Source organism: Pygocentrus nattereri, chromosome 13, assembly GCF_015220715.1.
Source record: "Pygocentrus nattereri isolate fPygNat1 chromosome 13, fPygNat1.pri, whole genome shotgun sequence".
Taxonomy (NCBI): Eukaryota; Metazoa; Chordata; class Actinopteri; order Characiformes; family Serrasalmidae; genus Pygocentrus; species Pygocentrus nattereri.
The window spans coordinates 36,577,616-36,642,615 of NC_051223.1; the positions used below are offsets into that span (position 1 = coordinate 36,577,616).

The 65,000-nt window shown below is 41.5% G+C and overlaps 5 protein-coding genes across 13 annotated transcripts in view; 2 read left to right on the forward strand and 3 right to left on the reverse strand.

Moving 5' to 3' along the window:
* arhgap44 (Rho GTPase activating protein 44) overlaps window positions 1-4,190 on the forward strand; it is a 47,751-nt gene extending 43,561 nt beyond the window's left edge. For 3 of the 5 annotated variants that reach the window (XM_017715311.2, XM_017715315.2, XM_037543943.1), the window contains one exon: window positions 3,879-4,190. In XM_017715311.2, the coding sequence (XP_017570800.1) occupies window positions 3,879-4,012 (134 nt within the window). In that variant the 3' untranslated portion in view covers window positions 4,013-4,190. The remainder of the gene's footprint in view (window positions 1-3,878) is intronic. The other 2 variants (XM_017715314.2, XM_037543944.1) reach the window with 1 other exon arrangement.
* Window positions 4,191-11,889: 7,699 nt separating this feature from the next.
* Window positions 11,890-20,779, reverse strand: LOC108437894 (zinc finger protein 239-like). Its single transcript, XM_017715318.2, has 3 exons — window positions 20,446-20,779; window positions 17,214-17,306; window positions 11,890-14,929 (listed from the first exon to the last, which is right to left on the reverse strand). Exons 2-3 carry the CDS (start codon window positions 17,232-17,234, stop codon window positions 13,916-13,918), a joined length of 1,035 nt encoding a protein of 344 aa, XP_017570807.1. The 5' UTR covers window positions 17,235-17,306; window positions 20,446-20,779; the 3' UTR covers window positions 11,890-13,915.
* Window positions 20,780-22,704: 1,925 nt separating this feature from the next.
* Window positions 22,705-36,721, reverse strand: acadsb (acyl-CoA dehydrogenase short/branched chain). Its single transcript, XM_017715317.2, has 11 exons — window positions 36,639-36,721; window positions 35,412-35,568; window positions 32,832-32,932; window positions 31,735-31,941; window positions 30,405-30,575; window positions 28,337-28,462; window positions 28,160-28,252; window positions 27,340-27,429; window positions 27,112-27,249; window positions 25,944-26,043; window positions 22,705-23,900 (listed from the first exon to the last, which is right to left on the reverse strand). The coding sequence occupies exons 1-11, from the start codon at window positions 36,663-36,665 to the stop codon at window positions 23,824-23,826; spliced, it is 1,287 nt and encodes a 428-aa protein (XP_017570806.1). The 5' UTR covers window positions 36,666-36,721; the 3' UTR covers window positions 22,705-23,823.
* A 347-nt stretch (window positions 36,722-37,068) lies between these two features.
* LOC108437889 (zinc finger protein Pegasus) lies at window positions 37,069-47,587 on the forward strand. Of its 3 annotated transcripts, XM_037543954.1 has the most exons (5): window positions 37,069-37,495; window positions 37,752-37,841; window positions 39,425-39,603; window positions 40,687-40,863; window positions 42,766-47,587. In XM_037543954.1, exons 3-5 carry the CDS (start codon window positions 39,471-39,473, stop codon window positions 43,554-43,556), a joined length of 1,101 nt encoding a protein of 366 aa, XP_037399851.1. In that variant the 5' UTR covers window positions 37,069-37,495; window positions 37,752-37,841; window positions 39,425-39,470; the 3' UTR covers window positions 43,557-47,587. The 3 variants fall into 3 exon arrangements, with proteins under 3 accessions (XP_037399851.1, XP_017570793.1, XP_017570795.1); XM_017715304.2 differs by lacking the exon at window positions 37,752-37,841 and having other exon boundaries at window positions 37,070-37,495; XM_017715306.2 differs by lacking the exons at window positions 37,069-37,495; window positions 37,752-37,841 and adding an exon at window positions 38,255-38,337.
* Window positions 47,588-51,029: 3,442 nt separating this feature from the next.
* LOC108437890 (L-seryl-tRNA(Sec) kinase) lies at window positions 51,030-61,812 on the reverse strand. 3 transcript variants are annotated; one of them, XR_001858656.2, is made up of 7 exons: window positions 61,590-61,812; window positions 58,985-59,222; window positions 58,209-58,407; window positions 57,667-57,742; window positions 55,989-56,082; window positions 54,476-54,577; window positions 52,641-52,778 (listed from the first exon to the last, which is right to left on the reverse strand). XR_001858656.2 is itself a non-coding variant. In XM_017715309.2 (6 exons), the coding sequence occupies exons 1-6, from the start codon at window positions 61,779-61,781 to the stop codon at window positions 52,549-52,551; spliced, it is 1,020 nt and encodes a 339-aa protein (XP_017570798.2). In that variant the 5' UTR covers window positions 61,782-61,812; the 3' UTR covers window positions 51,030-52,548. The 3 variants fall into 3 exon arrangements, 2 of the variants coding, with proteins under 2 accessions (XP_017570798.2, XP_017570797.2); XM_017715309.2 differs by lacking the exon at window positions 54,476-54,577 and having other exon boundaries at window positions 51,030-52,778; window positions 61,599-61,812; XM_017715308.2 differs by lacking the exon at window positions 54,476-54,577 and having other exon boundaries at window positions 51,030-52,778.
* Window positions 61,813-65,000: the final 3,188 nt, after the last annotated feature.

The window sequence follows — 65,000 nt, forward strand, 5'->3', positions numbered from 1 at the left end:
AGACACTGAGTTGCCAGTTTATTAGGTACAGTTTATTATCTGGTAGCGTGACGCCTGTTTTGGCCCTCAGTACCGTTCGCATGAATTGACAGTCATTGAAATGACTGTGTTGGGCATTTAGTGTAAATTAGGCAGCTGCACAGTTTGGCTGTCTTGCTCAGACGGCCCTTTCCACCTCATGCCAAAGACGCTCAGCAGGGTTCAGATTCGAGCTGAAAGCTCACTGTTACGTTTCTGGAGTCTTTCTGTGATGTGAGGATTAATGACACTGGAAGTGACCATCTGAGTGAAGAGATCAGCAGCACTGCTCGTGTACTCTGTGCCGTTTAGACGTTCTTCAGTGGGCATCAAATGTCCTAATGTATCCTGTAAATACACACCATCACACTTCCACCCCCGGCCTACACTGTTCACACTGAGCAGGATGGATTTATGCTGCATGAAACTGTAACCCTTCCATCAGCACAAAACAACAGGAACCTGAATTAACTTGAGCAGGACAGGATTTTCTTTCCATTTTTCAACTTCGCTCCACTTTTCAACTTTACTCCTCAACACTCTGGTTCTCATGGCTGTGATCAGCATAGAACCGTTCTAAACTCCTCACTGGTCCAGACTTCAAAATTTCTTTTTTTTTTATTGATTTTTTCCCGATTTTCTCCCCAATTTAGTCGTTTCCAATTCCACCTGCTAGTTAGGACTTCCCCAATCACATGATACTACCAGTGCTAGGAGGGTGAAGGCAGCACAGGCTTCCTCAGAGACCTGTGAAACCAGCCACTGCTTCTTTTACGGGTCACGCGACGTCACGTGACAGCAGAACGTGCTCGGAGGAAAGCGCCGACCGCCAGATCTGTTACGTCAGCTAACAGACGCCTGCGCTGACCAGCATCACATTAAGTGATGGGGGGAGAAGAGGGGGCTATCCTACCCAACTGGAGAGCGTGAGGCTCTCTTGGACTCCCGGCTATGGATGGCTGTCGCATCACCAGGGATCGAACCCGCAATCTCCTGATGACGCGGACAACGCTTAGACGCTTAGATTCAGGCGTTTTCACAAAGCAGCTTTATAGAAAATCATCGGCAATAAAAACTCTCTAAGAGTAAGGGGAAGAACTACTGAGGAAACAGGACTCAAAAAGGGAACCCATCCTCCTCTGGTCAACACCGGATAGCAAACGATAACACCACAAGCAAAATGAACAGAGAATAAGATTTGAACTGCGTGATGTGTGACTTTTTCAAATGTAGTTTGAGACAGGAGGATAGTAAAGACAGTGGCAACATACCTTCCTGTAGAGCAGCTGGTCAAACTGGGTTCCTACTGCGCCACAGCTCTGCACTCTCAACTTATATTTACGCCGTTTCACAGATTCTCTTTTCTAGAGTTACTCACTAAAGTGCTGTGTTGTCCATTCAGAGAATGCAACTGTAGTTATTACAGAAACAACAGAGTCCAAACTTCAGTTCAGATGTTGCCAAAGAACAAGAGTCAGAGCTGAAACCCAGAAAAGACACAGAATACAGAATTAAGACAGAATAAATGCAAATTAGCGTTCTTTGCTTTCTGCACGAAAAGATGGTCTTTGGTCTGTGTTTGGATGGTGAGCGACGTGCTGTTCAGACAGCCAGTGGATGTTCGTTCTTCCACCTGGACTCGGGAGTCCTGGTGCTGGAAGGGTTCTAGGTATGGATTGAGTTTTGACCCATCAGGTAGGGAGGGGCTGGTCGCAAGACGAAGTCAGTGAAGGAACCTAGCGGTGGAGCGACAGGAGATTGAAGACAAGCAGTGCTGCTGCATTCTGGATCAGCTGAGGGGCCTGATTGGTCAGCACAGGAAGATCAGCCAGGAGCGAGTCTTGCCTTGAGATGATCAGAGACTGAAGGGGCACCTGGAAGGACTTCCTGGAGAGAAACGCTCGAAAAAGGACAAACTTGCAGGTCAGGCTTACAGCTTGAGCTGAGAACAGTAACTGATAACTGGTCATCCATAATCTCAGCAAGGCTTTGTGCATCTTCAGATGAGGTGACCAAGCAATGTTAGGACCTGTAGTTCCAGGGATGAACAGTAGCTCAGTCTTGCTGGGATTCAGATAAAGGTGGCTGTTATCCATAAAGAGACATCAGTGAGACATGATGAGGTGCACCTGGAAACCTGAGAGTCAGAAGGTTGTTGAGGGGGCTAGGAGAGCACTTCCCTCATTAGGTGGTGCGTTTTGAGAATTCTAAACTCTGACACTCTAGAGTTCAGTCTGGCCTGATTCAGCTTATAGATGATCTTGGTTCAGGTGTGTTAGATCTGGGCTGGAAGTCTGCAGGAAGGTGGATCACATTTTTACATTGCATGCCTGTCTGTATGTGCAGTACTCACCTATTATCTACACCCTGCCGTGGACATGATCTGCCATGCGTAGCTTCATGTCCTATTTGGCCACCAGTGATGTGTGATAATCCCACTTCACCACTGTTGCTGTGCTTCCGAAGTTTTCTTCCGCTGATCCAGAATCCAGAGGTTTAATTTCCCGCCAAACTGTACCTCATCCTGGAGCTTCGCTGGCTGCCTTCCTCCATACTGCGCCCCAGTACTGATCAGGGTGGAATAACTAAATGTATAATTAAGTATCATTCATTTTGATGGAAAAAGGAAGTCATTTTGATTTTGTGGAGCATTGGAAATGCGGCCTCAGGGTTATTGTTGTCCATTTGTCCATTCTAAAACGATTAATAAGACTGAATGGATGAAATGAAACAGGTGTGTAGAAGCAGGTAAAACATAAAACTGCGTTGCAGGAACCCATTAACTGTCATTCTTTGCATTTACACTTAGTTGTTGTATTTTTAAAAAAACGTTTGTGTTTTCATTATTTTCATTCATTTTTGCTGATTTGCTGTCCATGAAGGTCTCTGTTTCTACAGCCAGCTCACCCCCACAAGGTGGCGTTGGTTTGCCTTAAATTTACTGTTGTTTATGAATAACAAATACAAAGTGGCAACAAATATAAGCAAACAAGTGGGGGTCCTAGAACAGAGCCCTGTGGAACACCACAGTTTTCTTTCATACATACAGCAAAATGTGGTTTCACCTACACCACAAAGTAATAATCAGTTCATTTATCTCCAGCAAGGTTTTCTAGCCTGTCTGCTGTATCTGTGTGGTGTATGTTGTTAAACTCTGCACTGAGATCAGACTGTATGAGCAAAATCATGTAAGAGTGAAAGATGATCCTCAGCTGTGCTGATGAGACCTGACTGAAATATTTAGTAAGTTACGTTAATGAGCTGAACACACCGCAGAATCTGAGTTGTCTCCTGATCTGCTGTGTAAAAGCTCAGTGCTGTACTGAGCTGCTGTAACTCTGTAGTCACAGGTTTTTGGTTACTGTTGTCATCAGTAACATGGAAAGTAAATGATTACTGTACTGAGCTCAGGTGCCATGAGACATTTTGACAAAAGGAATAATAAAAGTAAAAACAAATTTAAGCTTCTAAAAATAAAATAGAGCAGAATCTTCAAAATTCCTTCTTCATGTTTCTTGTCATAAGAGGGTTTGAGAACATTTAATTAAAAAAATCCCATATTTTCAATAACGTGTTCTCAGACTTTTGGACTAAACAAACAACTGAATGTTAAATTCAGTACTGACACATCAGCCCTCACTGCTCCAGTGCAGAGATGATGATGATTAATAATAATAATAATAATAATAATAATAATATTCAGAACTAGAACAGCTCAAATATGTTTGTTATGGTGTTCTGTCATTTGTTTAGCTGTTCAGTGATGTGACGGACACATCGTTTATTTACATTCCTCATTTCGCCCTGTTCCTTTTTTTTTTCTCTCTCATTTTCCTGCTTTCTGTTTCTTGCTGCTGTAGATTCTGTGCTCAGTCCAGATCTTCCCATCATTAACATTCAACCAGATGTTCAGGACGGGAGCCCTAGCACCCCCATCAGGACGTCTGGAACACTGTCTGAATCAGAGGATGAATGTGAGAGCACTAAACTCTGACCTGATGAGAGTCCATTACAGCCCAGTTCTCCGCTCTCCATTAGTGACCAATCACTCCTCCAAACATTCACCAGCTCCGCCAACCAATCCGATTGCAGAAACGTCGTTACACGGAACGAGGATTAAATACGAGTTATGTGTAAGTTATCGGTGTAACTAATATAAAGGAATCAGTGGATATTTTTTTACTGCGGCCTTCGTTTATCAATGTTTTATTTATTTATTATGTTTATTAACCTTATCTGAGATGTTGCAGTTGCCTTGAATTGAACATTTGACAGTTCAGTGAAGTTACAGTTGAGTTTGTAATGACCTGATCAGTCAGTCCGACACGAGATTCAAACCGCCTAAACTGTATTTCTGTAATAAACGACACCAACATTACAAAATGTTACATTCAAATCCTAAAGAGCGCCATCTAGAGCTGAATGTTAGTCTAGTATATTTAAATAACTACAGCAGGTCTGACTGGACACCTTCATCAACACCAGGTTTCAGACCTCTGCGTCCGCTTACATGGCTATTAATATTTATATTAATGATTGCACTAGAACATAGTCGATATTTACAAAATAATAATCATGATAAAGTGTCCTTTAAGTCAGTGCTAAGGACTTCATTAGGTGGCGATACTGGCGGCTAAAGTCTTTCAGTGTAGTTTGACTTCCAGCTCTGAGTGGAAGTTGCTTTCATGAATTATTTCCCGACTAATGAAGAATGTTTGGCCTTGTGTTTTGCAGAAAAACAGACCCTCTTACATGCTAGTTTCAGCTCTCAGGATCAGATGTTTGTGTGAAAGGAGTCTCATTCACACTCACACTTTCAGCAGCTCTTCACCAGAACAGCATACGGTTCTAATCACGTTACAGATGCTGGTGGATGGACAGCTGGGAGTTTTGCCCACTTATCGGGGCTCTGATTAGCGTAATGTGTTGTGTATGTGAGGAGAGAGAACCGAAGCTCAGTCTGGCAGCAGTTCTGCCCACTACACTAAACTGACCACTCCATCACACTACAGTGTAGAATTTCACCTCTGCAGAAGGTTTTAGTGGGAAATATGTGCCGGTGGTTATTAGCAGGTCGGCCTTGGAAACTGAACGCTGAATTTTGCGCATCGCCGTCGCATTAAGGCACATTTTTCTCAATATTACATCTGAGTGTTTATCTGTCAGTGGTAGAAATATTAGAACCATTTCTAAATGAAGTAAACAGTTTGTGTCTGTCACTTAAGTGCTTCTCACTAATATTTCCAGTATCTCTAATTCTCATGTAGAAATTCAGTCTGTATATAGAAACATGTATTTACTCTATTAGAGATAAAAGAATATCTAAGAATATAAATATACATGCTGGCGCTATTTTTAGTACGTCCACTACGCTGTCCGCTATGCTCTCAGACAGGCTTTATGATGAGATTACGGTACTTTTATTTTGTATTGCAGCACGCCTACTAATTTAAAGTGGCAGGAAATGGAAGAGTTCCAGTTTAAATCTCTGGGCTCACTTTGGACTGACGTTCTGTGATGTTCACTGAAGGTCTAAACTGAGCTGATCAGTCTGCTGTGAATTTGAGGTAACATTAACAAATTCTGCAGAAGTTGTAAACCACTCTGCGTTATTCTCGTGATCCCCTCACAGCCTGGCATTTTTAAAACTTCAACTCAAAAATATAACTAAACACTTTAATACACGATGCCTGTAGGGGGCGATAGTACAATAGTGCAATAGTACCTCATAAAATACAAAGCATTAACTGTCACTGTAAATAAATGACTACTACATCAAGTAGTTATTTATTTACAGTATCTTTCTTAAACTGCTGCTCTGTAATGGTACTGAATGCAGTCCAGCAGCGATGTTGACTGCCCTTAAATGGTGGCGCCATTGACATGCCTGACTGGACCCAACGCGGCATCTAGGCATGTGTATCTGTGCGATTGAGTGAGCAAACTATGCTGAAGCAGAGATTTTTTGACAAAGCATGTTAAACAGCAGGGCTGGCACTAAAGGTTAGAGGATAGGGGGCTAACCTTGTGCTGGGGGCCGGGGGTCTGGGGGCATGGTCCCCAAAAAGAATTGTTTTAATGGATGGCCCCAAAATGCTTATAATGCACTTTTAGAGCAACAACAGCAAGAAAATGTCGAGTGATAAGAAAATGAAAGCATGGTTATTTGGTCAAACCGGCCTCCAGTAGAGCTGCCTCTTCATAGTTTGTATTAATCACAGAGACAGCAACACTGCTGTGTCTGATCCACTCGTACCAGCACAACACACGCTAACACATCATAAACATCAGTGTTACTGCAGTGCTGAGAATGATCCACCACCCAAATAGTACCTGCTCTGTGAGGGTCCATGGGGGTCCTGACCACTGAAGAACAGGGTAACAGTATCAGAGAAACAGATGGACTACAGTCTGTAACTGTAGAACTACAAAGTGCAGCTATACAGTAAGTGGCTGATAAAATGGACCATGAGCATAGAATGTACGTTGAATGTAAATGTAAACTTTATTAAGCCGAGTGACAAACAGCTGCAGTAGAACATTCAGATTTATAATAAATAATAATGAAAAACAGCCTCAACAGACTTTACCTCAGTGTTCAGAGGCTCATCAGCAGGAATGAATGCTGTTCGTCCATCAGTCTTGAGTGTTTCTGCCTCCGCAGAGTTTCTGTCTCTCAGTTTCTGAGAATCTGAGTTTCTGCTCTAACTCTGTAGATATTAGCGCAGTGCGGCGCTGCTTTGTGCCATAAAATGACCAAAAACACAAATAAATTAATAACGATTAATCAGGGCTATCGTGGCAGTTCCAGCAGGTGAAAATGACCTAGAACCAGAACCGTATGTTCTGTTGGTTCCTTGTTAGGTGAGTTTTTCTTCCTTGTGCAGAATATGGCTCTGAATCACTAACGCAGATTTAAAGAGGGAAACTTTCTCAGTATCAGCTTTAACGTCGAACTGAATCAGGTTCAATTTGTCTCTTTAATGTGTGTCGTGATTTGCTGGTTTGGTAAATGAAGAAAGCCACACTTTGATGTTTTCAGCATGTTGATGTGAAGCTGAAGGTGAACTGAGTGTCAGTGCGTGTTGATGGTTGTGAAGAAAAAGCCACTTTAGATTCTCGTCTGTATTATGTGCTGTGAATGAAGCTCACTGTAATGTAGGAACACGGGTGTTGGGGTGGGTGGGTCCTGGGGGGGGTGAGTGTCAGGTGATGTGTTTCAAGTTAAAAGTGACTTAATTGTAATTACTATCTGTGAAAAAACACACCTCAAAACACAAAGTACAACCAGAACGTATCAACACAGACACCACGAGGCTGAAATCGGCTTCTTATCAGAACTTCCAGTTCCACCTTAAATGATGCAGCTGTTGCCTGTTTACCATTTAAGGTGGAACTGAAAATGCCGATAAGAAGCTGGCGCATAAGAACTGAAGTTTGGCTTTTAAAAACACTGAAAACAGACGAACGTCACAAGAAATCACAGCTTTGTGATTGAAATCATTTGTAATCTAGCATCTATATTTAATATTTTAATTGAATAATATTTCTCACTGGAGAGTCTATAAGGATGTTGGAATATATGTTTATTGTTTTTAGTCGTTCTGTAGAGAAACGTTCTCCACAGGCGGGTAACGTTGTTTTATTATAAGAACACACTTAAAAATAAAGATGCCTAAAGGGTTCTATGTATGATGCCTTAAAAATTGATCTCCGAAGAATCATCCATTATGAGGTTCTTTGGAGAAATATTTTGTGAACATTTAAGTTTAAACAACCGTCGCTTAATGGAAAGTTTCTAGGAAGAACCCTCAAACTGGTAAGGAACTCATGTGAACCTTTTGAATGTAGTGGTTTAGGGAACCAAACGTGGTTCATCTGTGGCATCATTCAGAGAACCCTTTTGAAGCAAAACTAAATGACCTGCAATGAGATGGTTCCTCTGGATGACCTCACTCAGATATGAGGTTCTGTTTGCAAATCTGATCAACATGTTTGATGATTCTCATTACAAGGAACATGAAACACATTGATATAGATTTGCGATGCTTTTTGCAGGAAGAATCTGCTGCTCAATCTGCTCTTTACTGTAGCGTAATAATCTGTTAGAAGATGCTGTAAGAATCATTTAAAGGTTCCGAGGACACACCTGAAAGCTAGAACTCAACGCAGCACATGACCGGTATGAATTTGTACAAACGTTATTGTAAACCTTTCTTCTCTTTTGTCTGGTTCTGTTTGTCTAATGTGTTTTATTTGCAGTTTAAACCGAACAAAAAGTGGCCAAACAAAAACGGACACTGTGCAGCGTTCAGGATTCTCGAGATCTTAAGGCCTTATTTCTGATTTGTTTTGTTTTCGGAAAGGAGCAGCGTCTGTCTGTGCAGCTCTGCAGTCTCAAAGACGAAAGAGGTTTTATTAATAATGTCCTGATGCCTCAACAGAATGTGATATTGATTTAAAAATGTATTTTAAATAAATCAATGCAGAAGAAAATCTCTTTCATGGCTGTTTTAATGAAATCATTGCGTTAATGTTGCTTTTGTGCCCATGAACACAGATCAGAGCTTCCGCAGCTGGAATCAGATGAAACACCTGTCAGCAGTGCTGGACAGTAACTCAGTAAATGTAATTAGTTTCTGTACTTTAGTATTTTTGGTGTATCTGTACTGAAGTTTCTCCATTTCTGGGCGACTTTTTCCTTTCACTCCACTACATTTCAGAGTCTAATATCCGACTTTTTCCTCCTACATTTTGAGAAATCTGTCGTTCCTTTTGGTTTCTGTGTGTATAAAAACGTCACATGTCAAAACGAAAGAAGCGCAAAGCCAGAGCACCAATCAGGGCCCAGCGGTCACTTTGTTTAGAGCTGGTTTTGACCTGTTGGTCATACCGACCCAGTGCAGCACACGGTTCAACGTCAGCGCAGCAGCGTAAAACTTTGGGAGAGTCTGTTCAACATAAATGATGAACTAACCTAACTTTGTGTAAATAGAGCACAATATAGAAATATGTCCACATATGCAGTCGAGACTGACGCGGCTTTTTTCTGAATTTCTACAAACACCATTTCATTTTATAGTAAATGAGTTTGGGCTGGTTTATGTTTATGAACAGACGCCTACAGATCAACATAGTAAAGGAGCTCATCTGTGATCCTGAGTTTAAAGCCAGTTTTTATTCAACTTAAACTTGGAACTAAGTTGTAAATAAATCTGAAACTGAAACTTTGCTTGTGTGTAAAAAGTGATTTCAGAGCCACTCGGTTCTCCCTGATGGAAACTGTTTACCTTCAGTGTTTTGTGCTTCTGATCATTTTAATAGACGTCAGCGTCACTAATTAATGACGTTCTATTAAAAGACTGGTTTACCAAGAGAGACGCTGGAGGACTTTCACCTGAAATGAGTTCATGAAGCCAGTCTGGTTATAAAAATGATAACAGGACATCAGAGCCAGAATGACTCTTTTAGTACTTTTACTTTATACTTAAGTACATTTGAAGGTAAATACTTTAGTACTTTTACTCATGTGGAGGTCTAAAGGGAGGAACTTCTACTTTTACTGGAGGAATATTTTACCTTGGGGGTCTCTACTTTAACTTGGGTACATGATTTGTGTACTTCGTCCACCTCTGGCTGTCAGATTTTGTGCTGCTTTAGTGGAACTGAGCAGTAAATACAAATTTACTTCTGTGAAGTTAGACATGTGACGAAGTCTCTGAGGTGGAGTTTCAGTAGATTTGGACTCGTTTGGTCCTCGTGCTGATCTTCATGTTTCCTTAGATTTTAGAGCATGAAGTACAGAAAAGCCTCCAAGTAGCTGCTCCACCGAATGTCCCTATATAATTTCACCACAAGGGGTGTTTCACATGACTACGAGGGTCAGAAAATCCTCACCACAATAGCTACAAATGCATCAAAAGATAGAGAGGGTTCAGATGTGTGACACCATCAAAGAAACATCACAGAGCTTTCATGAAACACGACGTCCTTTCAGTCTCTACAGAATGTACTGCATGTGCCTTTTATCCTCCGCTTGGCAAACCGGTGATTTGCTTACAATGACTGACCAGAGACTGAACTTGTCCAGCTCTACAGACATGAAAGGAGGATCTGTGTTTGGTCTGTTAGCAGGTCAGTCAGTCATGATTTGCTTCTCTCATTCTCCTTTGATCTTCTTACACAGTTGAAAGAAGCAATGCTGACTGAACTCCTTAACCAAACAGTCCAAAACTGTTATTGTGAATTTTAATTAGAGATTTTGGAATTTATCTTCTACTTTGTCTGTCCAGTTTGTTTAGTTTGCTGATCCCACGCAGTCCAGAGTGAAATTACAGAACAACTTTAGATCATTTTAATTGTTTTAGTCATTGTTAATAACACATTAATGAAATGAACTTTTTTTTTATTTGAAATACACTGTATTGCCAAAAGTATTCGCTCGTCTGCCTTCACATGCATATGAACTTGAGTGAGATCCCATTCTTAATCCATAGGGTTTAATATGATGTCAGCTCACCCTTTGCAGCTATAACAGCTTCAACTCTTCTGGGAAGGCTTTCCACAAGGGTTAGGAGTGTTTATAGAAACTCTTCCAGAAGTGCATTTGTGAGGTCAGACGCTGATGTTGGACGAGAAGGCCTGGCTCACAGTCTCCGCTCTAATTCATCCCAAAGGTGTTCTATGGGGTTGAGGTCAGGACTCTGTGCAGGCCAGTCAAGTTCTTCTACACCAAACTCACTCATCCATGTCTTTATGGACCTGCTTTGTGCACTGGTGCGCAGTCATGTTGGAGCAGGAAGGGGCCGTCCCCAAACTGTTCCCACAAAGTTGGGAGCATGAAATTGTCCAAAATCTCTTGGTGCTGAAGCTTTAAGAGTTCCTTTCACTGGAACTAAGGGGCCCAACTCCTGAAAAACAACCCCACACCATGATCCCCCCTCCACCAAACTTTACACTTGGCACAGTGCAGCCAGACAATTACTGTTTCCTGGCAACCGCCAAACCCAGACTTCATTGGATTGCCAGATGGAGAAGCGTGATTGGTCACTCCAGAGAACTCGTCTCCAGTGCTCTAGAGTCCAGTGGCGGCGCTTTACACCACTGCATTCCACGCTTTGCATTGCGCTTGGTGATGTAAGGCTTGGATGCAGCTGCTCGGCCATGGAAACCCATTCCATGAAGCTCTCTATGCTGTTCTTGAGCTGATCTGAAGGCCACATGAAGTTTGGAGGTCTGTAGTGATTGACTCTGCAGAAAGTAGGTGACCTCTGCGCACTATGCCCCTCAGCATCCGCTGACCACTCTGTCGTTTTACGTTGCCGACCATTTCGTGGCTGAGTTGCTGTCGTTCCCAATCACTTCCACTTTGTTATAATCCCACTGACAGTTGACTGTGGAATATTTAGCAGTGAGGAAATTTCACGACTGGACTTGCTGCACAGGTGGCGTCCGATCACGGTACCATGCTGGAATTCACTGAGCTCCTGAGAGCGACCCATTCTTTCACTAATGTCTGTAGAAGCAGTCTGCAGGCCTAGGGGCTCGGCTTTATACACCTGTGGCCATGGAAGTGATTGACACCTGAATTCAATGATTTAGATGGGTGACTGAATACTTTTGGAAATATAGTGTAACTTTAAATAAGTTTAATAATACTACTATAAAAAAACATAATTCAGCTAAACACCCATTTTTAGATTAAGAACATGAAATTTGATTAAATCTAGCAAGTTAATCTCACGGGCATCGTTCTGTCTAGTCTGCCAACTGCAAAGTGGTATTTTTTGCTTTTGTACAGATTTGAACTTACTTAATTACTTACGATTATAATAAAAGAATAATGTTTTTCAATAACCAAACACATTTCCGTTCTGAAAACACTTTGAAAAGGACACATTTATTAAAAAGTTCACATTAATGAGAACATTGCGGTAAAGGTGACTGTGGTGGTCTCCCTGCTGAGACGTCATCTGATCCTCGGAGGTTCTGTTTAACTTCGACAGTAAGAGACTATCAGTGAAACACTGATATTACCATAACACATTATTATATTTAAGCTCTTATTTCATACAGTGATATTAGCAAACTTAAGCCAATGTAGCAGAATCTGTGGCACCAGCCGGACCAGCTCAGCATGGGGGAACCACCACACCGGAAATGAGGATCACCATAGTCACCACATCATCACATTAGCCATTGCAGTAGTTACAGTTAGCAGATTCACAAAAAATGGATTGGTCTGATTAGTTCTCTTTTGACCAAGCAGGTTTTTTAAAAGGTATAAAGAACAGAAATATCTCCAAGAGTGACTGGTCACCTGTACACCATCAACCAATCACATGGCAGCAGCTTAATTCATTAAATCCTGTAGACCATGGGTCAGCGGGTCGGGGCTTCAGTTAATGCTCATATCAATCGTCAGAATGGAGACAAAACTGATCTGAGTGAGTGAGTTTGCTGTTATTGTTGGTGGTTTATTATTTCAGAAACTGCTGAATTGAGATTTTCACTCTCAACCATCATAGCCACCACAGCGAGTGGCAGATCTGTGGATGAGAGGTCAACGAAGAATGACCAGACCTGTTAGATTTGATAGAAACATTACAGAACTTCTTTTACAACAGTAGTGATCAGTAAGGCGTCTGTAAAGGCAGAACACGTCGTTGAGGCAACTGTGCTACATCAGGAGAAGACCACATCGGCGTCCACTCCCGTCGGCCAAGAACAGGCTTCAGTGGACACAGGTTCACCCAAACTGGACAGCTGAAGGGCAGAGAAGCACGGTCTGGTCTGATGAGTCTGGATGTCTGCTGCCTCATGCAGATGGAAGAGGCAGACTCTGGCATCAACCGTCTACATCCAAGAAGCGAACCTGCCTTGTGCAAACAGCTGAAGCTGTGGTGGGGGTGTAGCGGTGGGGGTGTAATGGTGGGAGGATGCTTTCTTGCCACATATTTGGGTCAAGATCAAGGTCCTAAATCAAGATCCAAAATAAACCCAAACGTTATAACAAGACTTGGCTACAATATGGATATTAAATATTTAACCCATGCTTTAAGACAGAAGAAGACCGAGCTGATTCCTCTGTGCTGCAGTTGTTCCTCATTTTCTGTTCTTTATTTCACTTGGCAGAGAGACATTTGCATGCAGTGGACACATACCACAAGATATGAGGTGAGGTATTTCAGCGCGGTTTCCTTAATATGTTCCAAGCGCTCAGTACATCAGGTATGACCCACAGTGCCGACTGTCCCTGAGTCCTGAGTATAGCAGGACTGATCCATCAGCCTGGGGAGTTCAGGTCCAGCACACCTGTTTCTAATGTCCAGATGCCCCTGAAGGCCTTCATTACCTGGATCAAGTGGTGTAGTTCAGGCGTGGAGCTAAACTCTGCCAAGTGGCAGATCTCCAGGACTGAGCAGCCCTGGAATACAGCAACACCAAAACAAAAATTTGGGTCTTCACTCCAACAGAGCAGGAGGTCACCTGTTGAAATGCTTCAAGACTAAGACCAACTGATTAAACAAGTAGAATCAGATGTACTTTGGATTGTTTGGAGTGAAAAGGGGGCAGTTGTGGGCTGGAGGTTAGGGAACCAGCCCTGTGACCAGAAGGTCGTTCGTTTGATCTCCTGAGCTGACAGTACGTGACTGAAGTGCCCTTGAGCAAGACACCTAACCCCCAACTGCTAACCGGGCGCTGCAGATAGGACTGCCCACCACTCTGGGCAAGTGTGCTTAGATTGAGGACGTGAAACTTAATCTTAAAACCTGTAGCCACACCGTCCCTTTGTGGCCAACACTGGACACCCCTGTTCTAATGTTTGGTCAGTCTGCAGACCAGCTGCAGTCTGGAACAGCCAACATAAACACGACAAGTGCTGCGAAACGCAATTTTAGTCTGTCATTTGAGAGAACTGTGGTTTTGTTCTCTCCCTCTCGGTGCACTTGTGACGCTTTAAAGAATATCTGAAGCTCCGCCCACAGTCTGAGCAGTAATACGGTTTCTCTCCTGTGTGGATGCGCTGGTGTTTCTGGAGACCGTTCAGTTGCCGAAAGCTCTTCCCGCATTCCGAGCAGTGATACGGTTTCTCTCCCGTGTGAACGCGCTGATGGGCTTTGAGGTTACATCGGTCAGTGAAACTCCGCCCACATTCGGAGCAGTTGTACGGTCTCTCTCCGGTGTGGATTCTCTGGTGGGCTTTTAAATTACATCCATCAGTGAAGCTCTTCCCGCAGTCTGAGCAGCGATATGGTCTCTCTCCGGTGTGGATGCGCTGGTGGAGTTGGAGATGGTTCAGCGTGGTGAAGCTCTTGCCGCACTCGGAGCAGTAATACGGTTTTTCTCCAGTGTGAATGCGCTCATGAGTTTGGAGGTTACTTCTCTCACTGAAGCTCTTCCCACATTCTGAACACTGATACGGCTTTTCTCCGGTGTGAACACGCTGGTGTCTTCGTAGACTGCTCCGAACCGCAAAGCTCTTCCTGCATTCCGAGCACTCAAACGGCTTCTCGCCCGTGTGAACACGCAGGTGTATTCGGAGATGATTCTGTTTTTGGAAGCTCTTGCCGCACTCAGAGCACCGATGCGGCTTCTCTCCAGTGTGAATGCGCTGATGCACCTGAAGGTGATGCCGTTGAGTGAAGCTCTTCCCGCATTCTAAGCAGTGATGAGTTTTCTCTTTTCCAGAACTCTCCTGCAGGTGGCCGTGAGGTGTGTTGCTGTAGAAAGCACCAGAGGACGTTTGCTGAGTACCGAAGCTTATTATGGATTCCATATTCTCACATTTAATCTCTCGCGATAGCAGCAGTGTGACGTACTCCATTTGCAGGTATGTTGGTGGCAAAACTGTGTAGAGAAATGGACACTGGAGACCACAAGAAGACCGGTGAGAGGAGGTCATTCCATTCTGGAAGAAAGACATGCAACAATAATGTGAGCAGTGTTTCATTCATTTCAACCAAAATAAAGAATAAAATCATAAGTAAACAACAGTTTTTCATAGCAGGAAAACTACAGCATCACACAGCCACAGCCAGCCTGTACTGTCAGCACTGAACAGGATGCACTCTAGGCTCGCAAGTCAGTCTCCTACCGTCAGAGTCTGGCGTATTTTGATGCTTAATCTTGACTAAAACTGCCAAGTCTGCCAATCACAGCTATTTGAATGACGCGCAGAATAACCAACCGCAGACTGCTGCTGTAGCCTGATGTGGAGCTGCAACCAAAACAAAGCCGCAGGAAACAAATGTGTTGTGAGGAAATCTCATTAAAAAGGTATTAAATACTTGAACAACTTTGAAAAATATGATGGCTGTTAGCTGATGTAACAGAACTGGCGGTCAGCGTTCTCCTGTTTGTTCAGCTGCCCAATGACATTAAGTTAGTGGCAGATTGAAAAGATGTGGTCGCTTCAGATTTTCACACAACTCGTCTGGGAGAAAGTAGGAAAAATGTATCCTGCCTTCCGCCCGAAGACTGCTGGGATAGGCTCCAGCACCCCCCCGCGGCCCTGATGGAGAAGCGGTTTAGAAAATGGATGGATGGATGATTTAAAAGATGATAAATCCACTTTTCAATCATATATTGATCATTTTATTTGACCTTTTATCAAAAGGCAGTAAACTTATGCTAAAGAGAAATTGTTCCATATTACCGCAGACATGCAGGCAGGATTCAGGAAAGTTAGAGGAACATCTAGAAATGGAAACATCGCAGCTGATCAGAGCATCTCACTGTTCTAATCAAGCATCTCTACGCTGACCGAGAAGAACGTACAGTGAGAGAAGAACATACAGTGAGAGAAGTAGGACTGAAGGAAGATGATGGAGCATCGGCCATCGTTTCATAACCACTACCTTTTCATTACCTTTCATGTATTTTTCCAATTTCATGATGTACTTTACTGATTTTACAGTTGACTTAATTTCTCTTGATCTTCTTATAAGCATGTAAATAATTTCAATATATTAAATAAGATTTTTACGATGAGGTGGGAGCCTCCAACCCTGGTGCTGGACATCTACTTTCCTGTGGAGTCTAGTTCCAACCACACTTACTCCAGCCAATCAACCTCGTCCTAAGTTCAATTGGCTGGATCAGATACATTCAGGAGCGGGGCAGCTCATTAGAGACAAGCTGGAACTTAACTCTGCAGGAAAGTAGATCTCCAGGAGAAGGGCTTGTGACCATTGCTTTGGTATGGTACTGGTCATCAGGCTAACTCACAAAGTTCCCAAACCTTCCAGTACTTATACTGTAAAACATAACAGACTCGTGGAAAATACATCAATTAAATTCAATTTGCAGATGAGACGACACTCATCATCACAAAGAAAGATCAAGAGCAGAGTGAAAAGATGGTTCTTCAGGTCAGTATGAAAAAAAAAGGTAAGTCTGCCAACTTTAGCACTGATGTGGGTGACGTGGAGATGGTGGACAGCTCGAAATCTGTCATTACTAACAGAGGATCCAGCACTCAGATCAGCTCTGAGCAGAATGAGGATGAAGGAGCTTGAGAAGATCTGCGACACACATGAAAGTCAGAACTGTCCAGGCTGTGGTCTTCTCTGTGGTTCTTTATGGACAATAAACAAGCCAGACTGGAAAAATGTCGATGCCTTTGAAACAATTACACACAGTAGAATAAAACAACAAGATTCAGAGGAATCACGAACGAGCAATTCAGAAGCCTGAAGACCAAAATAGGAGACAGAACGTTCTGGAGAAACACTGTCTGCTTGGTCAGCAGGAGTCCGAATTGACTTGATGGCAAAAAATAACAATGATGACGGTGATATCACTCCGGTAGATCAATATACACCAATCAGGCATAACATGATGACCACCTCCTCGTTTCTACGCTCATTGTCCAGTTTATCAGCTCCACTTACTGTATAGCTGCACTGTATGATCCACTCAGACCTCAGTGGTGACACACCACCACTGCGTCAGTGTCACTGCAGTGCTGAGAATGACCCACCGCCCAAATAGCACCTGCTCTGTGAGGGTCCATGGGGGTCCTGACCACTGAAGAACAGGGTAACAGAGTATCAGAGAAACAGATGGACTACAGTCTGTAACTGTAGAACTACAAAGTGCAGCTATACAGTAAGTGGAGCTGATAAAATGGTCAGTGAGCGCAGACACGAGGAGGTGGTCAGAATGTTATGTCTCATTCATTCTGAAATTACCTCCCACATCACATCCAGCATCTTCTGATCAAATCAACACCATAACCATCCAGACTGATAAGCCATGCCTCCCACTGGATCAGCTCCAGTTTCCTGTACAGCAAAAATAAGATTGAAAAGTTGTGTTTAATGTTTTCAGTTATTAAAAAATTGAACATTTTTCCATTTTTCTATAATTTTGTGTGAGACTGTGTCTTAACAGAGCAAAAACCCTAAACAAAGCTACACTTACAACAGTAAGTTAATGTTGTTGGCTCACATAAGTAGTTAACATGCTCTGTGTTACTTTTGGTATTAATATTGATAATTACTGATTGTTGCCATCACTGATGTTTCTTATTTAAACTGTTGGCTTTTTATTTTTAATATGAAGCAACCATTACTGTACTGTGTATCATACGATCACACACTGCATCTTATTTGATTAATAAACAAGACTGCAGAGAAGAAAGAAAAACACAATACACGCTCTGTATTCAACATTTTTTCTGCCCCCACTGTTTGTTTGTTTGTAAACAGTATTTTATAAACAGTATTTTTAAGGAGCATCTGCTCCAGCCTGTTGAACATGTCCAGTTCTCCAGATGTTCCGGCATCGAGAGCTTCATCTTAAATTGCATGATTCCATGCCCTGTTACACCAACTGTGATCTTCTACTTAGCTACATATAAAAGCTAAACACTTAAAAGGGAAAATCATTGATTGCAATTATAATCGCTCTGTTCATCTGGATGTTGCTGCTGTTGGAACAAAACCTTGTATCTCCATTTTTGTCACTTTTCAGTTTTTGACAATGTGAAAGTGCCTGTTGCCATTTACACTGTGTGTACGTTATAATTAATGGACCAGAAGAAACGGCCTAGAACTACTTGGAAAAAACTCTGGATCCACTGACTTACATTAAAAGTAAAGTAGGATTTTTCCTTCTCCTGAAAAGTTACCATTCTGGAGATACGAGGTTTTGTCCCAACAACAGCGATATTACAATAAGGATATGATGCTATGCTACACTGCTACGTATTGTTATTTATAGTCATAAAGGAGGTTCAACATCTGCATCATAAACAGTAGATCTACATTTCAGAGCTTCAGAAATATGCAGCTCATAAGAAAATAACAGTTTTAAAATATTCAAGAAGCCTGATACAGTGAAAGGAATGAAGCAAAACCTCTAAAAACATTCCTGTTTCTCAACAATTCAAAAATGCATAGGAATAAAAATAAAAACAAAGAAAGACAGAGAAAAAAACAGAAGTGTAGAGCCTAAAAACGTCGAAATTTTGAACAGAATTAAAGGTTAAAAAACATGTTTAAAAGACGAACCTGAACTGACTCAGAAAAAAAACAGTAAAGACTGAAAGACTGTAAAGGATGTAAAAACTATAAAAAACTGCAAAGACTATAAAAGGCTGTAAAGGATGTAAAGGCTGTAAGGATGTAAAGGATGTAAAGACTGTAAGGATGTAAACAGTGTAAAGGCTGTAAAGACTATAAAAGCCGTAACGGATATAAAGACTGTATATTCTGTAAAGAATACAAAGCTGTAAAGAATACAAAAGCTGTAAAGGATGTAAATGCTGTAAAGAGTAAAAAAGTTGTAAAGGATATAAAGACTAAAGACTATAAAAGCTGTAAAGGCTGTAAATACTGTAAACGCTGTAAAGCCTGTAAGACTGTAAAGGATGTAAAGGCTGCAAGACTGTAATACTGTAAAGGATGTAAAGGCTGTAAAGGCTGTAAGACTGTAAAGGATGTAAAGAATGTAAAGGTTGTAACGCTGTGAAGGATGTAAAGGCTGTAAAGGATGTAAAGAATGTAAAGGTTGTAACGCTGTAAAGGATGTAAAGGCTGTAAAAGATGTAAACTCTTGTAAAGGATGTAAAGTCTGTAAGACTGTAAAGGATGTAAAGGCTGTAAAGACTAAAGACTGTAAATGATATAAAGGCTGTAAAGAATGTAAAGGATGTAAAGGCTGTAAAGGATGTAAGACTATAAAGGATGTAAAGGCTGTAAAGACTGTAAGACTATAAAGGATATAAAGACTGTAAAGGATGTAATACTATAAACGATGTAAAGTCTGTAAAGACTGTAAAGGTTGTAAGTCTGTAAAGGATGTAATGACTGTAAGAATGTATAGACTGTAAAGGATGTAAGACTGTATAGACTGTAATGGATGTAAGACTGTAAAGGATGTAAAGGCATTAAAACTGTAAAGGATGTAAAGGCTGTAAAACTGTAAAGGATGTAAAGGCTGTAAGACTGTAAAGGATTATAGACTGTAAAGTATGTAAAGTATGTAAAGGCTGTAAAACTGTAAAGGATGTAAAACTGTAAATGCTGTAAAACTGTAAAGGCTGTAATGACTGTAAAAGATGTAAAGGCTGTAATGACTGTAAAGGAAGTAAAGGCTGTAAAACTGTAAAGGCTGTAATGACTGGAAAGGATGTAAAGGCTGTAAGACTGTAAAGGATGTAAAGGCTGTAAAACTGCAAAGGCTGTAATGACTGTAAAAGATGTAAAGGCTGTAATGACTGTAAAGGATGTAAAGGCTGTAAAACTATAAAGGATGTAAAGGCTGTAAAACTATAAAGGCTGTAATGACTGTAAAGGATGTAAAGGCTGTAATGACTGTAAAAGATGTAAAGGCTGTAATGACTGTAAAGGATGTAAAGGCTGTAAAACTATAAAGGCTGTAATGACTGTAAAGGATGTAAAGGCTGTAATGACTGTAAAAGATGTAAAGGCTGTAATGACTGTAAAGGATGTAAAGGCTGTAATGACTGTAAAGGATGTAAAGGCTGTAAAACTGTAAAGGCTGTAATGACTGTAAAGGATGTAAAGGCTGTAATGACTGTAAAAGATGTAAAGACTGTAATGACTGTAAAGGATGTAATGACTGTAAAAGATGTAAAGGCTGTAATGACTGTAAAAGATGTAAAGGCTGTAATGACTGTAAAGGATGTAAAGGCTGTAAAACTGTAAAGGCTGTAATGACTGTAAAAGATGTAAAGGCTGTAATGACTGTAAAGGATGTAAAGGCTGTAAAACTGTAAAGGCTTTAATGACTATAAAAGATGTAAAGGCTGTAAAGCCTGTAAGACTGTAAAGGCTTTAGGAACCAAACTGCTCAGATAAGATCAGAAATTACTGCGAATATTCATTAATTAATGCTGTACGTTTTACACCCGCTGTACCAAAACACAAGAACCAAAACCAGCGTTGAGATTTTTACCTTCAGCTGAGCAGCTCCTGTGTCTCTCAGCGCGCAGTCACAGGACTGACCTCAGATCAGGTTCTGCAGTTTTCAGGCCGGCGGTGGTCAGAAAAACTGACCGTAGATCAGCTCCGCTGCTCTGAGGGCGGCTCTTCTTCCTCTCCGCTTTAGCGGCTGTGCTTATTGGCGCAGTTATAAATTAGCGCCCCCACCTGGGGTTCAAAGGGACAGCATACTGCAACCACGTGATCACAGAGTATCCCACCCGTTCTCCGGGTAACCCCGCCTTCTGCGGCGCAATTGGCTGGTGGCTCACACGAGCAGACAGCTGAGTGGTCTGCAGGGTCACCAGTAAAGCTGAGTGTACAGCTTCTGACCAAACAGCCTCAGAAAAAGCTGTGAAAATGTTACACTGCCATTTATATCGAGAGACACAATAGTCCTCTAGGTTATATGACCCAGTCTGTGCTCGACCAGGCCTGCGTCTGGTCTGATGTTCAGTTTCACCAGATCTGAGACATGACGCTGGTTTTTCTCCTTTAGCTTGATGAATGATGTCTTTCTGACTCTGAGGTCTGAAGATGTCCTTGACTGACATCCCATTCTTAATCCATATGTAACGGATTTAATTGAATTTATTTTTCACACAAAATCTTCGTATTTGATGTGTTGGAAATTATCCTGAGTTGTGTTGGGCAGAAAATGTGTTTAAAACATTTATATATATACTTTTTTAATTATTTAATTATTATTTCATTGTATTTTATTTTTCTCCGTTTTCCTCATGTGGGCGAAGCTACTGCTGTACCGGTTGCATCTGCCACCCTCTGCTCAGTTGGCTGAGAGCACTGCAGGAGAGAGGTCGGAGAAACTTTGGTTTCCAGTAAAATAGTTTAAAAATGTTAAAAAACGGTACAATATGAAGCGAAATGCCTTTGTTTTATGAGATGGATGTATTAGAGGTGTATTTAGGTGGAATTTTCCAGTGTAAAGGTGAGAATTATTATCAAGCTACAGCTGCTGGTGCCATGTGTGATGCTACCCCCCCCCCCCGTTCTGTGATTTTGGGGTCACGCAGATGTTTGTGCAGGCAGACACGAGGCTGGAGGCTATTTCTCCATGACTTTTGTCTTTTACATCCAGGTATGGTTTTAAACTCGCTTCATCAGCCCAGAGGTTTTATTCTTTTTGTTTGTCCTCATGTTTTTAAAAGGGTTTCATATAAAATACTATTAAAAAGCAGGTATTAAAAAGGGTATACACTAAAAACACTAAAAATGAGGTAAAGTTCATGTGGTAAATAAGTAATATTGCACAAATCCCAGGAGTTTTTGTTTTACAATTTGGCACTTTATCGTTTCTGCGGAAATTCTCGCTGAAACCTGTGGGCTACTCAGACAGCAGCCCCTCCATGGGACTAATAATGGGGGTGCGTTGTGACACAGACGGTGGATTAATCAAAACCAGCAAAACCAAATTTTACATCACTTTCTCAGATCTTTGAATTCAATTCAGTTCACACAGGATATGCACCACAAAGTAGATGTTTTCTTGCATAAAGCCAGAAAGGTGAAAGTTTATTTACACCACTAGATTCACAAACAAACGGCGGCCAGCTGAACATTTTCTGTGGCATGTTTAGTTCAGTCTAATGAAAAGTCGCTTCTGAGGCAGAACGGTTTATTCACAAATTATAAATAGCGTTTTGCCCTCAGAGTTTCCTGCGGGATGTAGTTCTATTATTAAACGCTTGTAGAAATTGCTGCTTCGCTTGTAGTTTGGTGACGCAGTTGATGAAGCTGGGTTTGAAAGACAGCGAGTGAATAAAGGAAGCATTGAACGGTATCAACACGTTCCCACAGCCCAAAGCGGCCCTAAGCAATAATTCCCGTATTCAGTGTTGAGAGTCTCTGAGCTTCAAAAAGCACTTTTTATTCAGCACCTGCTGAACATGGACGAAAAACACTGGACGTTTCTACGTGGATGGATTTATCCGAAAGACTAACATGGCTTTAGTGGAAAATCCCCTAACTGCTGAGCTGTTTATCAAAATACGAGGGAGAAAATGATCTGAAATCAAATCCCTGACATTGATCGCTTGAATCGTGTGGAAACCAACTTGGATTAACTTGGAAAGAACTTTTTTGAAAACTGATTTTCTACAACAAAATAAAACCGTAGTAAATTGTTTAAAACAGCCTGAGCTCTACGTCGGCCACCTAGTGCTCAAAGACAATTTCTCTATAAATAAATTCAATCAAGAAAGGACCGCAAGTATTTCCAGAAATCTTATTTATGCACATCTCATCCACAACATCTGCAAACAGTAGTGACTAATAAACCCAAACCCACTCTAAGAAATGAATCGACAGAATTTACTGCAAATCATCATTCAAAACACCATTTAATAAGATTTTATTACCTACTGAGCTCGTTATTGTACTGACTTCATCATCACAGGTCTGTATTTGTATGTATATGTATTTGTAGATCAGTAACAAACACTAAACAGACCATATTACTCCCATCTATCTTAAAGTAATCTCAATTCTAGAACAGCCACCGGCTGTGAAGCTGCCCAGAGTTATAAACCAATGAGAAGCTCAATCTGAAACAATTTCAGCGGTTTAGTTGGTTCACTGTAATGTGTTTGCCTTAGATTGGTCTACAGTGAGTGAGATCTGGCTGAACCTGATACCTGATTCCTTACAGCTTCATGCTGCATTTACTAGGCTCAGGCCACATTATTAGTGTCTTTATCAGTGAGGAGGACAAACAGAACGAAACAACACAAAACAAAACTCTATTTATCCCTTAAAATTCAACTGTTTTTATTACTGTACCTTTAAGAGTAATAAATGTGAATGCGGTCTGCTCTGATTGGACGTCCTGTATAGAGCCTCATTCAAAAAGCTGCCTAGGCTGAAACACTCCCCACAACTTCAGTGTGAGGGGTCAGGACTAAAGTGCTATAGGTAACTGTCTGCTATAAGTCACTGTCTCCAGCTTAGTTTCCATATGTCTGTATTTCTTTTATTAAAGAAAATTGGTTTTCCATTATATGGTCAGTTTAACGGATCTTGAAATGCTGTTTAAAGCGACTCAAAGTTTATTTTATTGTATAATTTTGCGGGCCATGTTTTTTTTTTTTAAGCAAAGTCCAACTAGGACAATGGTGTGATGTACTGTTTCACACATCAGCTGTGCGAGTGGCCAAAGCTTGCTAAGACAAGTTGCCCATCCGATGAGGTGGACAATGGAAGATGATGCTTGTGGTTGACTTAAAGACACCAACAGTTCTAAGTGTTTAGGAAAGGCCTCAATGTGCAGCTACTGACTTCCATACAGACGAGGGATGGGAGAAAGCCGGCAGCACGTAAAGATGGACTGTTGGGTTTACGAATTGTACTCCTGATCGAGGAGCTTGGCCACAGTGCTCAGCTGAATGTTTGACGTTCCCTCATAGATGGTACCTGTAGGAAAACACAGCATTTAGCATATTAGTCTAAAGTGGCACTTGAGCACAAGCCACATGCAGTCAGACAGAAATCAGATTATTCCAGCCGTGTAAAAATGACCATGCTTTCCTGTATCAAAGAATCCTTTGACCTGGTCACAGCTCCCCTTGCAAAGTTGGCCAACTGTACATAACACTATACAACATCTGTATTACCCATCCATCCATCCATCCATCCTCCACCGCTTATCCGAGTCCGGGTCGTGGGGGCAGCAGCCTAAGCAAAGAGGCCCAGGCCTCCCACACCCCCGCCACCTCCTCCAGCTCTTCCGGAGGGATACCAAGGCGTTCCCAAGACAGTCGAGAGATATAATCCCTCCAACGTGTCCTGGGTCTTCCCCGGGGTCTCCTCCCTGTCGGATATGTCTGGAACACCTCCCTAGGGAGGCGTCCAGAGGCCATCCTTACCAGGTGCCTGAACCACCTCAACTGGCTTCTCTCAACGTGGAGGAGCAGCGGCTCTACTCCGAGCCTCTCCTGAATCGCCGAGCTTTTCACCCTATCTCTAAGGGAGAGTCCGGTGACCCTGCAGTTAAAGCTCATTTCGGCCGCTTGTATCCGCGATCTCGTTCTTTCGGTCACTACCCAAAGCTCGTGACCATAGGTTGAGGCTGAAGTTGGTTGCTGGTGTTGGTGTAAAAAAAAGGGGATGAAAAATACAAAACCTGACTAGGCTGCATGTTTAACTCTCAATCCATGACTACAGTAACCCTCAGTTACCATTCAGTGTTTTAACAGTATAATGGAGAAGCAGGCAGTAGACATGTTAGGGTCTTTGTTTGGAGCTTTAAAGAGCTGCTATTACTGCTCAGGGGCCTTTGTTAATGTCAGCTAACGTTTCTCTGTCCGTTTGTAACAAGAGATCACAATTTAGTTTGGTATAAATCCAACTACTATAGTAATCTATGGTGTTTGAGTGCACTGTGGGAGATTGCAGTGCACTCATAACCCTCTCTGAAAATTCAGTTTCACCATCTAGACACTAAGAAAACGGCTGATGTATGTAATAGTGCCCCAAAATGCCAATGCAGTTCCATTTTGGGACAGTGGGGCAGTCGTGAGCTGGAGGTTAGGGAACCAGCCTCGTGACCGGAAGGTCGCCGGTTCGATCCCCAGAGCCGACAGCACATGACTGAGGTGTCCTTGAGCAAGACACCTAACCCCCAACTGCTCCCCGGGTGCTGCGGATTGAGCTGCCCACCGCTCCGGGCAAGTGTGCTCACTGCCCCCTAGTGTGTGTGTGCTCACTAGTGTGTATGTGGTGTTTCACTTCACGGATGGGTTAAATGCGGAGGTGAAATTTCCCCGTTGTGGGACTAATAAGGGTCACTTAATCTTAATCTTGGTCAAAGCTGCAATACTACTGACTGTACCAAGAGAAAGTGATGGTACATCTTTATTAAATAAGCAAGATTCTGATTCAGCCTTAACTCTGGTAAGCATTGCTTCATGACCTTAGTAGTGCTCTTAACAATTTTCAGTCTACCGGCACTGTGTGTTTATCCTTACTTTTTACATGTGGTCGCTGGCTAAAGAAAAACAAGCATCTCCAAAACGATAACTTTACAGTAGAGGGCAAAAGCAGCCTTTCCTTTAATGTAAATCAATGTGAAGATATTTAATTCCAAGCAATTTTAGAGCATTGCTATTGGTCAATTCATCTTGAAATGTTCACACGATGTAAAGAAGAACCACGATATGCTTCAGTTACTTTTAGAAGAACTCCTGTGCCTCTGCAAGGCCAAGGGTTTTTTTCAATATGGGGTATTTCACAAAGACAAAAATAGCTTAAATTAATTACATACGTCTAATGGTTTTCCTACTGGATACTTCTCACTTTAGGCTTAAATTATCCAGCTGTACTGCAAAATCCTAAATCCTGCTGCTGGAAGCTGGTTCATGTTTATCTCTCGAGCTCTTTGGTCATATTTTACACATTGAAGCCGCCTCTGTTCACACTCTGTACATCACGGGTTTATAATTACTGGTTTTCACTCACCTATTTTGCAGTCTCTGTAGTATTTCTCGATGGGGTAGTCCTTTGTGAAGCCCACTCCTCCCATCCATTCAATGCATTTAGACGTGGTTAATGTTGCAACCTGAACACAACAGATTAATACATGCAACAAAACACTTTTACATTTGTTTACATGTACAGTAAATCGAGCAGTGATCTGTTACTGACTTGAAGAGAAACGTAAACCCAAGCGAGTTTTTTTTTTTTCTGGTGCTGACGACGGGCTTGATTTGTTCCCAGTCCCTGTCCTGGGGATCCGTTCTCTGCATATTTTTGTGTTTTTCCTTCTCCAACACACCCAATTCAACATATCAGCTACTGGCTTGACTCAGAAAGATACAATTTTCATTACAAAACAAAAGATTTCAAAACAGTGAACTTATTTGAGCTTAGTCTTGGATGTAGGATCTCACAGATCTTATAATTTCAATGTATCTTCAGAACAAAAAGTCTAGTCATTTGAGCACGAATATCTGCGTATGGCACAGGTCCTGCCCCCTTTTCATTCGGGGCGATCAATATTGTGGGGGGGCCGTAAAGGGCTGGAGGTTAGGGATCCAGCCTTACGACCGGAAGGTCGCCAGTTCAGTCCTCTGAGCCGACAGGACATAACTGAAGTGCCCTTGAGCAAGACACCTAACCCCCGACTGCTCCCTGGGCGCTGTGTATAGGGCTGCCCAGCATTCCAAGTGTGCTTACTGCCCCCTTGTGTGTATGTGGTGTTTCACTACATGGATGGATTAAAATGCAATGGAAATTTCCCCATTGTGGGAATAATAAGGGTCACTTTGCTTAATTAATGATGCCACAAAATGCTTTTCTGACTATATTGCGATCTTGTCAGTACACAGACCAACTGCACCTTTGATGTCCCAACTTATAAAAACCTTAAAAAAAAAAAATTGTGAAACTCTTGTTTTGCCATATTCCTGCCCACTTTACTCATCGAGTTGATTTAGCTGAATTTCCACTAAACGCAGAGGGTCATGTAGGTGTTGGGGGTCTGAATTTCAATACACGGTTTCAAATGTTCATTTTTTTCATACTGTAGTAAAATCATCGCACCCTTTTGAGTCCACGTGTGCCAGAGTAAGTACATGTACATGGTTCCCAGTACTGGTTGCGAAAACAAGCTGGGATGATCACTCACCTCTGCTGCGAAGTACTTGGACATGCAAGCCTCTTTAACAAAGGGTCGTCCTGCCTCCTTCAGTCGGGCAGCGTTGTAGGTCAGCAGTCTGGCTGCCTCCAGCTGAGTGGCCACGTAGGCAATCTGATGCTGCAATCCCTGATAGTAAAACAGCAGATACAGCAACAGCGTTACTAGGGTGCTACTGTAATACTAATTTGGAGACTCTTTCCTCTGAAGCAGTGTTACCTGAAAGTCAAAGATGCGTTTACCGAACTGCATTCTCTGCCTGGTGTAGGGAACAGCATGATCAAAACAGCCCTGAGCCAAGCCCAGCATCTAAAAACACACACAGAGATAACATAGAAACTGCAGGGGTGGTCCTCAAAGCAGGATTTCTCGACTTTCCAACTATTTTTGAACATTTCTGCATGATTAAATACTTGATATGTACACCAAGTCATTCAGAGGGGTTTGTGTGAAATGCTCCAGTGAAGAGAAATGGTTTGTGATGGGAACCAGACGTTCAAAACTCTCTTACTGAAAGTCACATAAATGGCTTGAATGCCTGAGATGCCTGACACATTGTTTTACTATAGTCTTGGGTTTTTGGCATAAAATGTACTTAATCCATTCATGGTGGAGGGCTACACGCAGGGATTTTCCACTACGTTCCCATCGTCGGCATTACATACAAAAAAACTCCGAAGACACGTGTGGGTTCTCTGGTGGTTCTGGATGGTAAATAAAATGGCTATATTTGTGTTGTAGACATTGTGACCCCTGGTTCCCATCACCACCACTGTAAAGAGATCTGAGTGTGTAAGTTTTTCTACAATTAACTGTTTCACATAAACCACTCTGACTGACTTTGTGTGCAGTTCAGTGATTAAATTAAGCAGAATTTTTTTAAATCATTGGAAATTCCACAATTTGGGCTTGAATGACCCTGAAATACTGACCGTTTTGTTTGACTTGAATGTAAATGTTACAATTACAATCCCACAACAATTAAATTAGGATCATACAGGAACTTATCGATTATTTTCTTCAGAAATGAGCGCTGTACCTGTGCTGCAATGCCAATCCTGCCCCCATTCAGCATCCCGATGGCATATTTGTAGCCTTGCCCCACTTTACCCAAGATATTCTTCTCATGGACCTGTTAGGATTAAAGATGAGGTCTTATTTTAAATATTACTGAATGCCGATACTGGTAATTTGCTTACAGTGTGCATGGGTGTACCTTGACATTGTCAAAGTTGACTGCACAGGTGGAAGAGGCTCTCAGGCCCAGCTTGTTCTCCTTCTTTCCGATCTCAAGCCCCTCTGTGTCCCGGTCCACAATGAAACATGTGATGCCCCTGTAGCCCTGTCAGTCAAACACAATACAGTGAGTACCAGAGTCGTCCTGCAGCAGAAGCAGCATAAAGATTGAAGAGCATCACTCTCACTCTAGAACCCTCTATACTGAATACTGGACACCAGTGCAGCGCAAGTATATCTCGTAAAAGTCTCATTTAACAGAAAATGAACTGAAGCCTAATCTGTTACTCTTCCAGTGTGACGATCACTCAGAAACAAGAGAAGCATTAATAATTCTGTTTACATTTACCTTTTCTTGATAACCAAGGTAGCTGTACAAATATATTTAGAGGGGAAAAACACAGAGTACTGGACAAAAGATCGTCCACCTAATTACATTATTTAAAACCATTTATCTTGGCAATAAGTGAGCCTGTGTTTGTGAACGCCATGTATCCTTAGAATAAATACAAACACATTAAACACAGAAAAAAGGTAACAGTAGTTTTTTCAGTAGTTGACATCTTGTAAGCTGGTTAGAAGAGCACAGGTTTGGTTCCTGACTTCTCGCTGCACTCCAGCCATCACATGGATTCATTTAATACCTTCAGCAGCTCTGATTGAACTTAATGATGACTATAAATAATACTAGGCTTCAATGAGGGTTCAAACCAGTTAAAAATCAGTTTACTCTATTATTAGTGGTTTTTTGGGCACATACTGCCCAGATAAATGGCTTTTTAATGCCTCAAACAGATTTTTCATTGTGCAATATGTTCATAAGTGCAGTACAGATCTTATGCAACTCTTTTTTTTTATTCTTATTTTGTTGTAAATAGTTTCCCGTTTCTATTACTGAGTGCCTTCCTTCTATTACTCTGCTGCTGCTGTAACACTGAATTTCCCCGCTGTGGGACTAATAAAGGATTCCATCCATCCATCCATCCATCCATCCATCCATCCATCCATCCATCCATCCAGCCATCCATCCAGCCATCCATCCAGCCATCCATCCAGCCATCCATCCAGCCATCCATCCAGCCATCCATCCATCCATCCATCCAGCCATCCATCCATCCAGCCATCCATCCATCCATCCAGCCAGCCATCCATCCAGCCATCCAGACACAGACAGTCACTCACACCAGGGGTAATTTAGCATGTCCAATTGGCCTGACTGCATGTCTTTGGACTGTGGGAGGAAACCGGAGAACCCGGAGGAAACCCACGCAGACACGGGGAGAACATGCAAACTCCACTCAGAGAGGACCCCGGTCGCCCGGACGGGGAATCGAACCCAGGCCCTCCTCGCTGTGAGGCGACAGCGCTACCCACCACGCCACCGTGCCTAATAAAGGATTATCTTATCTTATATAAGCAGTAAATGTGGCACCATTCCCTTTGTAACATGTATGGATGTAACAGGTTTTTGAAAAGAATATCCCTTGACTTTGAAAAGATCATTTTACTTTTGTAATAAAGGTGGTATTAATTATAATACAGGGAGATTCACTCGAAAGAGGCCCCGAATATTCTGCCGTAACTCCCATTATGATGAAGCAATCTGTACCAAAAATTCTGCTACATATCTTGACGTATGTGCACTCAGTTGCACAACATGCGATGCTGGAAGTGATGTTTTCTGCCAGACACATGACGGGTTGCATGTGTAGCTGGCTGTCCAGCACCTCCCTCATAGCTCCGATGCAGGGGCATCCCGGCTTGTTCGATGCTCCACTCACTGAGGAGCCAATTTCATGTTACTATGTTCAGATTGCTTTTTTCCTAGCGCGAGTTATGACAGAATATTCAGGGCCTCTTTCGAGTGAATCTTTCCCATGTGTGTAAAGCTCACCCCCAAAAATGTATATCACGAAAAAAAAAAAGATTATTGAAAGTGGTCTATAGCGAGTTCTGGAACAAAACCCATTCCAGTGTTATTGTGGTGTACATTTCTCATGCATGGCAATAACAATAACAGACATGCACGCTGTGAATCTGTGACTCACTGCAGAGACATCTGCATTGGCCAAGACCAGGAAGACTCCTGCATGCTCTGCGCTACTGATCCACATCTTGGAGCCATTGATGATGTAATAATCTTTATGCTTCTCCGCTTTGGTCTTCATAGCGAAGGCATCGCTCCCTGACCCCGCCTCCGACAGGCAAAAGCTACCGATCTGCAGAGCGGGACACGAACAGAAAAGGAAATGAGTAAAAACGAAAGTCTAAATGTTTATTGTACTGATATTTAACTTAAACCGAGCTGCCTGCTGACCTGATTTCTTCATTATCACAAAGATGGTTTCATTTTTTTCTTTTACATTGTAAATAGTTTTTTATGTTTAAATGTTTATCCTTCCACAAAAAAGAGGATCTGAGCTTTCCATATCAGTTTTTGAAATCCTATTGGGTTTATGATTACTTTTAAAACAATATTTTAGTGTATTATAGCATCTCAAGAAGATGGCCATGGAATATCTTGGGAATTTACTCACTTTAGCCAGTTCTTCCTGCCATAAGCGCAATTGCCCTTATTGATCAGTTTCATCTTTTGAAATCTGGACCCGCAAACATGTCCAGTAGGTGTAAAGTGTGTGTAAATTTGAGTGGAATAGTTTAACAACCTGACAAAAATGCTTGATTTGATGATAAATATTGGGGATCTATTACTCACATAGCATCTGATGCAGTGCAACAGCTGGACGTTTAAATGTTTTTGTATTCTTTCTACTGTCTAACAAAACAGGCAGACATTTTGTTCATTTAACATTTTATTCTTTCCAGTCGTCATAATTTGAACGCTGTAAAGTTTGGTCAATAGTTAGCGCAGCGCACTTACCGCTCCACCTCAAACTCCACCTACGCGCACAGCCTTTGGCCTGCAAGCCACTAAACGCTGTTTTATTGGGTCTCTACTGAATGTTTGCATGAATTAGGACATGCTTTATGTAAATGAGGTGGTGAGCTGGCGCTTGATTTCACGCACTGACGCTGATTCATCACTTGTAGTCAAAGCTCCACTCGTCTTACGAAGGTTTCATGAGATACAAATCAGTTCATATATCATTAATATCTGCGCTCTTTTTGCACACAGTACTGGTGAAGAAAGGCCAGTCCTTCCTCACTTTTCTCTTTTAAAACCGAGTTCGATTTTAAATATATCCTAAAAGATGCAGGTAACCAGTGCAGCTCTTTCCAACTTTACCTATTTTGGTTTTGTAAGGTTCTGTGCTCCTGCATTCTTAGAACTAGCAGGGGATGTATTGTTTTCTGTGGAAGCTTACAAGAAGGATGAAGTGTGCAGAGCAGGCGTGGGGGGTCTAGGCTGTGTCTCACCATGTCTGTGGCCAAACGGGGCAGGTACTTTGCCTTCTGCTCCTCCGTGCCCAGGTTGGACATCAGTGTGTTGATCAGCGTGTTCTGGATGTCGCACAACACGGCCACTGACGGGTCCACCTTCGCCAGCTCCTCGATCACCAGCACAGAGGAGAAGAAGGAGGAGCCAGTGCCTCCGTATTCTGTACTTATTTCAATGCCCATCAACTGCAACAGACACAGTAGTAGACAAGATAAAGGATGCATCTCCGGTTAAGTCATACACCACCACCCACAGCACTGCTTTCCAGAGTAAAAAGTGGCTTTTTACAGCATTTCAAAAATGGACAAAAGACCTTTATTAGGAAAAATCTCATAATCCTACTTTACAGAAGTGTTATTTCAACCTGATACATCACATGACTAGTATCACATCACATCACAAATCTCGTATTCTCTCAGATAACAAAGGATAATCAATAAGAAATAGTACAGTAGAAAAAAAGATCAATAAATATACAGATATGAATAAAGTTCAATTAAAATACAGTTCAAATGTGGCATCAATACCCTCAAATACTTTACTTTAAATGGCCCATATCCTTTCATTTTTCCCTTGTTTCCATTTATGTTAGGTTCTATACAATAAAACTGTCAGAAAAAAATCGAATTAATATAATATATAATTTATATTATAATTATAAGAATTAAATCAGGCTGTTTTTGTTACTGTGTCTTTAAGACTGATTTATGTTAATGAGCTCTGTTCTGACTGGCTGTTCTGTACTGTGTCCAATTCAAAAGGCAGTCTGGAATAAAACACTCCTTATAACTTCAGCATTACTGAGTGGAGCTAATCTGCTTTAAGATGAATAGGTGGTTTTCACGATATCCCAAAAACAACAAATTAAAAATGGACTATTTTTGCCTTACTTTTCATTTATGCACACTTGAAAGTGATCAATAATGTTTAGCTGTCTACATCAAATTCTCTTGTTTGAGAAAAGTGAGGACACCTCAGTTTTCTGTGATATGGGCCCTTTAAATAAGCGGTCAGCTGTGCAGGTAAGTGACCAGTGTAGGCGGTTTTGGATCGTGTGAATAAGAGCAGTACAGACCCCCAGCTCAAAGAGAGATTTGATCACTTCATCAGCCATGGAAGAATTTTCATCCATCTCGGATACGAGCGGAGCGACACGCTCCTGAGCGTATTTCCTCACTGTGGAAAGAAGCAGCGATGGTTACTAGGAGTGGGAACAACTGCAGGCCCCACAGCACGGTTCCATTACGATACTTAAGATTATTTAAGATTAAGAGACCCTTATTAGTCCCACAACGGGGAAATTTCACCTCCGCATTTAACCCATCCGTGAAGTGAAACACCACATACACTCTAGTGAGCACACACACTAGGGGGCAGTGAGCACACTTGCCCGGAGCGGTGGGCAGCCCAATCCGCAGTGCCCAGGGAGCAGTTGGGGGTTTGGTGTCTTGCTCAAGGACACCTCAGTCATGTGCTGTCGGCTCTGGGGATCGAACCGGCAACCTTCCGGTCACAAGGCTGGTTCCCTAACCTCCAGCCCACGACTGCCCCCTACTTGAGTCAGGATACAATCCTAAGGATTTAAAAGATTTGCTGAGTATGTAATATGTTGCAATTTAATACTTTTTACTTTCAAAAGAAAGGTGAGTTTACACTTTGTTCTTCTCACTTCAACCTTTTTTAGTGAAGCATAACAAAAACTGAAGTAAACAAAACAACATTCAGACAAACATTATCATTACATTTACTTATTTCTTTGCAGATGCTTTAATCTGCCATATAGATTACTCAATATGAAAACAGAGCTTATCATAACATATTTAATAGGTAATTTATGGCGCAATAGCGGGTGAATATAATGTTAGTCTTGACCCACGTCTCTTATTGGCACATTACTCTGGTGTTCCTAATTCCTATCTTGCTCTACAGTGTGCAGGGAAGCACGCCATGCACTACGCCAGGGGTATTTAATTAAAATTCCATAAGGTCCAGTTAGAGAGAATTTCCTCAAGCAAATGTCCGGAACATCATGTCTAACTTGCATCATGACTCAGTGCCATACACTGTTTACTGAAGTAGTAGTTATGTAAACATCTTATACAGTCAACAACTGAATGTCAATTCAAAGAGTCCAGTTCGGTCAGATTTCAACAACATTTATGGTCACTTTTCTCTTTTTAGAGCACGTAATGGATAATAACTTCCCTCTGACTCACTTTCTTCTCTGACTGCTGTTTCTCGCCTCGTCCCTCCCCTGTGTAGTGTCACTCACTCGAGTCTCAGTGCTCATCGTAATGCACAGATCTGATTGGCTGAGCAGCGTCACGTGTGATATTTAGATCGCATGCGAGTGTCTGTGAGTTTATAGTTCCACGTCCGCGTAGGACAGCGTCTGGGTCCGGACTCGGACCGTGGACTGTCTATTAGCACTACACTGTCCAACTGTCATTAATAGTGATGCACTTAAATTAAAAAAATTTACATTTTAAAATTCCTGACAAACTGAAATTCGTGTCTCACCAGTTTGTTTAATTTGTGCATTTAAGAAACATACTAAACACATAAACAACGTAATAAAGAAAATACATTTTTATTTTTGAGAAACGTTTTTAATAAGATAAAACTGAACTGGGTCGGGGATGAGCTCTTTCCTCAAGTGGAGGAGTTCAAGTATCTCGGGGTCTTGTTCACGAGTGATGGTACAAGGGAGTGGGAGATTGACAGGCGGATTGGTGCTGGGTCAGCAGTGATGCGGGCTCTTTACCGGTCTGTTGTGGTAAAGAAAGAGCTGAGCCATAAGGCAAGGCTCTCGATTTACTGGTCAATCTACATTCCCACCCTCACCTACGGTCATGAGCTTTGGGTAATGACCGAAAGAATGAGATCGCGAATCCAAGCAGCCGAAATGAGTTTCCTCCGCAGGGTGTCTAGACTCTCCCTTAAAGATAGGGTGAGAAGTTCGGTCATCCGGGAGGGACTCGGAGTAGAGCCGCTGCTTCTCCACGCCGAGAGGAGCCAGCTGAGGTGGTTCGGGCATCTGGTTAGGATGCATCCTGGACGCCTCCCTCGGGAGTCCACCCGGTAGGAGACCCCGGGGAAGACCCAGGACACGCTGGCGTGACTATATTGCCTAGCGGCTGGGGAAAGGGAGGTCTGGGCCTCACTGCTTAGGATGCTGCCCCTGCGACCTGAACCCCGGAGAAGCGGAATTTTAAGATCTGAATTGGAGGAATTTTGCTCCAAACATGTGATCAAACAATGAAACTACGTTTTTATTTTCTGTATTAACTTATGCGAGTCTTGAGGATTTACAGACCTCTACAGTAGGTGTGTATAATTGTACTTCGGACCCCTTCCCTGAGTGGATGAACCTGATGACTGCTAGTGCGTAGAAGGAGAATTCAAAGACAACTCAGTCACCTGACCCAGTGTCTCTGACTTTTAAATAACTATTTCAGGCTTTACAGGGTGACTCACAGCATCATATTCTAGCCTGTACTTATTCTACTGACTGGTAATTTTACTTCTCTTAACATTAACAGCTTTAACAGCTTTAAATGATAAAATATTGATAATGTGTCATCATTTCACCAATGTAGAAATACTCAGGCTACTCTACCCACCTCCATGTAAAGCCCAAATAATTCAAACTCACCCGCATCCCTCATCATGGCCTCCTCCTCTGTGAAGGTCTGGAGTGGGGGGAACCCGGTGCCTGCAGGGGCAGACTGCTCCACAGCTATCGTATGTGACGACGTGGGCCGCAGAGGAGCCTGGCAGGAAGCCCATGGCCGGTATAACTGCCTGCCAACCTAGAAACGTTAAACATTTCACTCGTGCTGTTGTTATTACACACATATACACCCTTTAGTTATTTAGATTCCAGTCGAAACAGCCATTAAGCACTGGCTTGGTGATAGTGTTTTACAGTTCTACAGTTACAGACTGCAGTCCATCTGTTTCTCTGATACCTCTGTTACACCCCTGCAGCAATGCTGGTGGTGTGTTAGTGTGTGTTGCGCTGGTGTGAGCGGATCAGACACAGCAGTGCTGCTGGAGTTTTCAAAACATTCACTGTCCACTCTAAACACTCCTGCCTTGTCGGTCCACCTTGTAGATGTAAAGTCAGAGATGACAGCGTGTTTGTTGCAGAACAGTTTATATTGTTCATCCACTAGTCCTTCATCAGTGGTCACAGGACGTTGTCGGCTGGATGTTTTTGGGATGTAGACTGTTCTCAGTCCAGCAGTGACACTTAAGCGTTTAAAAACTCCAGCAGCACTGCTGTGTCTGATCCACTCAGACCAGTGCAGCACACACTAACACACCACCAGCATTGCTGCAGTGGTGTAACAGAGTATCAGAGAAACAGATGGACTACAGTCTGTAACTGTAGAACTACAGAGTGCAGCTACACAGTAAGAGGAGCTGATCAAATGGACAGTGAGTGCAGAAACAAGGAGGTGGTCATGATGTTGTGCCTGATCGGTGTAAACAGCGGATCTCATAAAGTGGACACCTGGCAGTACCAGGTAGGTGTTTCCAATAAAGTGGACAGCTGGTATAGCTAGAGCCTTGTTGGCTCTAGTGTGAGCAAACGTAACTACAATCACTCGGATCTCTTAAGAAAAGTACAAATTCGCGTCAGTGAGTAAATGGAAGGGCTGCTATCCACGCCTGCACACACTGCCCATGTGTTAGTTAGCTAAGCTAGCTGCTACAGTCCAAGTTCACCCGGCACACCTCACAGGCTAACGTTATTCCCAAGCTGTATTCCCACAAACATTACCTTCCTTCAGATCGGACAGGTGCACAGCAGCTGTCAGCAGTAATGTAATAATAAACGCATTTAAAGCACAGAGAAACGCGCAGGTTCATTCACCTTTCCGAGAATCCTGCTGAAGGCCATAACGGACTTGTTTACATACGGGCTCTTCTCTTCGATGACGTCCAAGGGCTGAACCTCTCGGGTGAAATTACATTATAATTATTATTATTATTATTATTATTATTATTATTATTATTATTATTATTATTATTCAGTTTTACTTACTTTATCTGCGAATAGTTCTATTCCCTAAATAAAACGACAACAATGTAGGGGTTTAATACACTTTTTCTTTACTCTTTTTGCATGATTTATTTGTATTATTTATTTATCTTGTTACTTTAGAGCATTTTGCTGCTGTCAATTTACTCAGTGTAGTTGCGATATGTGTCCTACTTGTTATGAATGGTTGCTTCAATTAAATACAATGTAGAAAAAAACACTGCTTTTGTGTTTTTTTTTCCTCAAAAAGAAAAATATACGAACGTATCTATCTTCCACTTATTATCTTTCTCGTCGCTGTTTTTGATTGAATACTTTTACAGCAGTTGTTTTATAGAGATTGTGTGCGCGGCGTGTTGAGGACTTTTAGTTTGCTTTTTATTGCAACCGGAACCTGCGATCCGGGACTCTTTGCATCTTCACTTCGCAACAGCGGCGGCGCTCGGTTAGCCGTTAGCCGTTAGCCGTTAGCCTAATGTGGGGTAAATAAACGCGTTTCGTGTAAATTCGGACATCGTGCGATGAAGATCGGCGTTTAATGAGAGGAGCTGTTATATCCCGCCGGCTTTCTGGTGAAGCGGCTGCGCGGGACGCGCTGGGCGGTGTTGCGGGGTCGTTTGTTTAGCGTCGCCCTCCCGTCGTGGGTTGTTTTCCTGCTGGTGGGTCTCCCAGGTGATGTGAAGACGCAGGTAAGCGCCAGGCCAGGACTAGAGATCAAGTTTAGGCAGGTGAAGATCAGACCGAGGCAGACTGGGGTTAGAGCAGTAGGTTAGCTGGGTTAGCGTTAGGGTGCTGGTGGTTTCAGGACTGCAGCTGCTGGAAACGGTGATAACAGTAAAACGTTCCGCGCTCGGTGGTAATTTGAGCAAAGTAGAGACCCCTGTGAGCTCGTTTCAGACCAGAGACTGTATTTTCTATGTTTTCATATGTTCATTGTCGCTCCAGTAGCCCTGCTTTGTTTCGGTGAGCGCCGTGTTTTCGTCCCGATGAGCTGAAAACTGGCCGCTTCGGGGCGCCTCGGTGAAACACACGCAGGTTGGTTCTGAGCCTCGGGTCAATAATTTTGTCAGTGCTGGACAGTAACTCAGTAAATGTAATTAGTTTCTGTACTTTAGTATTTTTGGTGTATCTGTACTGAAGTTTCTCCGTTCTGGGCGTCTTTTTCCTTTCACTCCACTACATTTCAGAGTCTAATATCCGACTTTTCCCTCCTACATTTTGAGAAATCTGTCGTTCCTTTTGGTTTCTGTCTGTATAAAAACGTCACATGTCAAAACGAAAGAAGCGCAAAGAACTTCTACTTTTGCTGGAGTCATATTTTACCTTGGGTGTCTCTACTTTAACTCAGGTACATGATTTGTGGACTTCGTCCACCTCTGATTTTTGTTTCTGATCTTTAAAATAAGTGTTAATCGTAATAACAACGTCTCAACGACCGTTATCTCCCGCTCTGTGTGCGTTGTAGTACATACTGGCCTCAAAGACTGGATCTTGCAGCATCACTGTACTCTGTAGTGGTACAGGTGGGAAGGTAGGTTGGCTGAGCAGGTAAAGATCTGGAGCTCAGCCCAGTTCACTGTAGAGCTGTATATTCTGGCGGATCATCACCCAGAATCTTTAGAATTAACCTGCGAAATGTGCAGTAATTTTTTATTTAACATCAAGATTTACAGACCAACACAGCATGCAGGGATTCAGCATTGTTTATTGAGTGTTATGAACTAAACCATATAAAACAAACTATAAAAATAAGAAATCACTGTAACAGAAAGAAGAAAAACACAGAGTTTTTACCAAGTCATTTTGGGCTATTAGTTTTGGTCAGTTAGTTATTTAGATTCCAGTTGAATTAAGCATTAAGCAGTGGTGTGTAAGTGTGTTGCGCTGGTGTGAGTGGATCAGACACAGCAGTGCTGCTGGAGTTTTGAAACACTGTGTCTGTGTCCACTCACTGTCCACTCTATTAGACACTCCTACCTTGCTGATCCATTGGGCACCCCTGGCACGTCGCTGTTTGCGTGAGCCAAGACTTAAAATATACGATAATATTAAACCTCAAGACGAGAAAAAGAGCGACTTAAGACGGACGTCCTGACCGCCTTACAGTAAACGATCGAGATGACGCGAGCGCGACGCGACTCTCGTGATTTTATTCAGACGTTGGAAATTCGTCTGAGACAGTGAAATCGATTGAAATGTCATTTGGGGTAAAGCCAGCATAACATTGCAGGTTGAAACCATCCACACATGGAAGCATGTCATGTGATGCATCTAACTCCATAAAAACATTACTCTTCTCATAATCATCTTCTGTTCTTCTGCAGCAACACAAAATACTCAGACTCTCTTAAATGACAGAAAAAAACCTAAAATAAACCAAAAACAATATTTCCAGTGTATCTATCTATTTCCAACCAAAACCAATTGAACACAAATCGGGTCGTACGTACGACCTCCGAAGTCGTAAGTAGCAACTTCCGAGAAGAACTTGAAGGCAGTGTCAGTGGAAATATAAGGCTCCAGGTTGGAGGCAGCCGTGCATATTCCCATCATGAACTCCAGTTTGTGGAGTATATTGGTGATTAATAATTTCATTGCCCCTTTGCCCTGTTGTTGAGATGTCGGATAACCTGCTCAGAAGCTGTGACACATCACGGTTGGACCATGGGTGAGAAGAAACAGGAGCCGTTGGATTTGGTGAAGGACTTCCAGGAATACCTCAATCAGCAAACGCAACATATTAACATGATCTCGCGCTCTGTGGACGAGGAGAAAGAGCCTCAGGATCTCCAAGCAGGTAAGAGGAAAGGATGCTCTGTTTCCAGCAAGCCTGATCAGAACATAAAGAACAAGATGGCACGAACAGTTTATTGAAGCCTGAAAACTGAATAGAATTCCAAACGCTTATATCAGGGATTCCCAGTCCTGGAGAGTTTATATCAAACACATCTGACTTTAGCACTTGGATGCCTTTGAAGGCATTCGTTTCCTGTATCAGGTGCTAGATTAGGGGTGGAGTTAGACTCTGCAGGGTGGTAGATCCCCTGGACCAGGACTGAGCACCCCTTAAATGGTTTGGAATATTGGAAGCTCACTGGACAAAAACGTAGTCACTTGTGACTGAAACGTACCTGATCGCTTGTTCATAATTGACTTCTAGAAGCACTTCTTGTCTAAGAGCAAAGCGATTTACAAGCCGTGAAACATGCCGACGGTCCCTGTCTGTGAGTTTCGTCTTTCGGCCGCTGCCGGGACCCGTATGACCGTACGCTTCGATACACTGGAAAATTCAGCTACTTCCTTCACACTGTGGCCTTTGGCACACCCAGATGCAGTCACTCCTTTCTGCCAATCATCTGTTTTGTGACCCATTTTCCACACATCAAACGAGACATTCACTGCACTGTACCACCTTTTCTCAATCTATGAATCCTGTAAACACCTCACAGATATTTATAGCCCAGTCATCCTCAGGTAGTAAGGTACTTCCACCTTAATCACGCAAGGTGACTACATTTTTTGTCCATGGAGCTTATGACATGTTATCTATGAAATGGAGCAAAATTATGCTCAAAATAATTTGGAGCGCATATTTATTGAAAAAAGGTTTTTTTCAATACATTTTTGAGAGTTTCTATTAATTTGCCCCCAATTTCAGTGAGAATAACTAACTTTACAAGCTGAAACCAACTAATCTAAGTGGCTCATGTCAGCCCAGTAAAGATAATGTTGGGCTACACATTAGAGAACGGAACATCTTGTGGAAAAGAGGGACATTTTAGTGATGTTAACTATGGTACAGTAAATTAATGCAATACCGAGCGAGAAGTTCAGTAAGGAAATGGTCTGAAGTGTCACGGAGTTGTCATTTTCTTTACAGCAATGTGTGAAGATGAGCAGACTGGACTGGAGCAAGCCTCCATCAAGGTGTCTCTGGACAACGCGGCTTTGGCGGACAGTTTCCAAAGGACAGATGATGGGAAATTGAAGTGTCGTTACTGTAATTACGGCAGCAGAGGCATCCAGAGACTCATCGAACACATACGCATCCACACAGGTAACACAAACCACAAAAAGAACAGTTGAATTGATTGCAGAGCAATCAAGACTGAGGTGTTTATGCTTATTCTACTCAACACTCTGATGGAAAATTTTCATTTACCTGCTCACTACAAGTAATCAGTTCCAAAGTTACGCACCTACGTGGAGAACCACTTAGAGTAAACGTTAATGTGACCGTGAACATCACGTGAGGTCCAGTCAGAGTGAGATGAGCAGCAGTGAGCAGTGCTTGTGTTTTTAACTGCTTTAAAATGACGTCAGACTCAGGAAAACGTCCTTCACATGTCCTTATTAAAGAAGGCCGAGAGGAAGACGTCGTGTTCTGAGACACACAAGCTGGACGTCCGTCCCACCGCCGTCTTTTAAAGATCAGAGCGTGAACTTCGTCTCCTCTGCAGACCAGTTTCTGCTCCGCCGTGTTGAACGGTATAAACTCTCACTGTGACGCGACGCTCATGCAGAACGGACTTAAACTTTCCAATTGGAAGTGTGATCGGATACAGACGTTTACACGGATATTATTCTTCTATTTAGCGGATTATTTACAGGATTGCCCACCTCGTTCACTTGGATAGAAATATTCCAAATGGCCTCAATCAGACTAGTTTACTTGGACGTATTCTATTCCGATTGACCTATTAGTCAGATTATTAACAGACTATTAGGCTGCATGGAAACATGGCTAATATGAATGGCTCATAAATCACAAACTTGTATTAGTTTCAGGTGAATAGCCTGTTGCCAAATGTGCACCATAATAAAAAGTTTGAAAGATATGACGTTCTTTAGTGTAGAGATATCAAAAACGGCATTCGTTTTTCCCAGAGAGAAATCTGCTCAGACCCAGAGTCTGTTTGGCAGGCACTCTTTTCCAACGTGACTTACGGTCGACCTCTTACAGTAGACCTCTTACTCGGGGTCTAGGACCTCTGGGTCTAAGCAGATTTATCCACAACAGAAATGAATGGCATTTCCAGAAGTCACTGCTATCACACCCTGTGGTAAACAGAAATGTTAGAAAGCTGATTCTTTTTGCCACACAACTATTTTCCTTTGATTGTCAATGGATCCTATGAATTCAAGGCCACTGGGGAGTAGAAATACAAATTTTGCCATATGTAAGCTGAGCAGTGGACTGACGTCATAAGACCTCACACAAACCAGTAAGCCACGCATGTTAAGTTGCTTTGACAGTAACAGAGCACATCTGGAGTGTCTGGTGTTGTTATACAACAGTGAAGTCTAACATTTCTTATTTTTACCCCTACCCCTTGTTTTTGAGTGTCACCTTGCCCCTTGGAACTGAGTTATGTACAACTAAGTTGTATTGGTTGAAATCTTCCACTGTGAAATGGGACTTTGTTAACGGCTACTGTAGGTGACCCTGCCCATTTGCAGTGACAGCAGAGGAGGGGAAAGTTCAGCTCTTCACTGCTGGGCTTTAATTACAGTTAGGGATATATGCTTTGAAGTGTGTGTGTGTGTGTGTGGGGGGTGGGGGGGGGGGGGGGGGGTGCAACAGTTATTTATTATTGTCCACCTAATTCTTAGAGATAAAGCTGAAGTCAGCTATTTGTCAGCTTCTTGTTCCACCTTAAATGGAGCAGCCGTTCTGATGCTGAGGCACCAGAATCTAACTGCTGCACCATTTAAGGTGGCAAATTTTATGCTTGTTATGAAGAAAATTACCATAATGCATTGAATGGCAGTAAACTAATATAAAACAGTAGTTATCGTCATTTTTAACACAGAAAATTCTCACATTTGTGGGTTTCTTTGGTCTCCTGCCGTTTTTCTATCGTTGACACAACGTCGACTACAAAACGTAGGATGTAAATCTAAATTATCACCTGTTAATCACGAGTGATCAGTTTCTTCTCTCCTTGTGTGTGTAAAGGTGAGAAACCCCACCGCTGCCGTCTGTGCCCGTTCGCCTCTGCTTATGAGCGCCACCTGGAGTCACACATGCGCTCTCACACAGGCGAGAAGCCCTACAAGTGTGATCTGTGCTCCTTCCGCTGCAGTGACCGCAGCAACCTGTCGCACCATCGGCGCCGGAGGCACAAGGTCTTCTCCACCAAGTTGGTGCACCACTCCTCGCTGGCCAAAAAGAAGATGCTAAAAAATTCCAGCTCTATTGCTTACGGCCATCAGCACCTTGTTAGCCTGAGCCCTCCATCCATGGTGATGCAGAACACTATGAATGGTTTCCCTCTGCATACAGACGCATACGAAAACCTGGCAGCGCTCCACATCGTTGGAGTATCTACAGACTCATGCACGTTAGCCAACCTGTCCTCTGAGGAGCAGGATGCGGATTCCTCTTGTAGAGACGAGAAGCCAATACTTATCCCCCCTGTCTCAGGCCTTCCGTCTGTGAGCACAGCTCAGCCTCCTTCAGCCTCCACTCCGGACCTCCACTCCCACGGTACGAAGAGCGTGAGCTACACCCAGCCCAGCCTGCCTGCTCCCGCATCCACGGCCGCGTGTGCTGAGAACTCCACGAAGCCCCCAGAGATGCTGTACACCTGCTTACACTGCCAAATGTACTTCGCAGACAACATCCTCTACACCATCCACATGGGCTGCCACGGCTATGAGAAGCCGTTTCAGTGCAACGTCTGTGGGTACAAGTGCACGGATAAGTACGACTTTGCGTGCCATTTCACGAAAGGGCACCATCAGTAGTGACTAAATGGGGACATAATGTGTCATAAACTGATTTTGTATTTTCATAAGCTTTTGAGAAGCGGGACACCACACTCGAGTAAGAACAGGCACCTCACAATCAAGTCTAGTGGTGAAATCTTTGTGGAATTCGGTGGAACTTTAACTCAATAAGAAGAAAAGAAAGACGTGCAGGTTGTTTTGAAGAAAAATGGCATGTTCTGCAGGAATTTTCCGTAAGATTTTTCTACTATTTCTGTGATTAGACCCACAACTTCCCCGTGTCTATAGCGTAAACATTTCTTTATTTTACCTGTGTATTGTGAGGTTTTTAGGCGTAGCTTTGGTGGCGCTAAAATGGTGGAGAATTTGGAAAAATCTGTTTTCTCTGGGTGCTGGTTGCCCGTCCAGTTGGCTGCATGCAGCTCTCCACTCTGCGTATGTTTTCCTGCTGCTGTGATTGAAATGAGTAGCTATCTTATATTTGCTGACATTAAAATAATCTCTTTTGTGGTGAAGCACGGATCAAAAGCAGTAAAATTCAAACCCCCCGGGTCAAATATGTTTTGGTGATTTTCCGAATGAAGAATAATTAGCCAGAACTTTTTTATAGAGACTACATTTTAATTGGTTTTCTGGTATGAAATTGTCCATTAGAATGCACTTGAACCTTTGTATATGACTGTAGGTCACAATGTAACTGGAAAACGAATAGAGATGACATCATACCACTTTTCCATTCTCATACTAATACTAATATAAAATTACACGATCGTCTAAAAGTAGGCTGTCGTGTTGAAACTACATTTACGGCATTTGGCTGACGCTCTTATCCAGAGCGACTTACAATTTGATTGATTGCTGTATACAGGAAGGCGAAGGTAGTGTTGGGAGTCTTGCCCAAGGACTCTTATTGGTATAGTGTAAGGGGCTTACTCAGGCTAGGGATTGAACCCCAGTCTACAGCGTAGAAGGCAGAGGTGTTACCCACTACACTACACCAAAACTACTCGAACACTATTGGCTCCACAGCTAACATCACCTCACACAGTGTGAGTGGGGGCTTTTTCAGGACCGATTCGTTACAGATCCAGCATTTCTGACCTGCAGTCAGCGCAAAACTCACCAATACCAACGTGACATCTCTAGACAGAGACCTCATAACAAATGATCCGATAACTAACTGATAACTTGGTTGCAGTGAGTGCATTTACATGCATTTAATAAGCCAATAACTGCAGAAATTCAGATCCGATCAACATATTTACATGCACTTGAGTAATCGGATAATAGGGAAACTCCGGGTCTACGTGATTCAGACGGTAATCAGATTTGTGCTTTGCAACCAGCCAGCAAACTTGCAGAAGACGACGTGATATAGCCGTAATGTAAAACTCAAACTTCATGTCGCCTTTTTTTGTTTGTTTATTTATTTACTTATTTGAACACCACACCACTTTACCTGAAAATATGAATACACACATCATCTAGAAGGCGGAGAATATTTAAACCACTTGCTTTCATCAAGCATGTATTTCTGTTTTCACACATGCGCATAGAAATCCGAAAGAAATCAGAGTAAGAGTTCACATGCACTGACAAATCGGATTACTGAGCTAAAATCCAGCCTCCGGATTTCTTAATGGGATTTCTAGACCTTACTCCGATCTAAGAATCGGAGTGTGCTGTTTACACGACCCTTTGAATAATCAGATAACTGTAGAAATCTGATAATGATCAGATTATTGATTTCATGTAAACTCACTCATTAACACCATTAACTGCTGTGAACTCTTAACCTGGACGGAGAAATAACTGTGGCCCTAGTTTGGACCTCAGCAGGCCAGACAGGACAGGGCAAGGAAAAGTAGCACAAAAAAAGAGAACAGATTTTTTACCACCATTATAGCAGTCAGTACTTTTGCTTTCTCCCATGAACACTGAATACCTGAGTACAGGTGTGCTTGGACCTGAAATAGAGCAAAAACGTGGACAGTTTGGCAGTCCTCCAGGACCAGGTTGAGGAGCACTGGACTAGAGATCAGGGGCCAGATTCTCAAAAGCTTTCCTAAGAAAAACCAAACTATGATCTTAAAACAGCCAATGAAACGTTTTCATATGTAGGCTACAGATTACAGTAAATAATACCTCATTTACATTAACCTGTTATTCACCTCAGCATCTGGGGATTAAAATCAAGCCAAACATTAAAAAATGTAGCAAACAGAAACTAGACATGATGACAGGAAAACTCCTCCCTGGTTTATTTTAAGAGTGATGAGTTGTGAGAGTCATTAGAATTTACAGTTTGAGAGATTAGACCTGTCTGCTCTTACAGTTTAAAAGAAGTGAGACTGTTTTAAGGTTAAGATGTTGAAGAACCCATTTTCTTTTTGTCTAGAACACCACTTCTATTGTTCTTAAGATGAAAGTCAAGAAAATTCCTTGGAAAGTTTTTCTGAAGAATATTTTATCTCAACTTTTTTTCTTCTTAGTATAGTTTAGAAAAAGAGGCTTTTTAAACAAGATTTTCTTTCTTTTGTGAATCCAGTCCCGGGTACAGCACTTATTGCTGTTTATTCAAGAACAGAATGGCAGTCCATTCCTGACCGGTACAGGTGAAGAAACTCAACTGTGTTTTTTTTTTTTTTATTTTATTTTTTAAATATTTACATACCTCAATAGTGGCATTTCCCAAAATACAGACTTGGTATATCAAAATAATGACTTATTTCTCCAAAATACAGACTTGGTATATCAAAATAATGACTTATTTCTCCAAAATACAGACTTGGTATATCAAAATAATGACTTATTTCTCCAAAATACAGACTTGGTATATCAAAATAATGACTTATTTCCCCAAAATACAGACTTGGTATATCAAAATAATGACTTATTTCTCCAAAATACAGATTTGGTATATCAAAATAATGACTTATTTCTCCAAAATACAGACTTGGTACATCAAAATAGTAACTTATTTCTCCAAAATACAGACTTGGTACATCAAAATAATGACTTATTTCTCCAAAATACAGATTTGGTATATCAAAATAATGACTTATTTCTCCAAAATACAGACTTGGTACATCAAAATAGTAACTTATTTCTCCAAAATACAGACTTGGTACATCAAAATAATGACTGAACATCTCAAAATGACATTCTCTAAATATTAACTTTGTATCTTAGAAAAAATCTTCTCAAGATTTTGAGTTAAGACTAAATTCCGGCACATTGTCAAAATAACGAGTTCAATAACATGATTGTTTTTGGGATATGAAGTCAGTAGTTTGACATATTAAATCAAACTTTCCAGTAAGCGTTTGTCATTACTTTTAATTTTGATATACTAAGCCCTTATTTTGACGATCAGTATTTCAAGAAAAAAGGTGGATGTTTTGACAAAAGATTTGGGAAGTAAGTAATTATTTTGAGATTATTTTAACATTTTGATGTATAATTACCAGAAACGGATGCACTTGCATTAAGAGAGGACGAAGCAAATGTTAAAGTAAGTTATGAGTTATTTGGTGAGTCTCTCAAATATGACAAGCTGGTCCAGCAGTAACTCCACTCTCGTCTCTTTACATGAATGCCTGAGGGGCTGTCTCAAGTGTATGTGCATACATGAAGGTCCTGTTACTGAGTACTGAGGAGAGTGCCGTGTGCTACCTGGAGAACTTTCAGTTTCAGAATTTTTACCCTCTAGAGATGCGGCCTGGGACAGACAGCCGTTTCCGTTGATTGCAAAGGAGCTACAGCTGTGGCTAAAGCTTTTTAAATGAGATTGCCTTTTGTGCTGGATTATTTTTTGTTTTTTTCACTACTGTATAGCAGATTTGTATGGTAGATGCTTGTGAATTACATTGGTGTGTCCCAAAAGGCTACCTCGCCAGTTACAGGTCCAGCTGCTAACAGTCTGTGACACTATGTAGCAGCTTTTACATAGACCTGTTTTTTTCTTAAGAATAATAGAAAGGCGACCTGAAATTTTGGACCTTTTTAATATTACTACTATAATAAACATTGTCATTTTTTTTATCCCACTTCACAGCAGTTCTTTTGCATTTAACCACCTTTGTTAAGCTAAAAATAAGCCTTTAGAGCCACAACAACACAGTAATGCCACTCTGTTCTCTGTAAAATCAGCTTGTTTTAAAGAAGGCCAAGGTGCACTTTTAACTGTCAGAGCACTTGATTGTGTTTCAAGTAATTATCTCCATAATCATCATTTCATGAGACATAGATGATCATTATAGCAGCAGATGTTTAGAACAGTAACTGCACTATACAGGGTGATTCAAAAAGATTCATCCCATTTCAAAGTAATTTATTTCACCTGTAAATCGTTACAGATCAGTGCAGTGAGCTGTAAACGGTGTAAATGAGCATAAAGTTTATTATGTAATTCTACAAGGTCTCAGTCTGAACCTCCTCCAGCTGGACGGACGACATCAACACAGTCAAACTCATCCCAGACTGGACTGAGCGTGTCGGGCGTCGCTGCTCTCACGGCTCTTTCAGTGGGATTTCGGAGATCATCCAGTGCTGTGGAACCAGCGCTGAACGCTCTGAGCTGTTGGAGCTTCACTGCCCATGAAAATCACCCTGCACAGTTCTGACGGATTCACTCTGATTGTAGTGTCTTTGTAGAAACTCAGTTGACCCCCTCTTTCAATTGGATTGTGATTGGTTCCTAACGGTTGTTAAAATATGATTCTTTGAATCCAGATGAATCCTTTTGAATCCAGATGAATCCTTTTGAATCCAGATGATTCCCTGTACCTGTTCAGATATAAACCTGCACCTGCGCAGCTGCCATCCTGAAGAATTCAGTTCCAACTAGGGATATGAATCTAAAACCGTGCAGTGATTTGCTTATGATTGTCCTACGTTCAGCACATCATAGTCCCTAATTTGACCACGATCGGATTCATTTTCGTACAATTTACAAATACAACTGAATACTCAAACATCACTGGAGGAACGATTTACATGGAATTAGAACATAAACAGTTTTGTTGTGTTTGAAAATGGACAGAGAATTCTGTTCAATTCGAAGATACTTTATCAAACATAACATTATTTTAATAATTGATTATAAGTGCTTCTGATGTTCCAAAATCAATGCAGTCGAATCGGCACGTGTACCTCAGTGCGTCACAGTGCATTTTTACACCCCTAGTACCGCGGCCGTCAACAGTCAGCAGTGAGTTCACATCTCTACAGGTGATGAACTTTAATATAAATAATAATTTTTTTTTTTTTGCACTTTTTAAAATAAATTCAGGGTGCCATAACTTTTGCACAGACGATTTTTTTCTCCAATATGTTAAATTCTACAAATGAACAGAAATTGTGCATTAAAATGTGTAGAGGTGTGTTCTCTGAAGAGGATGTGTTAATGTATTTACACCTAGAAAAGCAACAACATTGAATTAGACTAAAACTCACAGTGCAGTTTATTTCATTTTTAAGTTTTGGAACAGGACGGTGTCGTCCTGGGACTAAAACTTAAATCAGGAAATTAAATCTCATGATGCGTTAGCTCTTTTTCACAGGCTGAAACGAATTCTCTGTGTAGAAGCTCGTCAGTAGAGTCAGTAGAGTCAGTAGAGTCAGTAGAGTCCTGATACAATGTTTTTTTATTTTTAAATGATCATACTTGGCCTTATAAACACTAAACTCAATTTCCAAATCCCACACAAAACCCACAGGTGCTTCGTTTCTTCTTGTAATGACTTGTAACTGAGATTTCTTTGTTGACTTTTAATATTGTCCTATTCTAATAACTTATAACAGCATAAGAGATTATTGCTGAAGACAACTTAGTGTGTTTTTTTTAAATATGTTTACCAATATTGGGCTAAAACGTTGATTAGTTCAAGCTGTACTCTTTTTCTACCCTTTCACTCCACTGGAGTACAGTTTAATCCGACGAGGCCTTTATTTTATTAGAATTAGCATTTTATATATTTTTTATTATTTACTCATTGAATATTTTGTAAATAACGATCACTTTGTAGACGTACTCGTCAGGGAAGTCGATATTGCTAAATTTACAGACTTTCTTCGCTGTTCTGACTCCAGAATTCTGCTCTGAAGCTGGAGGTGGGCGATACGGCAGAATGTCATATCACAATACTTGAAGTTTTTTATGATGCTCGATACGTTTATTTTTTTCCGATTTCTTGTAAGTTAGAACAGACAAAGTAGTGCCGCATTTTAAAAATCATGTGAAAAACTATTAATACATTTATTTGTATTAAACATTTTAAACACCGCTGGACTAAATATGATTAGGCTTTGTGATCAAACATGCAGCTGGGAAGTAACTGATGCACTAATGATGTTTACAAAGTGCTCAGAAAAGCATTGTGATGTAATTGATCATCATAACGATGGATATTGTGATATTGCCCTTGGCTGAAGAAAGTTTCTGTTGTGGTCGATAACGTTAAGAGTGACCGCTGTCGTAATTTAAGGGGGTGGATTTGGGAAGTTTTAACGTTTGGGTGGTTGTGGCACTTGATGATGACGAGTGTCTCCCTTTCTGTCACGTTCGTAAGTCGTGTGATGTTAGAGGACCGATGTTTAGCTGGACTGCTGGATCGTGACTGTACATTGGCTGGATGTTGTGTTGTGGCTGGTAAGGAGGAAGACGGCTCACGTTCAAGAACTACTCGATTTTCTGCTTTAATTGCTCGTGTAAAGGAAAACAGTGCTTTTTGTATTCACCTTAATCTCAAGCCCATCCGTTCATTTGCATTCACTAATTAAAAAAAGAAACTTTTTGATGTGGTGTTTTATCTTCATGCTAAGTCACTTCGAAAACTGTAGTGCAAAAAAATATTCACAGAATAAAAAATTCATATTTCATTAAAAACGAACACAGCTGGCCAAATGGCACATTTCGATTATTCTTTTAAGGTGAAAATATTTGACCATTCTTAAAAAAGAGAGTTCTTCAAGGGTTCTTTAGGAAAGAAAATCTCTATATAGAACAGTGTACATTCAAAGAACCCTTTGCATGATTAAAAGGTTCAGATTGATGGAGAACGTGCTGTATATGGATGTATAGAACCTTTTTGAACAGGGTTCTTCTATTGTTAGGATGTCAAGCTTGTAATAATAGAAGAACCCTATTTAAAAGGTTCTGCATAGAACCATCTTCAGCATGTTCTCCGTCAGACTGAAGAACCTTTTCACCATGCAAAGGGTTCGAGTGTTCATGGTTCTGTATAGAACCATTCTTCCCTATGAAAGAACCCTTAAAGAACCATCCTTTTTAGGAGCGAGGGATCAGACTTCTGCACATTTTAGTGTTAACATACAGAAATTGTGCACTTAATATTTCAGAAAAAGGTCATATTTAAGTGTGATCTCTGTAGATGATGTGTTAATGTATTCCTCTCACAATATCAACAAAATGAGCAGTACTCACACTTCTGCATACAGCTGTATATTAACATAACATAATAATTTACATTAACAATGAAACACTTTTATTAAATGATAAAAGAAAATAATTGATATAACAAAGATAACCTCAGTACATCCTTGATTCCATACCAAGCATTTCACTTTAAAAGTATGAAAATCCAATTATTGGAAGGTTATTGGTGATATAAGCTCCCATTGACACAGGGGTATAAAATCAAGCACCGAGCCTGGCTTTACACACACTGGTGAAAGAATGGGTCGTTTGAAAGAGCTCACTGAATTCGGGCTTGGTGCTGTAATAGGACGCCACTGTTACAAGTCAGTTCATGAAATTTCTTCCATCCTAGATATTTCACAATCAACTGTAAGCGGTATTAAAGATGAGTGTTTAGGAACCACAATACCTGCGACGACCTCAGACCACCTAAAGTGCTGAAGGGCATAGAGCAAAAAAGTCACCAACGCTCTGCTGATCAATAACTGCCGAGTTCAAACCTCCTCTGGCATCAACACAAAAACTGAGTGCCAAGAGCTTCATGGCAGGGTTTCCATGGCTGAGCAGCTGCCTAACGTCACCAAGCACAACAGCAAGCGTCGGATGGAGGTGGTGTAAAATGCCGCCACAGTGGGGAAATATTCTGTGTAATGATGAATCAAGCTTCTCTGTCCGTCAGTCTGATGGACGAGTCCGGGTTTGGCGAACGCAGGAGAACATTACAGCTGGTACAGTGACGTCAGGCAGGTAAAGTTTGGTGGAGGAGGGATAATGATATGGGGCTGTTTTTCAGGGGTCAGCCTAGAGCCCTCAGTTCCAGCGAAGGGAAATCTTATTGAAGACATTTTGGACAATTGTACAATTACAACTTTGTGGGAACAGTCTGGGGAAGAATCTTTTCCGTTCCAACGCGACTGAGCCCCAGTGACCAAAGCGGCTCCGTAAAGGCCTGGCTGGGTGAGTTTGGTGTGGAAGAACTTCACTGGACCTCACAGAGCCCTGACCTCAACCTCAACAAACACCTGAACTAGAACAGAGACTGCTAGCCAGGCCCTCCCATCCCACATCAGTGTCTGACCTCACAAATGCTCTTCTGGATGAATGGACAAAAATTCCCAGAGACACTCCAACATCTTGTAGGAAGCTTCCCAAAAGAGTGGAAGCCGTTATAGCTGTAAATGGGGACCACTCCATATTAATGTCTATGGGCTTAGAATAGGTGTCCCAGTACTTTTGTCCCTGCAGTGTTTGTTATACAGCTACAGTAGTAGTTATATTGAGGCCTAAATTTTGTCTGTACTTCAGTCCATGTTTCTAGATAACAGCGTCCTGTACAGGGTCAGAAACCACAGTTTATTCCTGATTACTCCACACGGTTTGAGGCGAGTGTGTGCTTCATGCATGCTGTAAGCACTATGCTAATTGGTGGGTTACATGCTTCCATTACTTATTCCAGTGCAGACACCACCGTCTTGGCTGACAGACTACACTGGGGTAAGAGGGGAAACATAAGTACACTTGTTTAAATTAGTGTGATAAAAACAAAGCCTCTCAAATCAAACTGCTCTCTTATGCTGTTCTGGCTCCGGTGCTAATGCCGTGTCTCTCTAGCACGTCGTCTCTCTGCTGTTGAAACGCGGCGAGCGCTCTGCTGACCACTCGCTCCACGTCCACTGGCTCCCCTTCAGACAGAGGCATCTCATGGAGGACATGTCTTCTCAGCTCTTGCAGGAAATGACCCTTCTGCTCACTCAGATCTTTCGCCAGGACCCTCAGAACCTCAGAGGACGCTTTACTCTCTGACAGCACAAAAGCAAACCAGCTTTTATTCAGTAAGTCTTAAAATACACACTAATGTACAGAGAGATTCATTCGAAAGAGGTCCCGAATATTCTGCTGTAACTCATGTTAGGATGAAGCAATCTGAACCAAAAAAATACACTACATACCTTGACAGGTGTGTAATTGATTGCATTACATGCAATGCTGGACGTCACCTCTGTTTTCTGCCAGACACATGAAGGAGGATAGGGGCATGGACCCAGAAGTGGCAAACGGAGGTTAAACGTTGCGACGGCTCTACGGCGCCTACCTTATTGCTCCAACACAGGGCATCCCAGCTTGTTCGAAGCTCCACATACTGAGGATCACATCGTGCATTATTTCGTTCAGATTGCTTCGTCCTACCGAGAGTTATTACACAATATTCAGGGCCTCTTTCGAGTAAATCTCCCTGTATAAGGGCTGATTATTTTAGTAATTAGGTAATCTGATTATTTCAGAAAATAAAGACAGACACACACAGTTGTATGCCAACGTTTGGGTGCTCCTGGTCAAGTCACATGTTTTGACTTTCTAAATTTTAGGACCATTTCTATTCATTTGCTGAGTTTAATATACTAAAAACAATAAAACACAATATAAAATGTGCCATAACTTTTGCACCAAGTTTTTAATACTATTATTTTTCTACATTGTTGTTGGAAGAAAACCTCGCATCTCCATTTTTGCCATTTTTCTGTTTTTGACACTTTGAAAATGCATGTTACCCCCTACACTGTATGTAAATTTCATGATGAATGGGCCAAAAGAAATGACCTAAAATGATAAAAGAATGAAGTCTGGTTCCATTGACTTACATTAAAAGTAAAGTAATTTTCCTCCTTCTGCTGTAAAGTTTCATTCGGAGATACGAGGTTTTCTTCTGACAACAGCGCCACGTCGCTTCAGTGAGTTACAGTAATTGTGCGTTAAACCTCAAGAGGGTGTTTTAACTTTTCAAATCAACAAAATGTACTTTGATAGGAACGCCCGATCTTTTACGTACAACCATATATACAGTACTGTGCTGTGAAAAGTGTCATGCAGTCATTAACTTTACTGTTAAGTGTGTTTAATATATAGCATAATATTTATATATATAATATTAGCTTTTATACATGTTTTAATATGCTTGTTAGAAGAATACAGTTTAGTTCCTGGCTTCTCACTGCACTCCAGCCATTGTGTGGATTTGTTAAATTAGCACCACTTGATTTAATTTAATGAAGGCTTAATTAGATAAACGAGGTGTTAGATGGTAACTGTAAATACAGGAGATGTTCAGAATATATTATTTATTCGTATTTATTCTGATGTTAATGTTTTTGAACAAACAGAACACGTTCTGCACAGATAAATGGTTTTAAGTAAAAAGTAGCTACAGTGACCCCAAGAAGTATTGAGACACTTTACTCACTGATAAGTTTTAGGTGCTTGTGGTTCATTTATAAAACATTATTAATTAATGTTTAATTAATTAACATTATTAATTAACGTAACAAATACTGGTATTCATTTCAGAAGAGGAAGATTTAGCACAACATCAAACCGATGCTAGAGTCTTTGCGTGAAGAAATACAGGGGCTATGTTACACAAACGTCTTTTTGATCTGACAGGTCAAGATACGTTTTTTTCCACAAATTTGTATCACAGAAGCAAGGAATCTTAACTTACAGCATCTTTTCTGATCTCCAGTTAGGAAATCTTAACTTTCTCGATCGGACTCGACAATCAACTGTTGTGTCTGTTACCTAGCAACCGGCCATCTGCGCACAGCTGAAATGTAAACACATAATCAGGTTATTTAGCCAGACAGCTAACGTTAGCTACCACTACTGGGGTAAAGAAAGTCTAATAAAACTAAAGCGGATAAACTGAAAGTTAAGAATGTTGTTTTAGCGCTTTGTGCTGTTTATCAGAGCGTCGCCGTCTCCACTTTCAGTTTCAGTCTCCATTTCCCAAACGCTGTAGTCGAGCGTGCTAACGTTATTCCTCCTAATAAACAGACACCCGTTCAGCTCCATCTCCTCGTTATTCACCACCATCTCTGTAATATCGTGTCTTCAAAGTTTTCATCAACATTAACACACAAAGGTATTAAGAGGGGACAGTGGAGATCATGTCTGCAGTGACTGTTGCTTTTAAACGCTGTTAGAAAAAAAAAAGTCAAGGCACCTTTTTCAGTGTAGATAAATGTAGCGTCATTGTGCTGGTTATAGTGAACTGTGCTGCCTGTTAACCTTACTGCATAATAGAAACAGGTGGTTTAAACAGGGCTTAAGACACTGTTGGGGTTTATCTTAAAGTTAGGACAGAATGTAGGAGATTCAGTCTAGTTAGGATGCTTTGGTAACAATCTTTTGTTATCTGGAGTTAATGGATAAGATTGTGAACTTAAGAACTGTTTTGTAATAGCTTCTGTCCTAAATTTAGTCCTAATAAAAGTTGTCATGGCAATTAACCAGATAGATTTCAGACTTAAGAAGTTTCTGTAATATGGCCCCTGGAACAGATCTCCCACCAGACTGCATTAAGGCTACTGTAGAAGCACAGAGGTGGAAGCAAAGTCAAAGTCTGGGGCTGTTTTTCCTACAGTGCTGTCGGTGTTTAGTGACTGGATCATGAGCTTGCATGAATATAAAGACACTTTGGATGTAAACCTACAAAGAAATGATCTGAAACTCACCAGCCGTCTTTTGAATAGCGGTTGGTTAGTGTAGTGGATAACACCTTTTGCCTTCTATGCTGTAGACTGGGGTTCAATCCCCACCTGGGTAAACACCCTACACTATACCAATAAGAGTCCTTGGGCAAGATTCCCAACACCACCTTTGCCTACCTGCGTAAATTATCAAGCTGTAAGTCGCTCTGGATAAGAGCGTCAGCCAAATGCCATAAATGTAAATAAATGTAAATGTTTGAATGAATACTGTACCAAAAGGTAAGTGACTGTCTTGGAATGATCTGTTTAAAAAAAATGCCAGTCTGAAACTGTTCACCAACACAATTTACTAACTTGATGCATTTTTATGTGTGACAAATGTCCAAATATTTTCTGGGGACATGCATGCTTAAATTACAATTGTGAGTAAGTGATCTAAAAGGAAGTAGAAGGTTTGGAAGCTGATCAGTTGTCTTTTCGTGATATTGTGGTTATACTGTATATTGATTGCAGTGATAAATGTACCTCTGGCAGTCAGCATGGCATGAGACACCAACCGCCGGCAAGCCTGGTCTGCCTGGTGCACCACACTGGAGGCACAACGCTCTCTGTCGGCTAACTAAGAGAGAGAGAGTGAGAGAAAGAGAAAGAAAGTACATTAAATGCTTTATAACGCCTTAATAAGCCACAATTAAACATGCTTTCTTTTTGCATGTCATGACTGAACTAAACTGCCAGTAAATGCTGTTCTGACAGAGACACATAATTACAGACAGATTAAAGTGATACTTCAGCCAAATGTACACAATGCTCTTCTCATCCAAACGATCAGTCAAGACAAGTTTGGCATCATAAGTTTCCTTTCTCAGTTTTTGCGCTGCAGCTATGAGGCTAATGTAGCTTTCATCCACTGTTCTAGAAACAGTCCGTCATACAGTGTCAGAAACCACACAAGTAGGTATATTAGAAATGACACGGTGGATTCGTCTAATTTTTGACTGAAATGTAAACAAAGTCATAGAGTGGTTTGATGTAAAATTCCATCCTAAAGAAAGCAACAGAAGCTGGTTCACAGTGGTGGTGATGGGAACCAGAAGCGCCCTCACAGATAGTTATTGCATGAAATAGTTATGAAAGCACAATGATATGAATTCCTATTATTTCATGCCTGTTTAGAGAAAGATTAGGTCATTTAAAAAGCTATTAATGGCAAAGGTGTGCTTGAAAGGTACTGTATAGCAAAACGTAGGTTCACTGGTGGTTTTGGAGAGTAAGTAATAAAAGTGCAGAGTGGTTGCGCTGCTGAAGCTTCTTCTTAGGCAGTTGCTATGGTATAAGCGTGGGTTGCTAAGATGTTGCCATGGTGTACACGGTCTTTACTGATTTATTTTTAGTGGGTTCTGATGTGGTTGATCGTTGTTGTGTAAAAAGAACAGGAGTCAATGGAAGAAACAAGGAATGACAGGAATACGCAGAGGAGTGCGGGTGTAAGAGGAGTGTAAAAACTTACATTGTTAGCCCCCTTTTACCGTTCTTCAGTGGTCAGGACCCCCATGGACCCTCACAGAGCAGGTACTATTTGGGTGGTGCATCATTCTCAGCACTGCAGTAACACTGACGTGGTGGCGGCGTGTTAGTGTGTGTTGTGTTGGTACAAGTGGATCAGACACAGCAGTGCTGCTGGAGTTTTAAACACTGTGTCCACTCACTGTCCACTCTATTAGACACTCCTACCTTGTCAGTCCACCTTGTAGCTGTGAAGTCAGAGACGACAACTCATCTGCTGCTGCACAGTTTGTGTTGGTCATCCTCTAGTCCTTCATCAGTGGTCACAGGACGCTGTTGTCTGGATATTTTTGGTTGGTGGACTGTTCTCAGTCCAGCACTGACACTGAGGTGTTTAAAAACTCCAGCAGCACTGCTGTGTCTGATCCACTTAGACCAGTGCAACACACACTAACACACCACCATCAGGTCAGTGTTACTGCAGTGCTGAGAATGACCCACCACCCAAATAGTACCTGCTATGTGAGGGTCCATGAGGGTCCTGACAACTGAAGAACAGGGTAAGAGAAACAGATGGACTACAGTCTGTAAAAAATGACAAACAGATGATTGCGGGTCAGAACAACATTGAGATGGTGCTCCAGGGCCTGCCCTGAGATAGTAGATGTGAAACAATGTTTTCCTAAATGTCCCCTACCCTCTGCTCGAAGTCATCTTGAAATGGACTCAGGGGGTTCTCCAGTGCTGAGAACATCAACTGGAACAGGTTCTGGCTATGAAGAGAGAATAAAGGGAACACTTGTTTAACAACAGGATCCACCAATTTTCACATTTTAAACCAGTTAAAACAGCAGAAACTGTACAAGCCATCACATTTACATTAAAAACATAAATGAAGGGTATTAATAGTGAGTTTTCTCTTTCCTGCAGTAACGGCCTTGAATCTTCTGAGAAGGTGTTACACTAGATGTTGGAACATTGCTGAGAGGATTTGATTGAGCATTAATGAGGTGAGGTGCTGATGTTGGATGGTCAGTTCTGGATCACTCCAGCTCACCCCAAAGGTACTAGATGGAGCTCCATCACTCCAGAGAACACAGTTCACAGTTATATTTATATTCCTCTTCAATTGTAGCCAATTTGCTAAGCTCTGTACATTATTTGCAGTACATATACAGCTTTGATTTGACTGTACAGTACCAGGGTATTGTTGTTTGAGAAACACCACTATATACATACATGTCTGTGTCTGTGATGTCAGTGCTTGTCAGAGTCAGACTGCTTTGCTCCCAGTGGTTTTTCTGTGCATTTGGAGGCTCTATGCGTTTGGACATCTCTACAATGACCTCATCCGGCACTGGCTGCCCTCTGTCCTGGTTTCTAGAGAGACACACTTCCACCGGACAATGCAGGTACACCTGGCAGAAACCTGTGGAATCTGTATCCAACGAGAGAGAGAGATTATAGATTTCACCTGTTCCTGACTAGAAAGGCTGTTTTACAGGTTGGAGGTTTTGTTTTGAAAGCAATGATTTTTCATGTTTGTGAACCTTTTTGCTGCTGCTGTCTGAACAAAAAGCATTAAGTAAGAACATCAGACTAACATCAAGTTAGTGGTTGGTATAGTGCAGTGGGGAACACCTCTACGCTGTAGACTGGGGTTCAATCCCCGTCTGGGTAAACACCCTACACTATACCAATGAGTCCTTGGGCAAGACTCCTAACACCACCTTTGCCTTCCAGTGTAAAATGATCAAACTGTAAGTCGCTCTGGATAAGACCATCTGTGAAATGCCATAAATGTAAAAAGGTTAAGGAAAATTATTTTAAAAGCTTCTGGTTTAAAATGGGATAGTTTTATTACTCAGTAACTACTATAAACGATGTGTTACATTGGCTACGGTTATGAGGGCGAATCTATATACAGACCCTTAATTTAGAGTTTAGTTCAATTGAGGAGACATGGGACACTGGTGTTGGTAAGGTTTGAGCCTGGGAGGACCCTGTTCACTTACACTTTCTAGCGAGTTGATACACTTCATATCTCATGCTCTGGTAGTAGAAATTGTCATCAAGCAGCACTGCAATTCGTGGAGGTTGAGATGACGATTTGCGCAGGGCAGGTGAGATTGCCTGGCTGAAGCGCTCCCACACATTTCCCTCGGTCTGACAGGGGCTGGGCGCCTGAGGATCCTGCAGGAAACTCTCCAGGCAGGTCAACACAGCCTGCCTGTGCTGCTTCCATCTGGTTTGCTATAGAGAACAACAAAGAAAAAAATGAGTAGAGGTTGGTAGTAACTAGTTTCATTATGCAGCTCCAAGTCTTGATGGATTTGTAGTACTTTTACTTCTATCCAAGTATGTTTGTTAGGAATTGTAAGGACATTTTCCATTTTAAATCCATGTTCAGATTGCCAGGCCAAGTCCGATGTTTGGCATATCCAGGTTGTATCAAGATTGATTTTTGATAGTCTAGACAGCTAAAAATGAAATGAATTCCATTTTTTGCCAATAGGATTCCAACCATGTTTGGAGGGGGGCTACAGATGTGTCTCGGTGTGGTTGCTCTAGCCACTCAAATTGGATTTCAAAGGCCCAATCCCACTTCACCCCTGTCCCTAGCACCCACGTTCACACTTAGGGTGTCCCGAGATAGAGGGGTAGAGTGAAGTGTTAGAGCTACATGGTCCTCCAAACTGAGGTTTTTCAGACACACACTACAAACAGAGTGTCATGAAAAAAAGAAAAAAAACAGCAAACAGACCAAAAAAACCCACAAATGTGAGAATTTACTCTGCTAAAAATTATGATAACCATTGTTTTATCTTAGTTTAATGTTGTTTCAATGTATTGTGGTCCTTTTCTTCATAACAAGCATAACTAATCTCTAGTAGTGCTGATGTCTCGGTAGCTCACTAAATTTCCCGTTCCACCTTAAATGGTGCAGCATTAAAATTATGGCACCTTAGGTGTCAGTACTGCTGCTCCATTCAAGGTGAAACGGGAAAATTCTAACAAGAAGCTGGCGAACAAGACACTGACTTCAGCTTCACTGAGGAATTAGTGGTGGGCAATAATAAATAACTGTCCATCCCCTTTTTGAAGGCATATTACTAAATGTAACTAAAGCCCAGCAGTGAGGAGCTGAACTTTACCCTCCTCTGCTGTCAGTGCAGACGGGCAGGGTCGCCTACAGAGCAGCGCTAGCAGCTGTTGATGAAGCGATGCTCTTTTTATTTGAGGGTCCTGTTTCGTGGAGGAAGACTTCAACCACTACCCTGTAACTCGGTTGCAAGGGGCAAAGTGACACTCGAAAACAAGTGGTAGGGGTACAAATAAGAAATGGGACTGGGCCAAAGTGTCTTTTGCAACAACATTGACATCAGATCCAGAGTACGGAAGTGCTTCATTTAGGACCATGATTGGGAACCTGTAAGGTAGAGGGTCAATGTCTGGTAATCTCTCTATATGTACTCAATATATGGAACGGTTTTAAGTGGAACTATAGTCTTTATTACATTTATACATTTCATCCTTAAATGGTTCTTTGCATGGTGAAATCGTCCTTCAGATGTGTTATATATTCCTATATGGAACCTTTTTGAAAAGGGTTCTTCTATTGTTACAAGCTTGTCCAGAGCCCTTTCTGGTGCATATGGAACCATTTTTCAAAAAGGTTTTATACAGAACCATCTACAACACATTCATCAACCTGAAGAACACTTTTACAATGCAAAGACCCCTTTAATCATGCAAAGTGCTCTCATGAGCATTCATGGTTCTGTATAGAACCATTTTCTTTACCTTTGAATGATCATCCTTCTTGTGTAGGAATGTTCTTATGGCCCTAAAGGGGTTCTGCTATTGTTACAAGCTTTACATCGGTGCTACACTGAACCATTTTCAAAAAGGTTCTATACTCACCAGCCACTATATTAGGTACCCCTTGTTACTAGTAAAAGGTTGGACCCCCTTTTGCCTTCAGAACTGCCTTAATTCTTCGTGGCAGACTTTCAACAAGGTGTTGGAAACGTTCCTCAGAGATTCTAGTTGGTTATTTGAGTTAATGTTGCCTTTCTATCATCTGGAACCCGTCTGCCCGTTCTCCTCTGACCTCTCACATCAACAAGGCATTTTCGTCCACACAACTGGCCGCTCACTGGATATTTCCTCTTTTTCGGACCGTTCTCTGTAAACCCTAGAGATGGTTGTGCGTGAAAATCCCAGTAGATCAGCAGTTTCTGAAATACTCAGACCAGCCCGTCTGGCACCAACAACCACGCCACGTTCAAAGCCCCTTAAATCCCCTTTCTTCCCCGTTCTGATGCTTGGTCTGCACTTCAGCAAGTTGTCTTGACCACCTCTACAGGCCTAAATGCACTGAGTTGCAGCCGTGTGATTGGCTGATTGTCTATTTGTGTTAACAAGCACCTGTACCTAATAAAGTGTCCGGTGAGTGTATACAGTGTTATTAAACACTCCTAAACCTGAAGAACCAGTTTACCATACCGTTTAAGCATGAAAGGGTTCTTTATAGAACTCCAGGGTCTAAATACAACCACTGTGTTGAGTAAAGAGCCTCTGAAGAACCACATTTTGGTTCTTTGGTGTGTGACCTACAGGTCTTACCCCCTTCGACAGGCTGTCCGCCGGGCTGAAGGCGAAGGCCTCTTCTGCTATGAGCTGGTCGTATGATATGATAAAAGTCCCCCAGCCCTGTTTACCGATCTGAGCAGAAGCTACCTGGACGAGGCTGGATTTACCAGAAGCAGGTAACCCGCACAGCACACACAAACAGACTGCAGCCGGCATGCTGTGGGGCGGTCATTAGGGCTCTGTCCAGTCCCACTCACCAGTTCTGAGCATCGGCCGTCCCCCAATATCGGCCACTTCCGCGTATCGTCTCTCTCTCCTCCAATCGCGCAGGCGAAATTCAAAACACGCCAGCTCCCGCCTTACAAGGGCGTTTAAACTTCATTCTAGCAAAAGAAAAATTATAATAATTATCATATTTAATTTTACAGTAGGTTATATGGCACAAGGGTGCCCACAGAGGACAAGCTTAACCTCATTGTAAACCACTGTAAGCCGTCGAGTCTGATATGAATGGCGTTTCATGCTTAGTTAAACAAGCAGATCAAGTTGAATAATTAATACAATAACTAATACATAAATACGTATTTTTTATGTTTTTTTTTTACAATTTTATACGCTGGATTTTAGGCTGAACACCGAAAGTGCTGGTGGCCGATATTGGGGCGATTCTAGCGATGGAAAATTTCTCATCATGTCAAATGACTCTTGGACATTAATCTACACAAATATTTATCTAAAAAAAACACTGATCTGTGTGAGTAAAGTGCTGTAATTCATTTACAGTTGGCTTAAGAGTCCCGATGTTTTGTATTGAGGTGGTCGGTAACGGGGGTCCCTACGCCGCCTGTGTCAAACCACAAGGCAGCCACATAAGTCAGACGCTACTGCTTCACCCCAGCGAGGTTATTTGGTCTGTATTTAGTCCAATGGCTGTTAAAATGATCCCATTTTCACCCTTTAGTTAGCCATTTTTAACGGTCCCTCTGCATGCAGACTAAACTCGCTGCAGTCGCTCTCTGTCGCTGCCGCGGTGTAGCGCCCGTTTATGAGGGCTCTGTACAGATATTACGGCTTGTAATTGGTACAGCTATAATTTTAAACCATTTTCCTTTTATATGATCGTGGATACGAATATTAAACATAATAAATATAAAAAAAATCGTTTTTCTCTCTTCTTAGCACTGTAACTGTCCTGGTGGATGACTCTAGTTGCAGCACTCCTCATTGGCCAGGATACAGCACGTGATGTAAACGTCATCGAAACGTGGCACTACGGCGTATAGGGATTTGTAGTTCTTTTAACGAGTCTCGTTTTGTTGTGTGGCGAACGAAGGTATGGCGGGCCAAAAATGACATAAGTATAAATAAATAGATAAATGTATAAATAAATGATACATTTTTTGTCATGAAAAAGGGCACACTAAAAATTAATAAATAAACGAATAAATAAATGTAGAAATGTGGAAATCTAAAAATAAATATATATTAAAATAAATAAATGAATTAATACATATAGAAATACAGAAAAAGCCCAAATAAATGTTGATATGTGGAAATGTATAAATAAATTAACAACATTTATTTTTAGTGTGCCCTAAATGACAAAAAAATGTATCATTTATTTATTTATTTATAAATTTATTTAATTAAACATTTATTTATTTATACTTATGTCATTTTTGGTCCTCCATACGAAAGCACCGTTTTGGTGTTAATCCAACAATTGAACTTGCTTGTTATAGTATTGAACAGAAGACTGATTATTGATTATTGATATGATTATTGTTTATTACTGCAGATGAATATACAAATTGTAATTATGAACCAGATTCTTTGAATGCTTTATTGTGTGTCTTCTGTGTCTGCAACAAATGTAGGGTCTAAAAAGTAGGTAGTGATGGGGAATCGATTAAACAGTGCAGTAAACAATGATTAGAAACACTACAAGTAAAATGAAAATCAATAATAGGCGACATTTTTCACGGAATGACGTGGGGAAGGAGAAGAAGCTGAAGTTGGCTTGTTTTTGGTGGCCTCTTATTGAAATTTCCATTAGTGCAGCAGAAGGATTAAAATAAACTTAATTTACAGCTAATCAAGGATTTGTTCATCTAGGTTTTATTTCAAAGAAAGTCTGCCGAGTTAAGAATAACTACTGAAATGGCAGCAGTTCAGTTTGTTGTCTTGCAACTGAACTGACCACCACAGCAGAGACACTTTCACATTCATGGTGAGGATCCTGAAACCTGTGAACTGGCATATAACCTACACATCGCTGCTGTCGGAAGAAAACCTCGTAGCTCCAAAATGGTAACTTTACAGGAGGAGTAAAAAACATGCATCACTTTCAATGTAAGTCAATGGAACCAGAGTTTTTTCCAAGTCCTTTTGGGTCTTTTATTTTGGTCCATCCTTCATGAAATTTACACACAATATTAAGGCCAATAAGAATTTTCAAATTATGTCAAAAACTGAAAATCCACAAAAATTGAGATTCAAGGTTTTGTTCTGAGAACAGCGATATGTAACATATATATGTGTATTTTTGTGTGAAAACAGATGGAAAAGGAAAAGTAAGAGCTAATAAACAGAAATCAACTAACCTGCTAGGAAGTCTGGGTAACTGTGCCCTGTACTCTGTTACTGCTTGTCTTTTTGAGTTTGGTCTTCTCACTAAAATAAGTACAATTTCATTTTTAAACTGACAGTCCAACAACTAGCCTGCATTAAGCCATAAAAACTAATTGCTATAAAAAAAGCCCTCATGTAACCTAAAAAAAAACACTAACCACTAACTAAACTGACCAGTGGTGGACAGTAACTGAGTAACTGAGTAAATGTAATTAGTTTCTGTACTTTAGTATTTTTGGTGTATCTGTACTGAAGTTTCTCCATTTCTGGGCGACTTTTTCCTTTCACTCCACTACATTTCAGAGTCTAATATCCGACTTTTTCCTCCTACATTTTGAGAAATCTGTCGTTCCTTTTGGTTTCTGTGTGTATAAAAACGTCACATGTCAAAACGAAAGAAGCGCAAAGCCAGAGCACCAATCAGGGCCCAGCGGTCACTTTGTTTAGAGCTGGTTTTGACCTGTTGGTCATACCGACCCAGTGCAGCACACGGTTCAACGTCAGCGCAGCAGCGTAAAACTTTGGGAGAGTCTGTTCAACATAAATGATGAACTAACCTAACTTTGTGTAAATAGAGCTCAATATAGAAATATGTCCACATATGCAGTCGAGACTGACGCGGCTTTTTTCTGAATTTCTACAAACACCATTTCATTTTATAGTAAATGAGTTTGGGCTGGTTTATGTTTATGAACAGACGCCTACAGATCAACATAGTAAAGGAGCTCATCTGTGATCCTGAGTTTAAAGCCAGTTTTTATTCAACTTAAACTTGGAACTAAGTTGTAAATAAATCTGAAACTG

Coding starts and splice junctions, on each gene's coding strand:
- LOC108437894 (XM_017715318.2), bottom strand. CDS start 17,234: ATGCTGGATGTGATGTGGGAG. Junction 14,930..17,213: donor TGCTGGATGTGATGTGGGAG/GTAATTTCAGAA, acceptor TCTTTCTTCCAG/AATGGAATGACCTCCTCTCA.
- LOC108437889 (XM_037543954.1), top strand. CDS start 39,471: ATGGGTGAGAAGAAACAGGAGCCGTTGGATTTGGTGAAGGACTTCCAG. Junction 39,604..40,686: donor GCCTCAGGATCTCCAAGCAG/GTAAGAGGAAAG, acceptor TTTTCTTTACAG/CAATGTGTGAAGATGAGCAG. Junction 40,864..42,765: donor ACACATACGCATCCACACAG/GTAACACAAACC, acceptor GTGTGTGTAAAG/GTGAGAAACCCCACCGCTGC.
- acadsb (XM_017715317.2), bottom strand. CDS start 36,665: ATGGCCTTCAGCAGGATTCTCGGAAAG. Junction 32,933..35,411: donor GGCCATGATGAGGGATGCGG/GTGAGTTTGAAT, acceptor TTCTTTCCACAG/TGAGGAAATACGCTCAGGAG. Junction 23,901..25,943: donor CTACAGAGACTGCAAAATAG/GTGAGTGAAAAC, acceptor GTTTTCCTACAG/GTACCATCTATGAGGGAACG.
- LOC108437890 (XM_017715308.2), bottom strand. CDS start 61,781: ATGCCGGCTGCAGTCTGTTTGTGTGTGCTGTGCGGGTTACCTGCTTCT. Junction 59,223..61,589: donor TGTCGAAGGGGGTAAGACCT/GTAGGTCACACA, acceptor TGTTCTCTATAG/CAAACCAGATGGAAGCAGCA. Junction 56,083..57,666: donor AAGATGACTTCGAGCAGAGG/GTAGGGGACATT, acceptor TCTCTCTCTTAG/TTAGCCGACAGAGAGCGTTG.